This window comes from Staurois parvus, unplaced genomic scaffold, assembly GCF_062004578.1.
Source record: "Staurois parvus isolate SC_StPar_1 unplaced genomic scaffold, SC_StPar_1.0 ptg001192l, whole genome shotgun sequence".
In the NCBI taxonomy this organism is placed as follows: domain Eukaryota; kingdom Metazoa; phylum Chordata; class Amphibia; order Anura; family Ranidae; genus Staurois; species Staurois parvus.
In genome coordinates this window covers 1,360,132-1,432,220 of record NW_028318988.1, presented here as the reverse complement: position 1 = coordinate 1,432,220, position 72,089 = coordinate 1,360,132, and the positions used below count along the sequence as shown (strand labels likewise).

Genomic DNA, 72,089 nt, shown 5'->3' with positions numbered 1-72,089 from the left:
AAAAATGTACACAATTTGAAATCATGTCATGTTTGGTATCTATTTACTCAGAATAACATCATATTTTATATTTTATCAAACAAGTAGGCAATATATTGTGTTTTTGTGCATTAAAATTCAAAAGATTGTGACATAAAACATTGCAACACACACTATTTTATTCTCTAGGGCCTCTGCTTTAAAAAGGATATAATATTTGGGGGCTCAAAGTAATGTTTTAGCAAAAATACAGTTTTTTACATGCAAACAAAAAGTGTCAGAAAAGGCTTGGTCTGGTTAGAAGAGTGGGTGATGTGTTGCATAAGCTTCAAATTTTGGCCCTAAAAAGCCAGGATAGTAGTAGAACCCCCCCCCCCCCATGACCTTTTTTGTAAGGTAGATACTCCAAGGTATTTGCTAAGGAGCATGGTGAGTATTTTGTAGATCTCATCTTTTGCCACAAGCTTTTGGAAAATGAAGAAAGAAAATGAAACTGTATTTTTTCCTTTCTTTTTTTCCTTTTCAAAACCTTGTGATAAAAAATGATATCTGCAAAATACTCAACAGGCAAATTCCTTGGGGTGTCTACTTTCCAAAGAGGGGTCATTTGGAGGGTATTTGTACTATCCTGGCATTTTATGGCCTCCGAAGCAGTGATAGGTAGAGAGGAAGTGACATGAGGAAATATGCCAAAAGGTGGTCATTGGATTTTGATGTCCTGTATGTGGCCAGACTGCCAAAAAAGTATCTCACATGTGGTATCCCCATCCCCATCCCCATCCCCATACTCATCATTTATGTGACAACTTTGTGTAAAAAAAACATTTTTTTAATTTTCCAAAAATGTGTGGCAAAAAATAAAATCTTCTATGGACTCAACATGCATCTCAGCATATTCCCTGGGTGTCATTTTTTTATACTGCCCTGGCATTTTAGCACTTCAAGAAATGTGATGGCCTGGTCATGAAGGAGGTAAATCCTTCTGGAGCTGGAGTGGTTAATATCTTCCCAGCCAGCTCTTACAGCCCCCATGTCTGCTGATTGGCACTAGACTAAACACCCATAACACAAAACAACACTTCCCTAACACATTTGGAGCAGCAAGTGACTGAGACTGTACAGTCCATGCACAGAGAACACTAAGAGCCACAGTCCCACAGACTGAACCACACATCTGTTTCCTACAAAATCCCCAAAAAGGTTAAAAGAAATTTGGAAAAATGACACGCTTCTACATTGGTAAGACTTACTAATGAAAAATTTAAAAATAATTTTACTATTTTGGTTTGCCAACAATTTTATGCATTTTGCCTACAATTTTTTCTCTGAGAGCTTTGGTCCTTATCCCATAGATCAGAGGGTTTGCAGAAGTAACTATGCTGGTACCGATCAAAGGTATGATAATATCAACTTTGGTTGATATAGAACCTGTGGTTAGACTGTACCTGAAATTAACAAACGAGAGTGTGACAATATAAATGGAGAAGGACAACATGTGAGTCATCAATGTATGTATAGCTTTCATAGAGGATTCTGCAGACATTTTCAGACAGATGACAACTGTCCTTATGTAACAGTACATTATTACAAGAAAGCAGCCAGTCACCAAAGATGAGGTCAAAGTTGTATCATACATATCAATTACTGTTATATCATTACAAGCCAGTGGTCGTAGAGACATGCTCTCACAAAAGACATTGTTAATATTTTCCTCACAAAAAGTTAGTCCTAATGTTAATAATATATCCAAAAGTACTAGCACGGCAATGAAAACATGTAGGGCAAGTGATATTATTTGAATTATAACATTGGTCATCAGATTGTGGTATCTCAGAGGGTGGCCTACAGCCAGATATCGATCATATGCCATTACCGTAAAAGTAAACATTTCATTAGCTGCATAAAGCTGGATACAGAAGGATTGACAGAGACATCCTGCGAGTGAGATGGTTGAGCATCCAGACAACAAGTCAATGGCCAGCTTGGGAAAATATGCTGCATTCCCCAACATCACATTCATAACCAAGATGCATATTAAGATGTACATAGGCTCATGCAAGCTGTTCTCTGTCCAGGTTACATAGACAATCATAGAAGTCATAAACAATGTGATTGAAAATAATGCAAGAGCCAAAACAGCACATACATATCTAAATGATTCAATCTCGATAAGCCCCACAAGAACAAAGTTGGTTACAGAAACATTTTTCGGAGACAAGCTCATGACTTGGATTTGCAAAATCAACAATTCCTGAAATGTTCTGTTCAATCTGAATACAATAAACTGAAAAATGTCATTTATAGAGGCCCTGTGGATATTAGTGCGACTCTCATCGCATTGCTTTTCTTTTGAATTCAGTTGGGCTTTTATAGGTTTTAGAAAGCTGTCACCTCACTCACAATCTACATTTAGAAACTATTGCAGTCACTGCATCCAAGTCTTCCCAATGGACCACAGCTGTTACAGCTGCCGCTGATGGACTAATTAGTGTCAGGAATGTACTGAAATAGTGTGGATTATTTTAACAAGCTTTCCCAATGAAAAAAAAAATGAAAAAAAAAACACGAAAATAGGAGTTTTGAATAAAAAAATTGAAGTGACCTTAGTTTTGAGTTTGCACAGTAACGGTGGTGTGATGTTATTGATGACTCAATCATGCACTATCATAAGAGTTAAGATAAGATTTGTGTGATTAGAAGAATAAATTCACAACAAAATTTCTATCCTACTACACACATTAAGAAACCATAAAAAACATAAAATGAATACGTCAAACTGTCATGCACAGTGCATAAATAAAATGAATACCAATACTAAAACATTATTTTTTAAAAATAAAAAACCCTTGTTATACTAACAGTACCACAGCACCACCCAGTTCATTAATTCAATATAATTTCCATATTTAATATTTTTATAGTCCTTGGAAAAAAAACATAAATCTAAATTTGTTTGTCTTTACTTTTATTATTATTATTATTATTATACAGTATTTATAAAGCACCAATGGTTCGCTCAGCGCTGTACATTACAAAGTAGGGACAGAACATGGGACAGAACAATACCAATACAATGCAAAACATGAGGGGATCGAGGGCCCTGCTCCTTGGAGCTTACAATCTAGGAGGGAGGGGATGGTGGCACAGGAGGAGATAGCTGTGGGGGATGGAGTGGTAGGAAGAGTGGAGGAGGTCGGCAAGTTAGCAGGGGGTGGGGTAGGCTTCCCTGAAGAGATGGGTTTTCAGGGTGCGCCTAAAGGAGAGGAGAGTAGGTGATATTCTGATGGGTTGGGGCAGGGAGTTCCAGAGGATGGGTGACACCCTGGAGAAGTCCTGGAGGCGGGCATAGGAGGAGGAGACCAGGGAACTAGAGAGAAGAAGGTCTTGTGAGGAGCGGAGTGTGCGTGCTGGGCGGTACTTGGATATTAGGTCAGTGATGTAATATGGTGCAGTATGGTGGATGGCTTTGTACATCAGTGTTAGGATTTTGAATTTGATCCGTTGCGCAATCGGAAGCCAGTGGAGGGATTGGCAGAGGGGGGTGGCGGAGATGGAGCGATTGGAAAGGTGAATGAGTCTGGCAGCCGTATTCAGCCGTATTTCTAAACCATCTACCAGATGGCAATAATTCAAATAAAAGGTGACCAGAGTGGGATCTCTCACTATATTTTTCTGCTCTACATAGACAGCGAGGCTCATACATTTCATCTAGAGAGAGAAGTCTACAGCCCACAATTGTCTGCGTAGTGTGGATTTTCTGAAGAGCCATCCAATCCCTCAATGAACAATTGGGGTACTGAAATGAGATGCAATTGTAGCATTTACCCCCAAAGAAGCAATTAGTGATGGTGAGTCCTCTGTTCTACCATGACCAGGGGCGAACTGACAACTCATGGGGCCCCGGGCAATAGGGGATCATGGGGCCCCTGTGTCCTTGCCCAAACTCAAAAAAGCCTATGAAAAAGGTACCAGGAGCATCTCATGGGGCCCCCTACTGACCCCGGGCCCTCGGGCAGTGCCCGAGTTTCCAAATGGTCAGTCCGCCCCTGGCCATGACTCTCTTAACCACTCAGTCTCCACTGACACACTTGGTCTTAGACTCAAAGCCGTTTGAAGGTAAAAGGGCGGGGAAAAGGTTTCAATGGACTTTAGAGGCACAGAAATTTCAAACACATGTTAGTAAAATCATTTGTACTTTATTATGACAATAAGTCATGAAAAACCTTTTAGCAGTTTAAAAGATCATAGTTATATTATCCCCACAGACAATTTCCCACAGCCCACCATATACAAGGAACACCTTAATGATAGAAGACATAATAACCACCAGATGAATCCCATGGGGGGGGGAGGACATTAAACCACAGGAAAATGGTCAAACATTAATCGCTTCCTCAGTTGTTTAGTAGTAAAATCTAAAAGAAATCAAATTACAGCATATAATTATAAAAAGAAAAAAAAAAGAAACACAATCACATATTAACTTAATGTGACTTACATATGATTTCAATAAGCACCATGTAGCAGTAAAACCCTCCGTATCTAAAGGGTAGGCCTCCTCTGTATTTACCACAAGGCAAGGGGCCGCTCGACAGGCCAGATATGGGGGCGCAAAAAATTGGCTGACAGTTCAAAACCTCAATGGTCTAAAATCAACCAATAAAGAAAAGAAAGATACAAGTAATATATATTAGGGTGCAACCCAATAACAAAATGATATCTTAATAATATATGTATATACTTGTAAGAGAAATGCTATTTCTCCTATATTGGCCATCCCAGTAATGATACTATTGTGTTAAGCATTACCTTTATTAGAAGTAGTTGTATCACAAATCAAGCCTTCCCTCAGGAAAGAGATCCTATCCTCCCACGAAGCAACAATTGCCAAAGAAAAAGGTGGGAAATACCTTCATATTCAAAAGCTGAAAAAGTTGAAAAGACATCTATGTAGGACAGATAACAACCCCCCCCCCCCCCAAGTAGTCACTTATATAATATCACCAACTAAAATGACATACCAGCTAGGAGAAGATGACTCCCAGTCACAATAATGCAACAGGATAATATACTTGGGCGTGTCCGTCAGTTGTTTGGGGATATCAAAAAAGTAGACCCAACCTTTCACCAGAAGGCAGGTCTAAAGATGTGAATAAAAATAAAGACTGTATAATATCTTATTCATCTCTCAGTGTATATTAATTCATCCCAATGAATTTAAAAAGGCATCTTACCAAAAAGCTCAGTTTTATCTGGTGAGGAAACGACCACAGCCCCAGAGGGCACAAAAATTTATGACGCAAGGCTAGTAATTCTAGTAGCCTGCAGGGCTGCACTGCCCTGAAAGAAATACACTGGGTGACTAATGAACCTAAGCCTATATGGCTCCCCAGGCGCAGCACGTCCACGTCATAATGCATGATGTCACCGCGTTCGGCCGTCCGTGATGACGCCGGTGTACCGCTTCCGCGCATGCTCCATCCGTGGTCTCGGCACGCACAGGGTCATAGGGAGGGACTGGAAATCCCTATCCAACTGCGGAAGTCCGGCCCCTAACAAGGGAGCCACAAGGGAAATTGCGGTCACCCGGCCGTATATCGGGCCCAAACGACGGCCCAGACTCTATGAAACCACAAAGGAGCAATAGCAGGTCCAACCCCCCAGAGGCCAATGGGGGCAAACAGCAGCAGAATGCATATACATATACAAACAAATTCACAATTTATACATTAATGCTGCAACAGCATAGTATCCAAATGTATAAATAAAGTGAACATAATAATAAGATTTACAAAGAGGACATAGCAAGGCTGGGCAAAAAGACTAGGGGAATTATCATAACAGTTATAATGATTCCCACAATATAGTCACTACACAAAGATGGTGACCCAAAGGAATATACAAAACCATAAAGATTTATGGAAATTACAGCATATATAACATTCATGGAAGCACAATATATCATTACATATTTCTGGGAAAATCATCTACATGTTTAGAGCCCACATGTCTTAAAAATAGCAATAAGATCACCAAAAGAAGAAGAATCCCTAATAATTGCTAAAATGTCATGTTCATTTAGTCCAAGCTAGAAAAATACCAGAAATAAGACCAAAAATAGCAGCCACCAATCAGTCTTATCATTTACTTATAGTAATGGTTTATACGATATTGCCTCATTAAGGCCTGGCGGATGGGTTACATTAAGTTGTTCAATCCACATAGTTTCTTTACGTAGTATTTTTTGATCCCAATTACCACCAAGTGGACCCCTGGCAACCACCTCCAAGACCTTGAATTTAACCTGTGAAGTATGAAATTTATGATAAAGTCCTAGATGGCAGCTGATGGGGGTCACCATCTTGGCATTGGAAGAGTAATAAATATGATTCTCTGATTGAACTAACGTATAGTCTTGCCTACATAAAAGGCTCAACATTGTACATAACATGAGGTATACTATCCCTCTAGTTTCACAGTTGGCCTGGAATTTAGGGAGAAATAATTCTCCACTGGGTAGTTGAAAACGCATACCTATCCAGACCCAGGGGCAATAACTACACTTACCACAAGCAGTAACTCCCCTATTTGGAATTGGGTTCTGGGTTCTTAGTGTATAATGACTAGATGTCTCTGTATCTCTGATGGACCGGGCTTTACGAAATACAATTTCAAAATAATCTTGGATATATTTATATAAGGTAGGATCTTCCCACAAAAGATGCCAGTGATGTTGTAATATATTGCGTAATTGCTGATGTTGTACCGAATATTGTGTTATAAATCTCACCGAAGAAATTTCAGTTTTAGATTTAGATGCAGAATATAACAAATTGTTCCTGTCCTGAACCAAAGATCTATTATATGCTTTACGTAATAATGTTCTGTTGTATCCACGTATTACTCAAAAGTGGAAGCTCCGCTTATCAGCCTCCTCCCCCCTTCACTGCCACATTTGGCACATTTTTGGGGGGAGGGGGTACCTGGTTTTGACAGGTACCCACTCACACTCGGTCTCAGTTTGTCGCAGCAAACTAAGCCTGAAGTTCTCCCCCCTCCTTCCCCTCCAAACCTGTGAAATGTTCCAGAGGATTGCGGTCCATTTGCAAAAAAATGTGCATGTGCAGTAGGAAACTGGCTGTGAAGCCACAAGACAGGATGGTTCTTTTGGACGTGTTTCTGTGCGCAGATGTGAGCATCTGGATCATGCATATCCATGTGCACATCCCGCTCATGCCCGACCAAGGGCGGACTGACAACTCATAGGGCCCCCGAGCAATAGGGGATCATGGGGCCCCTGTGTCCTTGCCCAAACTCAAAAAAGCCTATGAAAAAGGTACCAGGGGCATCTCATGGGGCCCCCTACTGACCCCGGGCCCTCAGGCAGTGCCTAAGTTTCCAAATGGTCAGTCCGCCCCTGTGCCCGACTGTGTGTGTGTTTTTGGTGTGCATGTGAACACATGCACACACTCACACACACCTGTCAATAATGTTAGTGCCAGGTGGACTTTTTCAACTAAGCTAGTGCTCTGCCTCAATGCTGTCTTATCTACAGCTTTCCTGTGCATCTATGACCTGTTACACTGTTTCTGATCTCAGTTACCAACCCAGCTCATCTTGACCATTCCTAAACTCCACTTGCACCATCCCAGGCTTGTCTCCTGACCACTGCTTCTTCTTGCTCCCTTTGCCTCCATACTACTAATAGTTACTTAATCTGGCCTGTACTCTGACTATGCTCCTTTCTTCCTAAATTGTACCTGATCCATCTGCCAGTTCCTGACCCGGCTTGCCTGAATGTTTCTGCATTACCCATGTCTGGGCTGCTCTCTACAAGCACCTACCTACCACCTGTCACTGCCTCCTCACCATCTGCTTACCAGCCAGAGCCTCACCTGTCTGCTATCACCAGTGCCAGCTAGCTCCTGCCCTCTGCTTACCTGCTGCTATCCTGCTCATCTGCTGTGCTGCAGTGCATCAGCGGCTTACTGCTGATCAACCTTCCCCATGGGCGCCGCTGCTAGTCCTGAGCCAGAGGTGTAAAATTGGACTTCTTCGGCATATCAAGGTCTTCCAACAGGTACATGACAGCTGCATTTTGAAAAAAAGGTCTTTAACTTTACTATTGTTGTTCAATTTCTGGCTAAATACTTCCCCAACCTAAATTGTTTGGTCCACAAAGATGGGATGAAGTTCTTCTGGACTCATGGGGGTTGATTTACTAATACTGGAGTGTGCCAAATCTACTGCAGCTGTGCATGGTAGATAATCAGCATTTAACTTCAGCTTGTTCAATTACGCTTTGAAAAAAAAACTGGAATCTGATTGGTTTCTATGTAGAGCTGCACCAGATTTTGCACTCTTCAGTTTTAGTAAATCAAGCTCATGGTGTCCACAACAGTTAATTTTGTAAAATAACAATTTGAATGAAACATAAATAACATTTACACAATATTAAATAGTTTTTCTTAATATATGAATTCTACAGAGGAGCCTCCCACCTGTTATTGACAGTGGCAAGGTGACCCTGGCTACAAGCAATTGATTGAGGAATTGTTGGCCTGGGTGTGTCAGATGGTCAGCATAAGTCATTTACCACTACATTTTGGCAAGTGGGGTTGGCTCAATACTAGTCTGTGGTGTTGTATAGATGATTTCTTCTGAATTTTCAAACAAAACAACATATGTCAGTCTTTCTGGGTGCTGAATAACTCATTTGGCTCTGGGTTCTGATGGCATAGCAGGCTCAGCTTCTTCTACTTCAGCCATCCCTTCCACAAATTCTGAGTCAGTCGCTACATATTCCTCTGCTATGGCATGAGCTGCTCTAAGGGCTTTGATAATTGGCTTGAAACTATATGCTCTGGCATCTCAGACCTAGAGAGTACAGGAGCTGTTTCTTTAATTGGGGCCACCTCTTCAGCTTCCCTAGTTGAGAGGGACCATATCCAGTCTATACTCATCTCTCCCTTATCTTCCTCACTGTCTTCCTCCTCTGCAATCAGGTTAGTGTCCTGAGAATGGTTTGGTGGTCGGGGTCTGCAAGAAACAGTCTGAGTGGGATCCGCTTCAATTAGCGGTGGTATTTGTACTGCCTCGGTTATAGGTAAAAGGTGATTTTGTTGCCATACCGTCAATGGGCCCATCTTTCCTTCTGCCCGAATTTGATAAGCTGGCAGCCCAGGTAGCTGTTTAAATATTATGTAGGGTTGGGATTTCCAGTGATTAGCCAGCTTGGGTTTCCAAGGAATACCTAGGTTATTGTCTCTTGGTGCTTCTCTGGTAAAACACCTGCCACTTATCAACTATAGTGTCCAAAGGGCCCTGTCTGTAGACCAAACTATCCCTCAGTTGAAATCTATCCCATTCTCTGGGGATTAATCATGCCTCTTTTAGGGTGTCTGTGAGTAGCATGGCAGGGTTCTGATCCTCTAAGGCCTTCAGCGTTAGGCTGCAGAGGGGCTCTTCTTGCTGGTCCTTCCTCAGGTCCTTCTTGCACAGCCTGGGCAGGCCTTTACTTCTAATTTGAAAGTGGTCACAATATTTGATGACACCTGTTACAGCAACTCTGACAACTTCAGCACCTGTCACCTCTTGGCATTGGGCTTGCACCGCTTCCCTGGGTAGATGCATCCAGCTGTCTTCAGATATATCTGAACAATAGGGACTTTGTGAGAGAGCATTGGCATCTCTGTCTCTGACTCCGAGGTGATACTGCAAACTGAATCACTGAACTGAAAAACCCAGACAAGGCAGCCCGCCATCAGTGCCCAGTAGCATCTTGATTGGCTGTGGGGAGTACATAAGTAAGTGGGTTGTTAGTTTTGACCACAATGTCTACACCATAAAGGTAGTTCTAGCGGGTAAGGAAGGCTATCTTCTCTCTGTCTTCAGGATGCATAGGAATCTGATAGTACCCACTTTTTAGATTGAGCACAGAACCTCTTCACCCCTACCAGGCTTTCTAATGCATCCTCTATCCTTGGGGTAGTATATTGATCTGGGATAGTTCTCCTACTGAGTGTTTGATAATTCGATGCTCAGTCTGAAAGACCCATTCTTCTTGTGCACTACCACTATGGGGGAGGCATATTGACTTCACAACTCTCGAATGATGTGTGCATTTTTCAGCTCTGCCAAGTGTTAAAAAAGATCTTCCATATCAACCAGAGGGATTTGTTGAGCTCCCTCCCTAATGGTATTATTTCCTTGCAGTTGGATCCCATGTTGAGCGCTCTTCGCACAGTCCATGTCATAATCTTTCTTCTAAAAGCAGCTCCCAGCATTCTAGAAGTTATTTACCCTTCTTGGATGTTAGTGTGGACACATTGGGGTTGATTTCCTAAAGGCAAATAGGCTGTGCACTGCAAATACACTACAAGTGCACTGCAAGCGCACTGAAAGTGCAGTTGCTCTAGATTTGAGGGGAACATAGAAGGAAAATAAAAAGACAGCCTTTTTGCTTGCACATGATTGGATTAAATAAATCATAAAAGCTTCACCTCATTTCAAAGCTTCCCCTCAGGTATAAAGCAATTGAACCTGCAGTGCACTTGCAGGTGCAGTCCATTTGCCTTTCGTAAATCAATCCCATTCTGTCTCATGTCTATCAAATGTTTTTTCATACCAGTATGTGCCTTCATCATGTGTCCTATCAATTATGAACTTCAAACAATGCCTGTTGTATGGTAGCCTGTGAATGGGCCATTTGAGTTACAGCTTGAGTAAAAACCTTGATGGCTGGGGAAGGCTTAGCCTCCTTAGGGGTCTTAGCACTGGTGCACTGGGTTGCATAGACTACTTTGTGTCCTTTGGTATTTTAAAAAGGTCAATGGATCGTTCTGGTCCCTGGCCCTCACCTTAAGCATAATGGGGTCCAGAGGTTGTGCTCTCTTTAGGACTTGAATTAATCGAGCTTTGCTTGTGGCTTCTGTCTCCATTCCACCCTTAATGATGATCTAAGAAAAAATCTTATCTAGGCAGGTAATATATTCTGACAGCTTTTCACCCTCCTGTTGTTAAGTATGATCAAAGAGAACTCTCTTGATTTGCAGATGACATTCTCATTTAGATCAGATGAGCTTTGAATTCATTGGTTAGTTGAAGATTGACCCCCTGAAAACTGAGGGTAATACCCTTTTTCTATTCTATCAGTACATGGGTGTGGGAGGTGCTTTAATTGGTCTTCATATCAAGGATAAACACCCATAGGCAAGGAGGTCATGCCAATAGAACTGTCTGATCTGTTCTTCTATCCACTACTTCCCTGGCACATCCATCACTACACACAGCTCTATTTGGCCATTGTGCTCTTGACATGACTCTAAAGCTGTTGCGGGGTCTGGTCAGGAGAATTCAATCAGCATAAACAACCAAAAAAAGGGATCAGAATTTAACAAGCGAGACAGTCTCTATGATGGATTTTTGTTGGCTATTCTTGGGGCCCTGTATATGACCATTGGTGTATTAGAGGTAGCCCTTATATCCTGCAATCAGTAAAGATGCAGTTTTCTATTTCTCCTTTGACTAGGCAATGCAAACACTCATTCTCTAGGGGGTGCGTGTTAATAACTGTAATCTAACTATATTCTGTAATGCCAGTATGTGAACGTTAGCCAATAAATAGAAAACTGAACTGAAAGGATATGAATACAAAAGAAACAAGGGGGGGGGGCATAATTGGTATTCTTCTCTCAGCAGTATGTCAGGCATAAAGTGTAGGTGGGCCAGCGGCCTGCCCACCTACTCCTTGTGAAATGAAAAAGTCTTGGAGTGGAACAGGGTTCCCCTCTTGATCAGATTCCGAGATGGTGGTGATTTGATCATCAGTTCAGCTGACCTGGATGATATTGATATTAATAAATCTCTGTGCTGCTCTAATCCCCTTCAGAGTCTCTCAGCTACAAACAACTGCTCCCACCCCTATTGAATCATCAACACAAAAAACTTAAAATACATACTAAATGGTGTAGCACTGTTTTCAAATAAAAATAATTTTTTCAGCCTCAATACTCTTTATTAAAGTGAAATATTATACAATGCTCAAAAAAATTAAAGGAACAATTTGTAAACACATCAGATCTCAATAGGGAAAGATTTCATGCTGGATATCTATACTGATATGGACGGGGTAATGTTCTAGAAACGTAAGGATGCCCCATCGTTTGGTGCAAATGAAAATGATTAACCTACAGAGGACTGAATTCAAAGACACCATAAAAATAAAATTGAAAAAATTATGCAGCAGGCTAGTCCATTTTGATGAAATTTCATTGCAGCAACTCAAAATGGTAGTTTGTATGGCTCCCACGTGCTTATATGCATGCCTGACAACGTCGGGGCATGCTCCTAATGAGACAACGGATAGTGGCCTGGGGTATTTCCTCCCAGATCTGGACCAGGGCATCACTGAGCTCCTGGAGAGTCTGAGGTGCAACCTGGCAGTGTCAGATGGACCGAAACATGATATACCAGAGGTGTTCTATATGATTTAGGTCAGGTGAGTCTAGGGGCCATTCAATGGTATCAATTTCCTCATCCTCCATGAACTGCCAGCATACTCTCACCACATGAGACCTAGCATTGTCGTGGACCAGGAGGAATCCAGGACCCACTGCACCAGGGTAGGGTCTGACAATGGGTCCACAGATTTCATCCCAATACCTAATGGCAGCCAACGTGTCATTGTCTAGTCTGTAGTGACCTGTGCATCCCTCCATGGATATGCCTCCCCAGACCATCACTGACCCATCACCAAAATGGTCACGCTGAACGATGTTACAGGCAGTATAACATTCTCCACGGCTTCGCCTGGTCCTTTCATGTCTGTCACATGTGCTCGGGGTGAACCTACTCTCATATGGGAAAAGCACAGGGAGCCAGTGGCGCACCTGCCAATTTTGGTGTTCAGTGGCAAATGCCAGTTGAGCTCTATGGTAAAAACAGGGCCCACTAGAGGATGTTAGGCACTCAGGCCACCCTCGTGAAGTCTGTTTCTGATTGTTTGGTCAGAGACATTCACACCAGTGGCCTGCTGGAGATCATTTTGTAGGGCTCTGACAGTGCTCTTCCTGTTCCTCCTTGCACAAAGGAGCAGATACCGGTCCTGCTGATAGGTTAAGAACCTTCTACAGCCCTGTCCAGCTCTCCTAGAGTAACTGCCTGTCTCCTGGAATCACCTCCATGCTCTTGAGACTGCGCTGGGAGACACAGCAAACCTTCTGGATATGATATGTATTGATGTCCCATCTTGGAGGAGTTGGACTGTCCATGTAACCTCTGTAGTGTCCAGGTATAGCCTCATGCTACCAGTAGTGAAACTGACCCTAGCCAAATGCAAAACTAGTGAAAAACAGTCAGAAAAGATGGGTAGGGAAAAAAATGTAATTGGCCTCCACCTGTAAAACCATTCCTGTTTTGGGGTCATCTCATTGTTGCCCATCTAGTGCTTTCTTGAGCAGAGGGACCTTGCGGGCACTGCAGGATTTCAATCCTTGTCAGCGTAGTGACTTACTAATTGTTTTCTTGGTGACTGTGGTCCCAGCTTCCTGGAGATCATTGACAAGATCCTCATGTGTAGTCCTCTGATGATAACTCACTGTTCTCATGATCATTGACTCTCCACGAGGTGAGATCTTGCATGGTGCACCAGACCTAGGGAGACTGACAGTTGTTTTGTGTTTCTTCCATTTGCAAATGTTTGCACCAGCTGTTTTCACCTTCTCACCAAGCTGCTTAGTGATAGTTTGGTAGCCCAATCTAGCCTTGTGTAGGTCTAAAATCTTGTCCCTGACATCCTTGGACAGTTCTTTGGCCTTTGCCGTAGTGGAGAGTTTGGAATCTGATTGTTTGATTGCTCCTGTGGACAGGTGTCTTTTATACAGGTAGCAAAATGAGATTAGCAGCACTCCCTTTAAGAGACTGCTTCTAATCCCAGCTTGTTACCTGTATGAAAGACACCTGGTAGCCAGAAATACTTCTGAATGATAGGGGATCAAATACTTATCTCCCTCATGAGCATGCAAACCAGTCATCATTTGTTAGACATGCATTTCTTTTGAATTTTTTGTTGCTATTCTGTCTCTCAGTGTTACAATATTCCTACTATTTGATTTTTAGACTGACCATTTCTTTGTGAGTGGGCAAACATTCAAAATCAGCAGGGGATCAGATACTTATTTCCTTCACTGTACAAGCTGACCTCAATGCACTGTTTACTTGGGCAACTGTGTGGCAAATGAGGTTTAATGTTGATAAATGTAAGGTTCTGCACTTGGGGGCTAAGAATATGCATGGATCATACATACTAGGGGGAGTACAACTGGGGGAATCAATGGTGGGAAGGATCTGGGAGTTTTGGTAGATCACAAGCATAAAAATGGCATGCAATGCCAAGCTGCGGGTTCTAAAGCGAGCAAAATCCTCTCTTGTATTAAAAGAGGTATAGACTCCAGAGAGAGAGATATCATATTCCCCCGGTACAAATCATTAGTAAGACCTCATCTGGAATATGCAGTTCAGTTTTGGGCACAAATTCACAAAGAGAACATTGGGGAACTGGAGAAAGTACAGAGAAGGGCAAGCAAACTGATAAGAGGCATGGAGGAGATCAGCTATGAGGAAAGATTAGAGGAACTGAATGTATTCTCTCTTTAGAAGAGGAGATTAAGGGGGGATATGATCTCCACGTATAATACATAAGGGGGATATGATCACCATGTATAATACATAAGGGGGGATATGATCACCATGTATAATACATAAGGGGGGATATGATCTCCATGTATAATACATAAGGGGGGATATGATCTACATGTATAATACATAAGGGGGGGTATGATCTCCATGTATAATACATAAGGGGGGATATGATCTCCATGTATAATTCATAAGGGGGATATGATCTCCATGTATAATACATAAGGGGGGGATATGATCTCCATGTATAATACATAAAGGGAGATATGATCTCCGTGTATAATACATAAGGGGGGGGGGGGGTATGATCTCCATGTAAAATACATAAGGGGGGATATGATCTCCGTGTATAATACATAAGGGGGGGGTATGATCTCCATGTATAATACATAAGGGGGGATATGATCTCCATGTCTAATACATAAGGGGGAATATGATCACCATGTATAATACATAGGGGTGGATATGATCTCCATGTATAATACATAAGGGGGGATATGATCTTTATGTATAATACATAAGGGGGGGATATGATCTCCATGTATAATACATAAGGGGGGATATGATCTCCATGTATAATACATAAGGGGGGGATATGATCTCCATGTATAATACATAAGTGGGGATATGATCTCCATGTATAATACATAAGGGGGGATATGATCTCCATGTATAATACATAAGGGGGGATATGATCTCCATGTATAAATACATCAGTGGTTCATATAGTGAACTCGGTGTAGAGCTATTCCCCCTGAGGTCATCACAGAGGACAAGGGAGCACTCTTTATGTCTGGACGAAAAGAAATGTAATCTCCATATACGGAACAGTTTCTTCACAGTGAGAGCTGTGAAAATGTGGAATAGACTCCCTCAAGAGTTGGTTCTGGCCAGCTCAGTGGATTGCTTTAAAAAAGTCCAGAATTTTTTCTTGGATACACAGAATATAACTGGATACTAACATTTATAGGTAAAGGTGATCCAGGGAATATCCAATTGCCTTTCGGGGGATCAGGATGTTTTTTTTCCCTGCAGGAGCAAATTGGATCATGCTTTGCTGGGGTTTTTTTTTTGCCTTCCTCAGGATTTACTGTGGGTATAGGATTATAACTAGAGATGAGCGCATCGAACCAGGCGAAGTGGAATTCGATACGAATTTCAGGAAAAATTTGATTCGCGTCGAATCCGAATATTAGCCTACTTCGGGTGCGCGAATCGGATTTTTCCCGATCAGCCGGCAAAAGTGTCCCTGCAGAGAGCTCCGCTATTTCTGACAGTTCTCTGACAGTTCCTTCACATGTACAGCGGTTGAAACATTGTATCTATTTGTTTCCATTTAGGATACAGATGTTTTTATTCAGAAACAGATACAATGTTTCAACCGCTGTAAATGTGAAAGTCAGAGAACTGTCAGAAATAGAGGAGCTCTGCAGATACACTTAGCGGAGCTCTGCAGATACACTTTTTGCCGGTTTGGAATTCTTCTTATTTTCATCCTACTTCTTCTTCTTCTTCTTCTTCTTCATCCTCATCCTCAGAAGAAGAAGAAGAGGATGAGGATGAGGATGAAGAAGAAGAAGAAGAAGTAGGATGAAAATAAGAATAATTCCAAGCCGGCAAAAAGTGTATCTGCAGAGCTCCTCTAAGTGTATCTGCAGAATAGAGGAGCTCTGCAGATACACTTTTTGCCGGCTTGGAATTCTTCTTATTTTCATCCTACTTCTTCTTCTTCCTCTTCATCCTCATCCTCATCCTCTTCTTCTTCTTCTGAGGATGAGGATGAAGAAGAAGAAGAAGTAGGATGAAAATAAGAATAATTCCAAGCCGGCAAAAAGTGTATCTGCAGAGCTCCTCTAAGTGTATCTGCAGAATAGAGGAGCTCTGCAGATACACTTTTTGCCGGCTTGGAATTCTTCTTATTTTCATCCTACTTCTTCTTCTTCTTCCTCTTCATCCTCATCCTCTTCTTCTTCTGAGGATGAGGATGAAGAAGAAGAAGAAGAAGTAGGATGAAAATAAGAAGAATTCCAAGCCGGCAAAAAGTGTATCTGCAGAGCTCCTCTAAGTGTATCTGCAGAATAGAGGAGCTCTGCAGATACACTTTTTGCCGGCTTGGAATTCTTCTTATTTTCATCCTACTTCTTCTTCTTCCTCTTCATCCTCATCCTCTTCTTCTTCTTCTGAGGATGAAATAGGCTATTTCTGACAGTTCTGTGACATTCACTTCATACAGCGGTTGAAACATTGTATCTATTTGTTTCCATAAATGGAAACAAATAGATACAATGTTTCAACCGCTGTATGGAGGGAATGTCACAGAACTGTCAGGAATAGCTGAGCTCTGCAGATACACTTAGTGGAGCTCTGCAGATACACTTTTTGCCGGCTTGGAATTCTTCTTATTTTCATCCTACTTCTTCTTCTTCTTCATCCTCATCCTCAGAAGAAGAAGAAGAGGATGAGGATGAGGATGAAGAAGAAGAAGAAGAAGTAGGATGAAAATAAGAAAAATTCCAAGCCGGCAAAAAGTGTATCTGCAGAGCTCCGCTAAGTGTATCTGCAGAGCTCCGCTAAGAAATAGCGGAGCTCTGCAGATACACTTTTTGCCGGCTTGGAATTCTCCTTCTTCTCATCCTTCTTCTTCTTCTCATCCTTCTTCTTCTTCTCATCCTTCTCCTTCTTCTCATCCTTCTCCTTCTTCTCATCCTTCTTCTTCTTCTCATCCTTCTCCTTCTTCTCATCCTTCTTCTTCTCATCCTTCTCCTTCTTCTCATCCTTCTCCTTCTTCTCATCCTTCTCCTTCTTCTCATCCTTCTCCTTCTTCTCATCCTTCTCCTTCTTCTCATCCTTCTCCTTCTTCTCATCCTTCTCCTTCTTCTCATCCTTCTCCTTCTCCTTCTTCTCATCCTTCTCCTTCTTCTCATCCTTCTCCTTCTTCTCATCCTTCTCCTTCTTCTCATCCTTCTCCTTCTCCTTCTTCTCATCCTTCTCCTTCTCCTTCTTCTCATCCTTCTCCTTCTTCTCATCCTTCTCCTTCTTCTCATCCTTTTTCTCATCCTTCTCCTTCTTCTCATCCTTCTTCTCATCCTTCTCCTTCTTCTCATCCTTCTCCTTCTTCTCATCCGTCTTCTTCTTCTCATCCTTCTTCTTCTCATCCTTCTCCTTCTTCTCATCCTTCTTGTCATCCTTCTCCTTCTTCTCATCCTTCTTCTCATCCTTCTTCTCATCCTTCTCCTTCTTCTCATCCTTCTCCTTCTTCTCATCCTTCTCCTTCTTCTCATCCTTCTCCTTCTTCTCATCCTTCTCCTTCTTCTCATCCTTCTCCTTCTCCTCCTTCTCCTTCTCCTTCTTCTCATCCTTCTCCTTCTTCTCATCCTTCTCCTTCTTCTCATCCTTCTCCTTCTCCTCCTTCTCCTTCTCCTTCTTCTCATCCTTCTCCTTCTTCTCATCCTTCTCCTTCTCCTTCTTCTCATCCTTCTCCTTCTCCTTCTTCTCATCCTTCTCCTTCTCCATCTTCTCATCCTTCTCCTTCTCCTTCTACTCATCCTTCTCCTTCTCCTTCTCCTTCTTCTCATCCTTCTCCTTCTTCTCATCCTTCTCCTTCTCCTTCTTCTCATCCTTCTCCTTCTTCTCATCCTTCTCCTTCTCCTTCTTCTCATCCTTCTCCTTCTCCTTCTCCTGCTCCTTTCTCATCTCCAAGGGCATTTAAATTAAAGGTACAGTGTTCTGCACTAATTTAAAGGCTCTCTGAAGCCTAGAAACCCTTTTTATAAGTTAACTTCGTAGCGAATAAATTCGCATCGAATCAAATTTCTTCCTGAAATTCGGCGAATCAGCCGAATCGAATTTTTGAATAATTCGCTCATCTCTAATTATAACTTTTTTATTTTCCTATGGTTGAACTGGATGGCCTTTTTTTTTTCCAGCCAGACTAACTATGAAGTGAATGCTGCTAGTCTGATCCTTACTGGGCTCCCTGATGGGACTAGAGACCTGTTAAGGGCAGTGGTGGTGGGAGCCCCTCCCCTTCCATTGCCTGTAAAAGTAATCCAGTGGCTCTATAGCTGCTTGGATTACTTTTACATTGAAGCAAATTGCTGGCTCTAAAAAATTATAGATATCTCACTTCTCATTCAAAGATTTAATTATAGATCTTAGATTATAGATCTCCTAGATTGTAAGCTCCAAGGAGCAGGGCCCTCGAACCCCTCATGTATTGCATTGTATTGTTATTGTACTGTCGCATGTTCTGTCTCCCATTGTAATGTACAGCGCTGAGCGAACTGTTGGTGGTTTATAAATACTGTATAATAATAATAGATGGGAAGTGGTTAAACCTTGAAGGTAAAGCCATGTGGCACATGTGAAAAAGGACAGAAAGTATAGCATTAACCCATTTGTACAAAGTTGGGGGCTTTAGTTTTATTTTTTTTTTAAAGTAAACCCTTCTATAACTTGTATAACTATTTGGGCTGCCACTTGCATTAGTCAATTCAGGTCTATTACTACTGGATAAAATAAATCAGGTGTCACAGCCAACGCTATCTAATAAAAGCCTTTATTTTCTAAGTTGAAATGAATCAAAATAGGGGCTGCTGCTGTAATTTAGTCAAGCTAAAAGTAAACGTTAATCAATTACACACTGAATACATGTGATGCCAGATCTGTATATAAAAATTGTACTGTATTATAACATCACATACAAAGGAGTGTAATAAGCATACAGTGTAATTTAAATAATTGATGTTTTTCCCATGTCATCATGGAAGTAACGCTTAAAGATCCTTCCCCCTACTGTACATTTTTTTACTTTGTTAAATGATCCACATTGCAGTGCCCACTTTCCATGCCTTTTTTTGACAATAACTTGCCTATTAGATTTGAAAATTCATAGATCCCTACTTAAGATCCAAGCCGAGGACAAATCATTCTGGAAAAATTCTATTCATGAGGTCACCAGGTGACAAAAAAGGCTTGCACACATCAGGGTCTCAAATTTTGAAGAATATTGTGGGTTCTAGGGTGAAGTAATGGATGTAAACCATTCACCTTTTTTTGAGTCCAATACATGATTGTGTATGATTGAATCATCAATAACATCAAAACAACAAAAGAGTAGAGATGTGTTTTTTTAAAATTATGCAAAACTAAGATCAGTTCAATTAATAATTTGTAATATTGATTTTCTGTTCATGTTTGATAATATTTCGCAATCCATATGTGTTTTCTCATTGGGAAGCCTTGTTAAATTAATCCACATCACTTTGTTACATTTCTGACACTAATTAGTCCATCAGCAGAAGCTATAACAGCTGTGGTCCACTGGGAAGACTTGGAAGTGGTAACTGCAAAAGTTTCTACATTGACACTGTGAGTGAGGTGACAGCTTTGTGAAACCTATAAAAGTCCAACTGAATTCAAGAGAAAAGCAATGTGATGAAGGTTGCACTAATATCCACAGGGCCTCTATGAATCACATTTTAAATTTACGGTATTCAGACTGAATAGAACATTTTGGGAATTGTTGATTTTGCAAGACATAAATCCAAACCATGAGCTTGTCTTCCAAGAATGTCTCTGTAATTATTACCAACTTTGTTCTGGTGGGGCTTATTGAGATTGAGTCATATCGACATGTATGTGCTCTTTTGGCTCTTGCATTATTTTCAGTCACATTGTTTAGTAGTTCTATGATTGTCTATGTAACCTGGACAGAGAAAACTTGCATGAACCTATGTTTATTTTTATATGTGTCTTGGTAATGAATGTGACGTTTGCAAACTCATCATATTTTCCCAAGCTGGCCATTGACTTGTTGTCTGGATGCTCAACCATCTCACTTGCAGGATGTCTCTGTCAATCTTTCTGTATCCAGCTTTCTGCTTTTGTTGAAATGTTTACTTTTACGGTAATGGCATATGATCGATATCTGGCTGTAGGCCACCCTCTGAGATATCACACTCTGATGACCAACTACACAACTCAAAAAATAACACTTGCCATATATGTTTTCAATGTGGTGATAATAACTGTGAGTGTATTGTTGACATCAAGACTATCTTTTTGTATGGTAAATATCAACAATGTATTTTGTGAGATCCTCTCTCTACAACCACTTGCTTGTAGTGATATAACAATTAACGTCATATATGGAATGACTGGGACCCTGTTATTGGTGATTGGCTGCTTGCTTATAATAATGTTCTGTTACATAAGAACAGTTGTCATCTGTCTAAAACTTTCTGCAGAAACCTCTCAGAAAGCTCTGCATACATTGATGACTCACATATTGGCCTTCTCTATTTATGTTGTGACCCTCTTGTTCATTAATTTGAGGTACAGGCTAAACTGGGGTTCTGTATCAACAAATGTTGATGTTATCATACCTTTGATTGGTACCAGCATAGCTACTTCTATAAACCCTCTGATCTATGGGATAAGGACCAAAGCTCTCAGAGAAAAATTGTACGCAACCTGCATAAAATTGGTGTCAGGACAAAATAATAAAATCATTTTTTTTTCAATAGCGGTCTTACGATTGTAGAGATGTTTTATTTTTCCAAATTTCCTTTTACCTTTTTGGGATTCTGTAGAAAAGAGAGGGCTGTAGTCCAACTTGTTGGAGTGAAGAAAATGAAGGGAGGTGATCAGCGCAAAACTGCTCAAGGTCCTGGGCTATCCTGGTGTGAGGTGGTGGTAATGAAGAGAGGTAATCAGCGCAAGAACTGAATCCTGGATAGACCTGGTGGTGGGTAATGATGGTTAGGGTGACTGTGGTGGGGGGCCCATATGGCACAAAGGGCAAGCTCCCAGACGTACTGTAGCAGACTCTGTTAGAATGAGAAGGAGAAGAAGCGCCTCTAAGTGCAGCATAACATTTTATTGAAGATAAAAGGTAGGAACACTCACATTTATGAGGCATTTATGTCTCCCTTCCAGCCACCATGCTGCTCCAGCGGCACTCTGAGACCTTGTACCAATGACAGCTCAGTTACATGGATGACTACACTCCCCTGTCCGATGTTACATCATACCATTATACCATGCATTACTTTTACCTCATAAATGTGAGGGTTTCTACCTTTTATGTTCAATAATGTGTTATGCTGCACTTCGAGGAGCTTCTTCTCCTTTTCAACTTGTTGGAGTGAACCTGTTCATGTTCTGTAGGCATGGACTGTGCCATCTCAGTCACTTGCTGCTTGAGTTTGCTCCTTCCAGGTGTGTTAGAGAAGTGCCATTCTGTGTTATTGGTGTTTATTGTCAATCAGCAAGCTTGGATGGCCTGGAAAGCTGGCTGCTAAGGTATTAAATATTACAGATACTTACAGACCAAGCACATGGTCTTTTCACTTAAGTTTTTGCCAGGTGCTATAAAGAGAACTATCTTTCTCCTAATCCTTTTGCCCTACGGATTGGAGTGCTGCAAGAACTTTCCCTACTGGCTGCAAGAGATGTTCTCTTTTGGGCCTACAGGAAACTGCAACTCTCCCCCCCCCCAAGAGAGGTGATGAGTGACTGGTTGAGTGGAAAGTAAACACATGAACCCCTCTATGTTATCCTTGGAATATGAAGATTGAGATACCACTTGAACCTTAATCGTCAAGTCATGTCCTATGTTTGTGCCCAGTAAGTGCAGCCCTGTGGAAAGGGACCCAGAGAGTTTAGAAATATATGCAGAATATGAAAGACTGTGTTCTTTCTAATAAAATTTCATTTATCCTGTACTTGTTATACCTGACTCCCTATTCTCGGTGCACTAGTGTAATAAACCTAGTTGTTGAAAAAGCTTAGCAACAGCTCTATACTAACATTTACCTATACGATCCCTTTCCTACCAATGGCATTTCTAGGGTTGTATTCTATCTAGTTTTTGACGTAGTGTCATTGCAAACACTTCTTTAAGAGTTTAATAGTTCTAGTCACAGCCAGTAGCACTTTTACAGCCACTTACCTCCCTCATTCACAGCCAACAACATCCCCTTTGACAGTCGACTATCATCCATTTGACCGGTACTTAGTTTACAGTCAGAGGCTAGCCAGTCTTCTGCTTTACTCTCTCATGAGCAGCAATTTGTTCATCACTGGCTACTTCAAGGTGGTATGGCATATGCACTCACCAGCCACTTTATTAGGTACACATGTTAAATTTCTTGGTAAAACAATTGGCTAATCATCTGATCACATGGCAGCAAATCAATACATTTGAGCATGTAGACGTGGTGAGGAAGTTCAAACCGAGCATCAGAATGGGGAAGAAAGGAGATTTAGGTGACTCTGAATGTGGCATGGTTGTTGATGCCAGACGTGCTGGTCTAAGTATTAAAAAACTGCTGATTTACTGGGCTTTTAAGCACAACCGTCTCTAGGGGTTACAGAGAATGGTCCAAAAAAGAGAAAATATCCAGTGAGCGGCAGTTGTGTGGACGGAAATGCCTTGCTGATGTCAGAGGAGAATAGGCAGACTGGTTGCCACACCATTTAGGGTCAGAATTTTCATCAACAACACGAAGCCATGGATCCATCGTGCCTTGTATCAACAGTTTGGATGTGTGGTGGTGGTGCAATGGTGTGATGGATATTTTCCGAGCCCTAGCAAGGTATACCTAATAAAGATGCCAGTTAGTGAGCAGTAAAGGGCCAAGGTGCATGCATTTAAAAGAGCACAATGATTATTAGGCAATTTTTAACCAAACCAAATGGGAAACAGGGTCACACATATTGGCTGAATGTATTGGGGTGCATGCTGCAGAGTGTAATAGGGTACATAATACAATGTGCTCAGTGTATGTGGGGTTCATAGGTTAATCTGTAATATTTGATGGTGTGCTGATTGGGGCAATGGCTTCAGGACAAGGTAAAAATGTAGAAAGGGGTTATCTTGGAGGTTTGTGCTCTTAAGGGGTAAGGTAGGTTAGGGCTAAGGTTCTTTTTTTTAAATTAAGGTTAGGAATAGGTTTTAAAGGGTTAGTTAAAAAGGCTCTGTCATCTGCTCATTTAGAGCAAAGTGGCAGGGCCTCCTGATAGCTCATCTATGGCAAGGTACCCCCTCACATACGCAATGATCCATGATCCTTTACTGCCATCCCACTGCAAGAGACCCCCCTGAGTAAGACAAGCCATAGAGGATTCCATTTTTTTTCCTTCCACCATGAATGGAAGGAAAGAAAATAGCTTGATTTTCCCATCAACACAGTCAGTCCCGCAGGACTATTGTGTTTTTCTGGAAGGGAGTCTTCTGGCCAGCAGAACACAATGATTATTTCCAGCAGCTATAGCCACCATCAGTAATCGTATGTAAAAAATCCAACAGGCTGATTATACTGAAGTCAATCGATGGATCAACTTGGGTACAACCAGCCTGCTCAAAGATAGAGCAAATCTCATCTGGTCCCTGCTAAACCAGCTGAGATTTGATCCATCTGTGGCCTCCTTAAATTCCTGGTGTTGGATGGTGTTGAAACTTACTCAGGTACATACAGTTGTGCTTAAATGTTGCATCTCCTTGGAGAATTGATAATATATAGTGGGGATGGGCTTAACGTTCCAGTCAAATGTAACACCGAACACACAAATTGAAGGGCGTTTGGCGGACTGTTTGCCCGCCACTCCCCACAATGCACTGATTTCTCACAGTGCACTGTGATTGACCAAGGCAATGCACCTGACCACAGGTCAGCTGCAATGTTTTGGCCAATCACAGCACAATTGGACGGACCTAGTGATGACATCACCAATAGCTTTGCTGAATTGTTTACTGGTTGTTGACTGGCAAATGTCAGATTGCAGTGAGTGCTCGGTGAGTGCAGACGGGTCGGTGGACGTCATTTTTTTTTTTTTAATCTTAGCAAGTTGTCGTCATCATAACAACACTGGATGCCATGATTGATGATGGATTACAACAATGGAACAATTTTTTTGGCTTTTTTTAAATAAAGGACTTGTCAAACACTGTTGTTTTGTTTTTGTTCAATAAAGGGATTTTTTCAAAAGTCTGGTGTATTTATTTTTTACTGGATTTAAACCTTTAGTGATTGGATGTAGGTACAAGTATTCCTTACTTATTCACAAGGGGGGGCAGCATCAGGGTGCCCCCTTATTTAAAGGGGTACCCTGCCCACTGCCCGCAGACCCCCACAACCACCGGGCCAGCGTTGTGAGAAAGAGGCCCTTGTACCCATTGGCTTGGAGACACTGGCACTTACTTGTTCCCCAATTTCCTGCCCTGTCGGGCCTGTGTTCGAATCAAGGGTCTGGTAGGAATTTAGGGGGGACTCAACACTTTTTCCCTGGGTTTCTCCTTAAAAGTCCTACCAGACCTAAAGAGCCTGATATGGCTTGTAGGGTGAACCCCATTCACTTTTTTGAATTTTTTACTGTGGGGTCACTCCTAACCTTAGGAGGGTCTGGTATAAATTGGGGGGGGACACTTTTTTTTTAATAAAAATTTTATTTTTTTTAATGATTTCAGTCCTGCTTCAGCAGGTTCTTTGTACATTTTTTTTACTTTAAGCAATGCAAAATGGCTGTCCCTTTAAAAATGGCACTTTTTGAAAAAAACATTTTTTTTTTCACTGATTCATGTCTCTCAGTGCAGTACCGGAGTCCCCATACCCCTTTCATGGCCAATAACATGTACATAAGCCTCTAAAATGGGCACTTTTGAATTTACAAGTTCAAGTCCCATAGACTTGCATTGAACTTAAAGTTCATGGTCGAACATTCATTAGGTTCGAATGTTTGACCACAAATAGAACATACAATATGCACCATTTTTAAAGAGAAAGTGAGTGACCGGGCAAAACACATTTCTTGTATTTCTTATGTTGTTGTTCAGAGGGGACAAATTTGGGTTGGGGCTGAGAGGCTCTGCAGATCAGCTCTCTGATACCTGAACCTGATCTAGAGACTTGGAGAAGTCTCTAGAACTCAGTGGGTGGGGGTGGGGAGTGGCTGATCTGTGTGCTTGGGGGGACCCCAACCAATCCCCAAGCAGGAAGCTTGACATGGGATTTGGACAGCCCTTAAGCATAGAGAAGCCTGCTCAGTAGCAGGGAAAGTTCGGGTGGAAGATGTGATAGCAAGAAACAGAGTGTGAAGCCTGGGAGGGGGCCTAGGGTAAGGACCTGCCTCCAGGAAGGATTAGGACAGAGGTAAAACTGAACCTCACTGGTCCCCTGAGAGGACCAGCTGTGGAGCTAAGTAAGGAGCCAGTCTACCAGGAGGTCTGAAGGCTGCTACCAACCTTCAGCTTGCAGAAGAGGGACAGTGAGTACTTCTACACCCTCTGGACCAGAGTAGGGGAGAGGTCATTTGGGTAGGAAACCTAACTAGCCCCCAGCTGTACTGTACATTAAAGCAGCAGAATCTGGATCCCCTAGTCCAAGGATTCCTCTAGACAGCTGGATAGAGGATAACTATCTGGGGTTTGAGGTGGTACACCAGGAGAGGCTGGATAGCTCTCCAAGGAAGAGAAAACCTTATGAGCACTTGTACATAGTTTCGGGAATTTGTTCTCTGTTTAACAGTTTCTTGGGCATCCCATGTACCCGTTATCCCCATCCAGGTTCAGATCCCCTAATAAAATCCAAAAAAACAAGGACTGCTTACTGTCTCTGGAGTGCAAGTCTGGAAGGAAATGTGTGTTGCTGGCTGTGCAGAACCAGAGGGGGACCAAATCTTCAGTAACTCCTAAGTGGGTAGTGCTACTCCTGCTTTGCAGAAAACAAAACAATCTGCTGTTGACGGAGCTAAATAGCTCATCTCAAAATGTACACTCCACTGAACAAGCCACTGCAGTGACCCTCCCCCATCACCTCTGTGCTGCTAAAATGTACATATTGATGGATCCTAAAGGAGTTCCAATCTGAGAGAGTCTGAAGACAAACAGCTTTCTTTTGAGTGAACTAATAACCCAAAGCATTAAAAATGAATGTAATATAAATTATATTAAATGTAAAATATTAAAATTACTTTCCCTATGAAATTTATACTAAGTCAAGTATTTAACTTCATTCAGCAAAGACTTTTGTGCTATCTCTCTTACTTATGTCTAAAGGAACAGTGAATGTATCAATAATATATCACAGAAAGTGTTAGCTCTTTGAGTAATTTTTCTTATCCTTTGGGATTAATATGAAACTATCACTCATAGCACAATCATTCTGGAGTATGTAGTAGGCACAGGGTATGTAACAGTGTGTACAGTGTGGTCCCAGACTCTTCTTAACCATGCTTCTTTAAGCCACGCCCAATAGTCAGTGCCATTTAGCCACACCCATTTTCAACACAGCATGCTAAGTGCACCACCTGTCTTCTACTTTCCAAAGTATCCCTCACTCTCAAGTTACAAAGTTGGGAAGTGTACAACAGGACCATGACAAGGGAGGAATCTTAGTTTTCACCAGGATACGCCTGATCATTATCTGAACATCAGAGTTCGGAGGGTACTTTTCATCCAATCCAGGAACAACAGAGTGGGATCTAGAGTCTCGTTTTTCCAACCTGGTCTGCATTCCATTATACAGTAGAACAGTGGTCTCCAGACTACGGCCCGAGGGCTGGATGCGGCCCTTTGCTTGCTTTCATCTGGCCCTTGTGCCATTATTCCCCCCACTGTCAGCAATGGTGGAGCATAGTTCCTGCCCCTGACACCTAGAAGGGGGAACTGTTTCTTCCACTGACACCAATGATGGAGCACTATTCCATCCACTTACACCAACAATGGGGCACTATTCCTACCACTGACACCAATGATGTGGCACTATTCCCTCTACTGACACCAAAGAAGGGGCACTATTCCTTCCACTGACACCAATGATGGGGCACTATTCCTTCCACTGATACCAATGATGGGGCACTATTCCTTCCACTGACACCAATGATGTGGCACTATTCCTTCTACTGACACCAAAGAAGGGGCACTATTCCTTCCACTGACACCAATGATGGGGCACTATTCCTTCCACTGACACCAATGATGTGGCGCTATTCCTCCAACTGACACCAAAAACGGGGCACTATTTCTCCCACTGGCACCAACGATGGTGCACTATTCCTCTCACTGACACCAACGAGGGGGACACTGTTTACTACCACTGACACCAAGACATCTTCTACTCCAACTGGCCACAGTATGGCCCTCCTAAAGTTTGAAGAACAGTAAACTGGCCCTTTGTTTAGAAAGTTTGGTGACTCCTGCAATAGAGCACCTAAAATGGGTGTGCTACCCCTTTAAATGCTTAATAAATCAATATATTCACACAAAGTTCATGTGCAAAGAAATTTATCAATCAATATATATTCCTGACATGTGAAGCGTTGTGGCGCCACTCAAAAGCTGATTTATGAATCACCTCACTGACATGTGCAGGGGAGCAGCATCCAAATGTCAATCTAGTAACTCACAAAAGGGAGAAGAAAGGAGACACCTGTGTGGTTCTGTGTAGGAAGGAATGGCCTCAGCCGCCATGTCGGCCTTGCCATTGGACGCGTTTCACCCCGCCAACCGGGGCTTGATCACAGAGTTATATTATTGGAGGAATATATATTTCTAGGTACGTATTAGCAAAGACATTACAACATGAATCTAAATACAAAATGTGCATATACTGGAAATGAACACTCAACCAAGGATCTCCTGCATGGTAGGGGTTGGGGAGAGACCTGGCAACCTACCCTGTAAACATAATTGCTAAGAGGATTCATGGATAAAGTCGCTTACGAGTGATGGTCCACGCAATCGCCAAGGGTCAGATACGACTGAATGGATAGATAGGTAGATAGATAGATAGATAGATAGATAGATAGATGATAGATAGATAGAGAGATAGATGATAGATAGATAGATAGATAGATAGATGATAGATAGATAGAGAGATAGATGATAGATAGATAGATAGATAGATAGATAGATAGATAGATAGATAGATAGATAGATATAGATAGATAGATATAGATAGATAGATAGATAGATAGATAGATAGATAGATAGATATTAACAGATATACTCAATACTCAACAGATTTAAAGTGCAAAGCATAATCCAATAAAGTGCATGTGCAATAAAAAATGCAAAAACAAAGTGAAAATTGTTAATCAATCAGTATAATACACAAAACACAGGAAATAAGTAAATCGTCCAAAATGAATAAATTATTCAATCAATGTAAATGTCCCAAAGAAGTGATCAACTGTTGAGATGGTGCACAAAATAAACCACCACAGGAGGAAGGAGAAGTGCCTCAGAGCCCTTCCACCAAAAGGATCACTAAGATCTTTACCAGAATGTTGGATCCCGCACAGATTTCATAATGAACATGACTGCCCTGCAGCCATAAAACCTCTGGTCATGGAGAAGGCATCTCACCGCTCCTGAATAATGTGCTCACTAAAGAGGGTAAAAAACAGAAGGGACCACCATAGTGCAGTATCTCCTAAAACTACATTTGTTTAGGCAGGGCTGGATTTCCCAATTGGCATTTCTTTTTCATTTTTTTTAAACCATTTTTTTACAGACAGTGGGCTGTTCCAAAAACAGACCTTTATATGCTCGGCTGTAGTGAAAAAAAAGTATATATATATATTTAATTACAGTACCGCACAGCATATGAAGGTCCCACTGCCCCCTTCTCGAAAAGAATAGCCTTTTGAAAACAAACTGTTAGCCCCCTCCAAGAAATTGCACTTTAAAGTGGTTGTAAAGGCTCAAGGTTTTTTATAGAATGCATGAAGGTAAAAAACTTTCTGTGTGCAGCAGTCCTCCCAGCCCCCTTAATACTCACCAAAGCCCCCCCTTGATCCAGCGATGTGCACTAGAGTCTATGCCGGGACTCCCTCTCCTAATTGGCTGAGACAGCAGCGGGAGCCATTGTATCATTAGTATTAATAATACTGGTGTATTAAAGGAGGTATAGACATCTGAGAGAGAGATATCATATTACCCCGGTACAAATCATTAGTAAGACCTCATCTGGAATATGCAGTTCAGTTTTGGGCACCAATTCACAAAAAGAACATTGAGGAACTGGAGAAAGTACAGAGAAGGGCAACTAAAGAGGCATGGAGGAGATCTGCTATGAGGAAAGATTGGAGGAACTGAATTTATTCTCTCTTGAGAAGAGGAGATTAAGAGGGGATATGATCTCCATGTATAATACATAAGGGGGGATATGATCTCCATGTGTAATACATAAGGGGGATATGATCTCCATGTATAATACATAAGGGGGGATATGATCTCCATGTATAATACATAAGGGGGATATGATCACCATGTATAATACATAAGGGGGGATATGATCTCCATGTATAATACATAAGGGGGGGATATGATCTCCATGTATAATACATAAGGGGGATATGATCACCATGTATAATACATAAGGGGGGATATGATCTCCATGTATAATACATAAGGGGGGATATGATCAACGTGTATAATACATAAGGGGGGATATGATCTCCATGTATAATACTTAAGGGGGGATATGATCTCCATGTATAATACATAAGGGGGGATATGATCTCCATTTATAATACATAAGGGGGGATATGATCTCCATGTATAATACATAAGGGGGGATATGATCTCCATGTATAATACATAAGGGGGGATATGATCTCCATGTATAATACATAAGGGGGATATGATCTCCATGTATAATACATAAGGGGGATATGATCTTCATGTATAATACATAAGAGGGATATGATCTCCATGTATAATACATAAGGGGGGATATGATCACCATGTATAATACATAAGGGGGGATATGATCTCCATGTATAATACATAAGGGAGGATATGATCAGCATGTATAATACATAAGGGGGGATATGATCACCATGTATAATACATAAGGGGGATATGATCTCCATGTATAATACATAAGGGGGATATGATCACCATGTATAATACATAAGGGGGATATGATCTCCATGTATAATACATAAGGGGGGATATGATCTTTATGTATAATACATAAGGGGGGATATGATCTCCATGTATAATACATAAGGGGGATATGATCTCCATGTATAATACATAAGGGGGATATGATCACCATGTATAATACATAAAGGGGGATATGATCTCCATGTATAATACATAAGGGGGGATATGATCTCCATGTATCCTACATAAGGGGGATATGATCACCATGTATAATACATAAGGGGGGATATGATCTCCATGTATAATACATAAGGGGGATATGATCTCCATGTATAATACATAAGGGGGGATATGATCTCTATGTATAATACATAAGGGGGATATGATCTCCATGTATAATACATAAGGGGGGATATAATCCCCATGTATAATACATAAGGGGGGGATATGATCTCCATGTATAATACATAAGGGGGATATGATCACCATGTATAATACATAAGGGGGGATATGATCTCCATGTATAATACATAAGGGGGGATATGATCAACGTGTATAATACATAAGGGGGGATATGATCTCCATGTATAATACTTAAGGGGGATATGATCTCCATGTATAATACATAAGGGGGGATATGATCTCCATGTATAAATACATAAGGGAGATATGAACTCCATGTATAATACTTAAGGGGGGATATGATCTCCATGTATAATACATAAGGGGGGATATGATCTCCATGTATAATACATAAGGGGGGATATGATCTCCATGTATAATACATAAGGGGGGATATGATCTCCATATATAATACATAAGGGGGGATATGATCTCCATGTATAATACATAAGGGGGATATGATCTCCATGTATAATACATAAGGGGGATATGATCTCCATGTATAATACATAAGGGGGGATATGATCTTCATGTATAATACATAAGGGGGATATGATCTCCATGTATAATACATAAGGGAGGATATGATCAGCATGTATAATACATAAGGGGGAATATGATCTCCATGTATAATACATAAGGGGGATATGATCTCCATGTATAATACATAAGGGGGATATGATCTCCATGTATAATACATAAGGGGGGATATGATCTCTATGTACAATACATAAGGGGGGATATGATCTCCATGTATAATACATAAGGGGGATATGATCTCCATGTATAATACATAAGGGGGGATATGATCACCATGTATAATACATAAGGGGGATATGATCTCCATGTATAATACATAAGGGGGATATGATCACCATGTATAATACGTAAGGGGGGATATGATCTCCATGTATAATACATAAGGGGGATATGATCTCCATGTATAATACATAAGGGGGATATGATCACCATGTATAATACATAAGGGGGGATATGATCTCCATGTATAATACATAAGGGGGGATATGATCTCTATGTATAACACATAAGGGGGATATGATCTCCATGTATAATACATAAGGGGGGATATAATCCCCATGTATAATACATAAGGGGGGGATATGATCTCCATGTATAATACATAAGGGGGATATGATCACCATGTATAATACATAAGGGGGGATATGATCTCCATGTATAATACATAAGGGGGGATATGATCTCCATGTATAATACATAAGGGGGGATATGATCTCCATGTATAATACATAAGGGGGGATATGATCTTCATGTATAATACATAAGGGGGGGGATATGATCACCATGTATAATACATAAGGGGGGATGTGATCTCCATGTATAATACATAAGGGGGGATATTATCTACATGTATAATATATAAGGGGGGATATGATCTCCATGTATAATACATAAGGGGGGGATATGATCTCCTTGTATAATACATAAGAGGGGATATAATCTCCATGTATAATACATAAGGGGGATAATATCTACATGTATAATACATAAGGGGGGTATGATCTCCATGTATAATACATAAGGGGGATATGATTTCCATGTATAAAACATAAGGGGGGATATGATCTCCATGTATAATACATAAGGGGGATATGATCACCATGTATAATACATAAGGGGGATATGATCTCCATGTATAATACATAAGAGGGGATATGATCTCCATGTATAATACATAAGGGGGGATATGATCTCCATATATAATACATAAGGGGGGATATGATCTCCATGTATAATACATAAGGGGGATATGATCACCATGTATAATACATAAGGGGGGATATAATCACCATGTATAATACATAAGGGGGATATGATCTCCATATATAATACATAAGGGGGGATATGATCTCCATGTATAATACATAAGGGGGATATGATCTCCATGTATAATACATAAGGGGGATATGATCTCCATGTATAATACATAAGGGGGGATATGATCACCATGTATAATACATAAGGGGGGATATGATCTCCATGTATAATACATAAGGGAGGATATGATCAGCATGTATAATACATAAGGGGGGATATGATCACCATGTATAATACATAAGGGGGATATGATCACCATGTATAATACATAAGGGGGATATGATCTCCATGTATAATACATAAGGGGGGATATGATCTCTATGTATAATACATAAGGGGGGATATGATCTCCATGTATAATACATAAGGGGGATATGATCTCCATGTATAATACATAAGGGGGGATATGATCACCATGTATAATACATAAGGGGGATATGATCTTCATGTATAATACATAAGGGGGGATATGATCACCATGTATAATACATAAGGGGGGATATGATCTCCATGTATAATACATAAGGGGGATATGATCTCCATGTATAATACATAAGGGGGATATGATCACCATGTATAATACATAAAGGGGGATATGATCTCCATGTATAATACATAAGGGGGGATATGATCTCCATGTATCCTACATAAGGGGGATATGATCACCATGTATAATACATAAGGGGGGATATGATCTCCATGTATAATACATAAGGGGGGATATGATCTCTATGTATAATACATAAGGGGGATATGATCTCCATGTATAATACATAAGGGGGGATATAATCCCCATGTATAATACATAAGGGGGGGATATGATCTCCATGTATAATACATAAGGGGGATATGATCACCATGTATAATACATAAGGGGGGATATGATCTCCATGTATAATACATAAAGGGGGATATGATCAACGTGTATAATACATAAGGGGGGATATGATCTCCATGTATAATACTTAAGGGGGGATATGATCTCCATGTATAATACATAAGGGGGGATATGATCTCCATGTATAAATACATAAGGGAGATATGATCTCCATGTATAATACTTAAGGGGGGATATGATCTCCATGTATAATACATAAGGGGGGATATGATCTCCATGTATAATACATAAGGGGGGATATGATCTCCATGTATAATACATAAGGGGGGATATGATCTCCATATATAATACATAAGGGGGGATATGATCTCCATGTATAATACATAAGGGGGATATGATCTCCATGTATAATACATAAGGGGGATATGATCTCCATGTATAATACATAAGGGGGGATATGATCTTCATGTATAATACATAAGGGGGATATGATCTCCATGTATAATACATAAGGGAGGATATGATCAGCATGTATAATACATAAGGGGGGATATGATCTCCATGTATAATACATAAGGGGGATATGATCTCCATGTATAATACATAAGGGGGGATATGATCTCCATGTATAATACATAAGGGGGGATATGATCTCTATGTATAATACATAAGGGGGGATATGATCTCCATGTATAATACATAAGGGGGATATGATCTCCATGTATAATACATAAGGGGGGATATGATCACCATGTATAATACATAAGGGGGATATGATCTCCATGTATAATACATAAGGGGGGATATGATCACCATGTATAATACATAAGGGGGGGTATGATCTCCATGTATCCTACATAAGGGGGATATGATCACCATGTATAATACATAAGGGGGGATATGATCTCCATGTATAATACATAAGGGGGGATATGATCTCTATGTATAATACATAAGGGGGATATGATCTCCATGTATAATACATAAGGGGGGATATAATCCCCATGTATAATACATAAGGGGGGGATATGATCTCCATGTATAATACATAAGGGGGATATGATCACCATGTATAATACATAAGGGGGGATATGATCTCCATGTATAATACATAAGGGGGGATATGATCTCCATGTATAATACATAAGGGGGGATATGATCTTCATGTATAATACATAAGGGGGGGGATATGATCACCATGTATAATACATAAGGGGGGATGTGATCTCCATGTATAATACATAAGGGGGGATATTATCTACATGTATAATATATAAGGGGGGATATGATCTCCATGTATAATACATAAGGGGGGGATATGATCTCCTTGTATAATACATAAGAGGGGATATGATCTCCATGTATAATACATAAGGGGGATAATATCTACATGTATAATACATAAGGGGGGTATGATCTCCATGTATAATACATAAGGGGGATATGATTTCCATGTATAAAACATAAGGGGGGATATGATCTCCATGTATAATACATAAGGGGGATATGATCACCATGTATAATACATAAGGGGGGATATGATCTCCATGTATAATACATAAGAGGGGATATGATCTCCATGTATAATACATAAGGGGGGATATGATCTCCATATATAATACATAAGGGGGGATATGATCTCCATGTATAATACATAAGGGGGGATATGATCTCCAAGTATAATACATAAGGGGGATATGATTTCCATGTATAAAACATAAGGGGGGATATGATCTCCAAGTATAATACATAAGGGGGATATGATCAGCATGTATAATACATAAGGGGGGATATGATCTCCATGTATAATACATAAGGGGGGATATGATCACCATGTATAATACATAAGGGGGGGATATGATCTCCTTGTATAATATATAAGGGGGGATATGATCTCCATGTATAATACATAAGGGGGGATATGATCTCCATGTATAATACATAAGGGGGAATATGATCATCATGTATAATACATAAGGGGGGGATATGATCTCCATATATAATACATAAGGGGGGATATGATCTCCATGTATAATACATAAGGGGGGATGTGATCTCCATGTATAATACATAAGGGGGGATGTGATCTCCATGTATATATACATCAGTGGTTCATATAGTGAACTTGGTGTAGAGTTATTCACCCTGAGGTCATCACAGAGGACAAGGGGGCACTCTTTACATCTGGAGGAAAATAAATGTTTCTTCACAGTAAGAGCTGTGAAAATGTGGAATAGACTCCTTCAAGAGTTGGTTCTGGCCAGCTCAGTGGATTGCTTCAAAAAAGGCCTGGATTCTTTCCTAGATACAGAAAATATAACTGTATACTAACATTTATAGGTAAAGTTGATCCAGGGAATATCTGATTGCTTCTCTGGGGATCAAGAAGGAATGTTTTCCCCTGCAGGAGCAAATTGGATCAAGAGCAGGAATCCCACAGACACACATAAACCTCAGCACAACATAACATGATTGTAAAGGACAAATTCAAGGGACTTTCACAACTGATGTGATTGTCTCCTTCCCTCTTGGCTTGAATGGAATTCAAAGCTTAGTTTGAGTTTTACAAATTTCAAGCAGAATTCATAAAGTAAATCCATACAGATTTGCTGATCCCTACTAAGACCAAAACAGATAACATGTCATTCTGGAGAAATACTATTCATGTGGTCACCGGTAGCAAACTTGATGGCTTGACTTGATGGCATTTAATGATAATAGTGATCATCATGAACATTCTGCTGGTGCTAGGGGGAGTCACAGGAGGTGCATAACAGTCCAGCTTTCCCTTTGCCTAGCAAGGTCTTAACATTTTAAAGATGTTGTGGGTTCTGGATGAAGTGGTGGATGTAAACTGTTCACCTTGTCCAGGGTTTACATGACTGTACGTGATTGAGTCATCAATACCATCAAACCAACAAAAGAGAAGAGATGTATTTTACACATTGATGAAGCAAAACTAAGATCAGTTCACATTTTAATTAAAAATTTCTCTTTGCTTTTGTTAATATTTTACATTTCATGTTTGTTTTCTCATTGGGAAAGCTTGTTAAATTTACCTGCACTACTTCATTACATTTCTGACACTAATTAGTCCATCAGAGGCACCTGTATCAGCTGTGGTCCCCTGGGAAGACTTGGACGCAGTGACTGCAAAGTTTCTAAATCTAGACTGTGAGTGAGGTGAGAGCTTTAGGAAACCTATAAAAGCCCTACTGAATTCAGGAGAAAAGCAATGCAACGAGAGTCACAATAATATGCAGAGGGGCTCTATGAATGACATGTTTCAATTTACAGTATTCAGATTGAAAAGAACAATTTAGGAATTGTTGGTTTTGCAAGACATAAGTTCAAGCCATGAGCTCATCTTCCAAGAATGTCTCTGTAACTGTTACCAACTTTGTTCTGATGGGACTTATTGAGCTTGAATCATATCGACATGTATGTGCTGTTTTGGCTCTTGCATTATTTACAGTCACATTGTTTATGAGTTCTATGATTATCTACGTAACCTGGACAGAGAAAAGCTTGCATGAACCTATGTACATCTTTATATGTGTCTTGGTAATGAATGTGACGTTTGCAAACTCATCATATTTCCCCAAGCTGGCCATTGACTTGTTGTCTGGATGCTCAACCATCTCACTCACAGGATGTCTCTGTCAGTCTTTCTGTATCCAGACTTTTGCGTGGGTTGAAATGTTTACTTTTACGGCAATGGCATATGATCGATATCTGGCTGTAGGCCACCCTCTGAGATATCACACTCTGATGACCAACTTCACAACTCAAAAAATAACACTTGCCATATATGTTTTCCATGTGGTGACAATAACTGTGAGTGTATTGTTGACATCAAGACTATCTTTTTGTAGGGTAAATATCAACAATGTATTTTGTGAGATCTTCTCTCTACAACGGCTTGCTTGTAGTGATATAACAATTTATGTCATATATGGAACGACTGGGACCCTGTTATTGGTGATTGGCTGCTTGCTTATAATAATGTTCTGTTACATAAGAACAGTAGTCATCTGTCTAAAACTTTCTGCAGAATCCTCTCAGAAAGCCATGCATACATTGATGACCCACATATTGGCCTTCTCTATTTATGCTGTGACCCTCTTGTTCATTAGTTTGAGGTACAGGCTAAACTGGGGTTCTGTATCAACAAATGTTGATGTTATCATACCTTTGATTGGTACCAGCATAGCTACTTCTGTAAACCCTCTGATCTACGGGATAAGGACCAAAGCTCTCAGACAAAAAATTGTAAGCAACCTGCATAAAATTGGTGTCAGGACAAAATAATAAAATCATTTTTTTTTTTTCAATAGCGGTCTTACCATTGTAGAGATGTTTTATTTTTCAAAATTTCCTTTTACCTTTTTGGGATTCTGTAGAAAAGAGAGGGCTGTAGTCCAACTTGTTGGAGTGAACCTGTTCGTGTTCTGTAGGCATGGACTGTGCCATATCAGTCACTTGCTGCTTGAGCTTGCTCCATCCAGGTGTGTTAGAGACAGGGGCGGACTGACAACTAAATCTTGACCTTCGGGTTCCAACATACACATTTGAAATGCCCTAAGCCTACTTACTTGGTAATATAGTCCCATCCATCTCAGGGGGTGATTCTTGTGTCGGGATGGAAGAAGGATGGGTGCCAATCACTTTGGGGTTAAATTTGGACAGGTTTATTACACTAGTGCACCGAGAATAGGGAGTCAGGTATAACAAGTACAGGATAAATGAAATTGTATTAGAAATAACACAGTCTTTCATATTCTGCATATATTTCTAAACTCTCTGGGTCCCTTTCAACAGGGCTACACTTGCTGGGCACAAACATAGGACATGACTTGACGATTAAGGTTCAAGTGGTATCTCAATCTTCATATTCCAAGGCAGGGGCGGATTGACAACTCATGGGGCCCCCGGGCAATAGGGGATCATGGGGCCCCTGTGTCCTTGCCCAAACTCAAAAAAGCCTATGAAAAAGGTACCAGGGGCATCTCCTGGGGCCCCCTACTGACCCTGGGCCCTCGGGCAGTGCCCGAGTTTCCAAATGGTCAGTCCACCCCTTGTTAGAGAAGTGCCATTCTGTGTTATGGGTGTTTACTTTATTGTCAATCAGCAGGCTTGGATGGCCTGGAAAGCTGGCTGCTAAGGTATTAAATATTACAGATACTTACAGACCAGGCACATGGTATTTTCACTTAAGTTTCTGCCAGGTGCTATGAAGAGAACTATCTTTCTCCCAATCCTTTTGGCCTACGGATTGGAGTGCTGCAAGGACTTTCCCTACTGGCTGCAAGGGATGTTCTCTTTTGGGCCTACAGGAAACTGCAACTGTCCCCCCCAAGAGAGGTAATGAGTGACTGGTTGAGTGGAAAGTAAACACATGAACCTCTCTACGTTATCCTTGGAATATGAAGATTGGTATACCACTTCAACCTTAATCGCCAAGTCATGTCCTATGTTTGTGCCCAGCAAGTGTAGCCCTGTGGAAAGGGACCCAGAGAGTTTAGAAAGATATGCAGAATGTGAAAGACTGTTGTGTCTAATAAAATTTCAGTTATCCTGTACTTTTTATACCTAGTCTGCATCCTCTTAGTTCTTAATACTGTGTATTGCCCACTTTAGCATCAATGACAGTATGAAGTCTTGTAGGTGGTACAGCTGCCCATTCGTCTTGGTCATGGAAAGTCTTTGGTCTTCTTGTATGAACTGTATCCACCTAGGTAAGCATAAATAGGGGGAAAAAGGCCCTACTTCTCTTTAAAGCTCTGGAAGATTTTACCCCCTTAATGAACAGGGCATTTTTTACTTTACCGAACTACACTACTTTAACTGGCAATTGCGCAGTCATGCAATGATGTACCCAAATGAAATTTATATTTTTTTTCCCCCACAAATAGAGTTTTCTTTTGGTGGTATTTGATCACCACTGATCATCATTTCTTTATTATATAAATGAAAATGTCTAATAATTTTGAAAAAAAAACAATATTTTTTACTTTCTGCTATAAAACATGACCAATTAAAAAAAAATTAAATGTCTTCATAAATTTAGGCCAAAATGTATTCTGCTACATGTCATTGGTAAAAAATGAATTGGTTTGCATAAAAGTTATAACGTCTACAAATATTTATACTGGAATTTTTATTTATTTATTCTTTTTTATACTAGTAATAGTGGTGATCAGCAACTTATAGTGGGACTGTGATGTGTGCGGTGGAAATCTGACACTAACTGACAATGAACTAACTTCTGACATCTCCAGTGACACTAATACAGTAATCAGTGCTAATAATGTGCTGTCACTGTAAAAATAACACTGGGTCTGAAGGGGTTAACATCTAGGGCAATTAAAGGGTTAACTGTGAGCCTAGGAAGTGTTAATGAGTTTACTGTGTGGAACTTTTACTAAGGGACGTGACATTTTTTATTTCCTACTTTGCAAAGAGACTAAAGCCGACACATCCCTGCTGTCAGTGGAGAGATCTGTGTGTGTGTGGACAGATCTTTTTCCTGTCACCTTCTCCACCCTGGATCATTGGCTGGGACCCATTCATCATCATGCTCTGGAGCCAGTGACAGTGAAATAAACAATCATGTAGTATATATATATAAACTGCAATGCGCGGTCTGCAAGCAGATATTAAATCGGCGTTCCACCCAAAAGGGGAAGATTGGTCCCCCTCTCCCCATTAAGGATTGGCACCTTTGCAGAGCGGGGGGAGAATGGGTACCCAAAATTGACAGGTACCCGCTCCCACTGCTGGAATTGCCTAGGCGATTGGAAACGGAGGTTGTCCTTCTACCCTCCCTCCCCGTAGTCTTGTGGGACACATGACAGGTCCCAGAAGACGACGGAGTCATTCATGAAGCGCAGCGCTACACACGCATGCGCAGTGGGCACCCGGCTGTGAAGCCGCAAGCTGTCAGAACCGGGTGCCCACACTGAAGATGCCGGTGCCTGGAATACAGGACGGCTGGTAAACGGGTTGTGACGTAGGCACCGTGAGATCATGGGACAGATGAGTGGCTGTTTTTTAAAAGTCATCAGCTACAGTTTTTGTATCTGCTGACTTTTATTTTTTTACAGTGTGAGTGGAACTTCGCTTTAAGGTCAGGAGACTGATGACCACTCCAGGACCTTCACCTTTTTCTGCTGTAACCACTGGAGGGTCAACTTAGTCTTGTGCGTAGGGTCATTGTTGTCCAGAAAAGTCCAGGAGCGTTCCATGTACAGCTTTTGTGCAGAAGAATGCAAATTGTCTGCTAGTTTTTTCTGACAACATGTTGAATTCGTCTTGACATCAATTTTCACAATATTTCCCGTGCCTCTAGAGCTTACAAATTCCCAAAACATCAGTGAGCCATCACTATGCTTCACAGTGGGGATGGTATTCTTGTCCCAATAGGCCTTGTTGACACCTCTCCAGGAGCAGACTGAAAATTCATGGGGCCCCTGGGCAATAGGGGATCATGGGGCCCCTGTGTCCTTGCCCACACTCAAAGCACACCCAAAAAAGCCTTTAAAAGGTATGAAGGGCATCTCATGGGGCCCCCTACTGACCCTGGGCCCTCAGGCAGTGCCCAAGTGCCTGAATGATTAGCCTTCTCCTAATATAGCACTTATAGTTGTGACCATAAAGCTTTATTTTGGTTTTGTCACTCCAGACTACATTGTTTCAGAAGCTGTGAGGCGTTGTTGGGCATATTGTAACTGGACTTTTTTGTGGCATTGGCACACTAAAGGCTTCTTTCTGGCAACTGAACCACGTGGCTCATTTTTGTTCAAGTATCGTTATAATGTGCTCCTTGAAAAAAAACGCTCCATCTTTTTTCCATAGCAGCCTGTATTTCTCCTGAGGTTACCTGTGGGGTTTTCATGAACAATTCTTCTGGCAGTTGTGGCGTCAATCGTTCTTGTTCTACCTGGCATTGACTCGGTATCAAGAGATTTCCGAACTTTCCGAACTTTCCACTTCTTAATAAGTCATTGAACAGAACTGGCTGGCATATTCAAAGCTTTGGATATCTTTTTATATCCCTTTCCATCTTTATAAAGCTCCATTACCTTGTTACGCAGGTCTTTTGACTGGTTTTGACTGATCTTTTTTGCTCCCTGTGGATCAGTATCAGTGCATCCATTTGAGAGCTAACAAACTCACTGATTATGTATAGATAGACACTAATTGCAATTTAAAAACCTACAGATGTGGGAAATTAACTTTAAAGTGACATTAACTGCCAAATGAATTAACTGAACAGTACTAACTGGCATATTCACGGCTTTGTATATCCTTATTTATTTAAATTGTTACTAAACCCACAACAATAAAATAAGGCTTGGTGTGCTGGTGAGCTGGCTGAGAAGGTATTACATATTTCAGATACTTCCTGGCACATGGACTTCTGTCTTAAGCTTCTTCCAGGTGAAGATGCTATCAAGAGAACGATCTTTGTCTCAGGCATTTTGGCCTAGGGATTGGAGAGCTGCAAGGATTTCCCCTACTGGTTGCAAGCAGGGGCGGACTGACAACTCATGGGGCCCCGGGCAATAAGGGATCATGGGGCCCCTGTGTCCTTGCCCAAACTCAAAAAAGCCTATGAAAAAGGTACCAGGGGCATCTCATGGGGCCCCCTACTGACCCCGGGCCCTCGGGCAGTGCCCGAGTTCCCAAATGGTTAGTCCGCCCCTGCTTGGGGGGACCCCAACCAATCCCCAAGCAGGAGGCTTGAGATGGGATTGGGACAGCCCTTAAGCATAGAGGAGCCTGCTCAGTTCGGAGAGTTTGGGTGGAAGATGTGATAGCTGGAAACGGAGTGTGAAGCCTGGGAGGGGGCCCAGGGATAGGACCTGCCTCCAGGAATGATTGGGACAGAGGTAAAACTGAACCTCACTGGTCCCCTGAGAGGACCAGCTGTGGAGCTAAGTAAGGAGCCAGCCTAGCAGGAGGCCTGAAGGCTGCTACCAACCTGCAGCATGCAGAAGAGGGACAGTGAGTACTTCTACACCCCCTGGACCAAAGTAGGGGAGAGGTCATTTGGGTGGGAAACCTAACTAGCCCCAGGTATACTGTACATTAACCACATGCCGCCCAGCCACTGTATAAATACGTTGGCAGGGTGGCACGGGCAGGCAAAACCACGTTTTAAAACGTGTGTTTTGTAAACAGGTAGGGGGCGCGCACGAGGCGCGCCGCCGCCCTACCTGTCCCGCCGATCACAGCCGCAGATGTCAGTCGCCGGGTCACAGCCGGTCCTTACCGGCTATCTCCTGGCGATCGGCGTCAATCAGTGACAGAGAGCACAACTGCAGTAGCTCTGCTTTCTGTCACTTCCCTGACAGCTCAAGGACAAGCTGATCGGGACAGAAGAGTTTCTCTCTCCCGATCAGCCTGTCTCCATCCAGCACACACCCCCACCCCCTAGTAAAACACTCCCCTCACTCATATAACCCTTCCCTGAAAAATAAAGTTAACCCCTTCCTCCCCATTGCCATTAGTACAGTGTCAGTGTTTTTTTTTTTGCACTGATCACTGTATTGGTGTCACTGGGGATGTCAGTGACCCCAAGTCAGTACCCCCCAATGTCAGAATGTCCACCGCAGTCCCGCAGTCCTGCAGTCCCGCCATAAGTCGCTGATCGCTGCCATAAGTCCCTGATCGCCGCCATAAGTTGCTGATCGTCGCCATTATTAGTATAAAAAAACCCTAAAAATCCCAGTATCTTTCCCGCCATTTGTAAACGCTATAACTTTCACGTAAACCAATTAATTTACCCGTATTGGGTTTTTTTTTAGCAAAGACATGTCGCAGAATGCATTTTGGCAGAAATTTATGACTAAATTTGATTTTTAAATTTTTTTTTACTGGACATGTTTTATAGCAAAATGTCCAAAATATAGTTTTTTTTCCTCAAAATTGTCAGCCTTTTTTTTTATAGCGCAAAAAATAAAAACCGCACAGGCAATCAAATACCACTGAAAGAAAGCTCAATTTGTGGGAAAAAAAGGGTGTAAATTTAATTTATGTACCGTTTTGCATGACCGCGCAATTGTATGTTAAACTAGTGCAGCGCTGTATAGCAAAAAAATAGGCGTAAATTGCAGTATCTATACCATAGTTTGTAGATGCTATAACTTTCACACAAAGCAATCAATATACACTTATTGGGGTTTTTTTTACCAAAAACATGGAGCAGAATACATTTTGGCCTAAATTTATAACCAACTTTGAGTTTACTATATATTTTTTATAGCTGAAAGTAAAAAATATTGTTTTTCTTCAAAATTTTTGGCCTTTTTTTGTTGATAGCGTGAAAAATAAAAAGCGCACAGGTGATCAAATACCACCGAAAGAAAGCGCTATTTGTGGGAAAAAAAGGACGTAAATTTTGTTTGGGTGCAGCATTGCATGACCGCGCAATTATCAGTTGAATTAGTGCAGTGCTGAGTAGCAAAAAGAGGCCTGGTCACTAAGGGGGGTAAATCCTCTGGAGGTCAAGTGGAGCTAAGTAAGGAGCCAGCCTAGCAGGAGGTCTGAAGGCTGCTACCAACCTTCAGCTTGCAGAAGAGGGACAGTGAGTACTTCTACACCCCCTGGACCAGAGTAGGGGAGAGGTCATTTGGGTAGGAAACCTAACTAACCCCCAGTTCTACTGTACATTAAAGCAGCAGAATCCGGATCCCTTAGTCCAGGCATTCCTCTAGACAGCTGGATAGAGGAGAACTATCTGGGGTTTGAGGTGGTACACCAGGAGAGGCTGGATAGCTCTCCAAGGAAGAGAAACCCTTATGAGCACTTATACATCGTTTCGGGAATTTGTTCTCTGTTTAATAGTTCCTTGGGCATCCCATTTATCCCTTATCCCCATCCAGGTTCAAATCCCCTAATAAAATCCAAAAAAACAAGGACTGCTTACTGTCTCTGGAGTGCAAGTCTGGAAGGAATTGTGTGTTGCCTGGCTGTGCAGAACTATAGGGGGACCAAATCTTTAGCAACTTCTAAGTGGGTAGTGCTACTCCTGCTTTGCAGAAAACAAAACAAACTGTTGTTTACAGAGCTAAATAGCTCATCTCAAAATGTACACTCCACTGAACAAGCCACTGCAGTGCCCCTCCCCCACCACCTCTGTGCTGCTACAAAGTACATATTGATGGATTCTGAAGGAGTTCCAATCAGAGAGACTCTACAGACAAACAGCTTTCTTTTGAGTGAACTAATAACCCAAAGCATTAAAAATAAATGTAATATAAATTATATTAAATGTAAAATATTAAAATTACTTTCCCTATGAAATTTATACTAAGCCAAGTATTTAACTTCGTTGAGCAAAGACTTTTGTGCTCTCTTACTTATGTCTAAAGGAACAGTGAATGTATCAATAATATATCACAGAAAGTGTTAGTTCTTTGTGTAATTTTTCTTATCCTTTGGGATTAATATGAAACTATCACTCATAGCACAATCATTCTGGAGTATGTAGTAGGTACAAGGTATGTAACAGTGTATACAGTGTGGTCCCAGACTCTTCTTAACCATGCTTCTTTAAGCCACGCCCAATAGTCAGTGCCATTTAGCCACACCCATTTTCAGCACAGCATGCTGAGTGCACCACCTGTCTTCTACATTCCAAAGTATCCCTCACTCTCAAGTGCCAAAGTTGGGAGGTGTACAACAGGACCATGACAAGGGAGGAATCTTCGTTTTCCTCTTATTTCACCAGGATACGCCTGATCATTATCTGAACATCAGAGTTCGGGGGGTACTTTTCATCCAATCCAGGAACAATAGAGTGGGATCTAGAGTCTCATTTTTCCAACCTGGTCTGCATTCCATTATACAGTAGAACAGTGGACTCCAGACTACGGCCCGAGGGCTGGATGCGGCCCTTTGCTTGCTCTCATCTGGCCCTTGTGCCATTATTCCCCCCACTGTCAGCAACAGTGGAGCATAGTTCCTGCCCCTGACACCTAGAAGGGGGAACTGTTTCTTCCACTGACACCAATAATGGGGCACTATTCCATCCACTGACACCAACAAAGGGGCGTTATTCCTTCCACTGACACCAATGATGTGGCACTATTCCTTCTACTGACACCAACAAAGGGGCGCTATTCCTTCCACTGACACCAATGATGTGGCACTATTCCTTCCACTGACACCAATGATGGGGCACTATTCCTCCCACTGATACCAATGATGGGGCACTATTCCTCCCACTAATACCAATGATGGGGCACTATTCCCTCCACTGACACCAATGATGGGGCACTATTCCTCCCACTGACACCAATGATGGGGCACTATTCCTTCCACTAATACCAATAATGGGGCACTATTCCTCCCACTGATACCAATGATGGGGCACTATTCCTTCCACTAATACCAATGATGGGGCACTATTCCTCCCACTGATACCAATGATGGGGCATTATTCCTCCCACTGATACCAATGATGGGGCACTATTCCTCCCACTGATACCAATGATGGGGCACTATTCCTCCCACAGATACCAATGATGGGGCGCTATTCCTCCCACTGACACCAATGATGGGGCGCAATTCCTGCCACTGATACCAATGATGGGGCGCTATTCCTCCCACTGACACCAATGATGGGGTGCTATTCCTCCCACTGATACCAATGATGGGGTGCTATTCCTCCCACTGACACCAATGATGGGGTGCTATTCCTCCCACTGATACCAATGATGGGGCACTATTCCTCCCACTGATAACAATGATGGGGCACTATTCCTTCCACTGATACCAATGATGGGGCACTATTCCTCCCACTGATACCAATGATGGGGCACTATTCCTCCCACTGATACCAATGATGGGGCACTATTCCTCCCACTGATAACAATGATGGGGCACTATTCCTCCCACTGATACCAATGATGGGGCACTATTCCTCCCACTGATACCAATGATGGGGCACTATTCCTCCCACTGATACCAATGATGGGGCACTATTCCTCCCACTGTCACCAACAAGGGGGGCACTGTTTACTACCACTGACACCAAGAAATTTTCTACTCCAGCTGGCCACAGTATGGCCCTCCTAAAGTTTGAAGAACAGTAAACTGGCCCTTTGTTTACAAAGTGCATGTGTAAAGGAATGTATCAATCAATATATATTCCTGACATGCGAAGCATCGTGGCACCACTCAAAAGCTGTTTTATGAGATGAATCACCTCACTGAAAAGTGCAGGGGAGCCGCGTCCAAATGTCAATCCAGTAACTCACAAAAGGGAGAAGAAAGGAGACACCTGTGTGGTTCTGTGTAGGAAGGAATGGCCTCACCAGTCATGCTGGCCATGCCATCGGAAGCGTTTCACCCCGCCAACCGGGCTTCATGACAGAGTTATATTATTGGAGGAATATATATTCCTAGGTACGTATTAGTGAAGATATTGCAACATGAATCTAAATACAGAATGTGCATACACTGCAAATGAACACTCAACCTAGGCGCATTGTTCCTTTAAAAGTGTAATGTTATATTTATATATATATATATATATATATGAACAGATATACTCAAAACAAACACTGCAAAGTGCAAAGCATAATCCAATAAATTGCATGTGCAAAAAAAGTGCAAATTGTTAATCAATCAGTATAATACACAAAATACAGCAAATAAGTAAATCGTCCAAACTGAATAAATTATTCAATCAAGGTAAATATCCCAAAGAAGTGATCAACTGTTGAGATGGTGCACAAAATAAACCACCACAGGAGGAAAGAGAAGTGCCTCAGAGCCCTTCCACCAAAAGGATCACTAAGCTCCTTACCAGAATGTTGGATCCCACACAGATTTCATAATGAACATAAATGCCCTGCAGCCATAAAACCTCTGATCATGGAGAAGGCATCTCACTGCTCCTGAATATATGTGCTCAGTATAGAGGGTAAAAAAACAGAAGGGACCACTATAGTGCAGTATCTCCTAAAACCACATTCTTTTAGGCAGGGCTGGATTTCCCAATTGTCATTATTTATTTATTTTTTTTCAATCATTTTTTCTACAGACAGTGGGCTGTTCCAAAAACGGACCTTTATATGCTCAGCTATAGTGAAAAAAAGTGTGTATATATATATATATATATATATATATATATATATATACAGTATATATATTTAATTACAGTACCGCTCAGCATATGAAGGTCCCACTGCCCCCTTCTCGAAAAGAAAAGCCGTTTGAAAACAAACTGTTAGCCCCCTCCAAAAAATTACACTTTAAAGTGGTTGTAAAGGCTCAAGGTTTTTTATAGAATGCATGAAGTTAAAAAATCTTCTGTGTGCAGCAGTCCTCCCAGCCCCCTTAATACTCAACAAAGCCCCCCCTCGATCCAGCGATGTGCACTAGAGTCTATGCCAGGACTCCCTCTCCTCATTGGCTGAGATAGCAGCGGGAGCCATTGTATCATTAGTATTAATAATACTTCTAGGGTGAACTGGTAGGTGTTCACCTTGTCCAGGGTTTACATGATTGTACGTGATTGAGTCATCAATACCATGAAACCAACAAAAGAGAAGAGATGTATTTTACACTTTGAGAAAGCAAAACTAACATCAGTTCACATTTTAATTAAAATTTTCTCTTTGCTTTTGTTAATATTTTACATTTCATATTTGTTTTCTCATCGGGAAAGCTTGTTAAATTTACCTGCACTACTTCATTACATTTTTGACACTAATTAGTCCATCAGAGGCAGCTTTATCAGCTGTGTTCCCCTGGGAAGACTTGGATGCAGTGACTGCAAAGTTTTTAAATCTACACTGTGAGTGAGGTGAGAGGTTTATGAAACCTATAAAAGCCCAACTGAATTCAGGAGAAAGGCAATACGAGAGTCACAATAACATGCAGAGGGGCTCTATGAATGACATGTTTCAATTTACAGTATTCAGATTGAAAAGAACAATTTAGGATTTGTTGATGTTGGAAGAAATAAATCCAAGCCATGAGTTCATCTCCCAAGAATGTCTCTGTAACTATTACCAACTTTGTTCTGATGGGACTTATTGAACTTGAATCATTTCGATATGTATGTGCAGTTTTGGCTCTTGCATTATTTACAGTCACATTGTTTATGAGTTCTATGATTGTCTATGTAACCTGGACAGAGAAAAGCTTGCATGAACCTATGTACATCTTTATTTGCATCTTGGTTATGAATGTGATATTTGGGAACTCAGCATATTTCCCCAAGCTGGCCATTGACTTGTTGTCTGGATGCTCAAACATCTCACTTACAGGATGTCTCTGTCAATCTTTTTGCATCCAGACTTTTGCGTGGGTTGAGATGTTTACTTTTACGGCAATGGCATATGATCGATATCTGGCTGTAGGCCACCCTCTGAGATACAACAGTCTGATGACCAATGTTACAGCTCAAAAAATAACACTTGCCATATATGTTTTCAATGTGATCAGAGTAATTGTAGGTATACTCTTGACATCAAGACTAACTTTTTGTGAGGCAAATATCAACAATGTCTTTTGTGAGATCATGTCTCTACAACGGCTTGCGTGTAACGATACAACAGTTAACTTCTTCTATGGAACAACTTTAACCTTGTCAACTGTGATTGGCTGTGTGCTTGTAGTAATGTTCTGTTACATAAGAACAGTTGTCATCTGTCTGAAACTTTCTGCAGAACCCTCTCAAAAAGCCATGCATACATTGATGACTCATGTATTGGCCTTCTCTATTTATGTTTTCACCTTCTTGTTTCTTAATATGAGGTACAGAGTAAACTGGGGTTCTGTATCAACGACAGTTGATGTTATCATACCTTTGATCGGTACCAGCATAGCTACTTCTGTAAATCCTCCTATTTACGGGATAAGAACCAAAGCTCTCAGAGAAAAGATATTAAGTATCTTGCAGAAAATTGTAGGAAAACTTAAAGAATAAAATCAGTTTATATTTTTTTGCAGTCCTACCATTGTACAGATGTATAATTTTTCTAAATTGCTTTTTGCCTTTTTGTGATAATGTAGGAAAGAGAGAGCTGCAGATCAGCCTGTTGGAGAGAGCCTATTTGTATTCTCTAAGCATGGGCTGTACTTTCTCAGTACTTTCTCCATTTGAGCTTGCTCCAGCAGGGTGTTCTACAGAAGTGCCATTCTGTGTCATGGGTATTTAGTGACTTAGCTAATCAGGAGGATTGGAAGGCTTGGTGACCTGTCTTGAAAGGTGTTAATTAAGGTACATCCTAGCAAATGGTCCTCTCTCCTGGACTTCTGCTGGAGAGGATGCTACAATGACAGTTATCTTTCTCCCAGGTGTTTCTCCCAGAGCTGTGCAAGAATCTCGCCCCCTGGCAGGACACCTTAAAGGATGCTGGCAGCAGAGGATGCTCTATGTTGGTTCCAGTTGAAGCAAACTGCAGCTGTCTCCTATACGAGAGGTGGTGTGTGACTGGTTGAGTGGAAGGTAAACATAGAAAACTTCCATGCTATCTTGCTAGCTTGTTTAGATAACATATATGTCACAAATACCAAGTGATTTAGAGCACCTATACAGGGTTAAGGAAATCCTGAAAACATAACCTGTTGGGGCAGTGCCCGAGTTTCCAAATGGTCAGTCCGCCCCTGTGTTGGGGGGTATTCAAGGACTGGGGTTGGGAATCGCTTCTCTGGTGCAATAAACGTATTGAAGTTTAACTCTAAAGCAGGGGTGGACTGACAACTCATGGGGTCCCCGGGCAATAGGGAATCATGGGGCCCCTGTGTCCTTGCCCAAACTCAAAAAAGCCTATGAAAAAGGTACCAGGGCATCTCATGGGGCCCCCTACTGACCCGAGCCCTCGGGCAGTGCCCGAGTTTCCAAATAGTCAGTTTTCCCCTGCTCTAAAGTGATTGCCACTCATATTCCATCAGTCCTGCAACAAGAATCAATCCCTGAGGTAAGCGTGCCTGGGGTCTCATTGTAAGTTGGCTAAGAACATTTGCAATGTAGTTGTTGGCCAGCTGAAGATCAACATTTTAATTGCAGTTAAAAATCCTTAAACCAAATTCATATTTGAAGCCAAATGTGAAGTCTCAGAGATCGTTTTCATTGCAACTGCATGTCTCTGAATTGTGTTTTGCTTTGTAGACTAAAATGCATGATCCCAATGCACATGTTCCTGCATTAAGAAATGACTGTGTATATAAGCAGGTGATGCAGCAACCATCAGCAGGAACCAAGAGAAGTCAGAGGAGAATAATGTCACAAGCACATTGTGGATCTCCAATAGGGGTCCAGACAGGGGCTTACTGACAATTTGGAAACTCGGGCACTGCCCAAGGGCCCGGGGTCAGTAGGGGGCCCCATGAGATGCCCCTAGTACCCTTTTCATAGGCTTTTTTGAGTTTGGGCAAGGAAACAGGGGCCCCTTGATCCCCTATTGCCTGGGGGCCCCATGAGTTGTCAGTCCGCCCCTGGGTCCAAAGCTTTAATAAGCGATCACATAGTTACAGCAAGAGCAACATTTTCAAAGCCTCGCAGGACCCCTGTACGATCTCTGTGAACGCTTATTAAGGATTGGGACCCATGTTGGAGATTCTCAGTGCGCTGGTGAAATTCTTCTCCTTTGCTTTGTAGATTGTCACTTTAAATGTATTGGAGAGGCAGAAGTGTTTGTCACTTTGGCCATTATTAGAAGAGTTAATTGCATAGACACCTTTACCCTGTATTCAGTGGGAAGAGTTTTGAAGTGAATCTGACCCTACCCAAAAGTCTGTAAGGAGAGGAGCCACTCAAGTCTGTATGTGAGCTGATTTCATCACAAAGGGCTGTTCTGCTACTGAAAGATTGAGATATTGAACATTTCTAAAAAGCCATGATGCTTCCTTGTGGCTAAACTAGCAATGCCTTCTGATACCAGGGAGATTTGAGTTCTGTGTGGATGATCTAAGCCCAGGTTTTTTGGCTACTCTTGCTGCCACAGAGGAGTCATGTGGCAATTTCTGAAGTCTGGGCTGAGCAGTCTACCCAGAGAACAGTCTACTGAGAAAGTTAAAATGTGGAATGGGAAGCAATGTTGTTACTAGTAAAGAGAGGCAGAAACATGATGATTATGTCACTGTTGAGGCATAGCCTAGTTCAGAGTCCTAACAGGAGGATTGAGAGAAGGGGTTTGGGTTTCCCCTGAGGAGGGTTTTGCCTGAGATTTTCTCTGCTGAATTGTTTTGTATCTCAATGCTTCTGCAATACCTGAGGCTGAGTCTGCCATTTCTACCCCAGCTTAGCCTGTGCCATGGAGTGAGGAGAAACAACATAAGCACCCTAGAATGGAGAAGCAATATCAAGCTCCAGACCTGACAATTCAACACACAATACTGCTGTCCATGCTCTAAAGCTTAGCATGTCATACAACTCTTATGTTAAGCATGAATCCTATCTAGTGTCTGGTTTGGAAAATCATCTACGGATTCCAAAGCATTCTAGATTTCAAAGGCAGACACTATGCTAGACTCTATGGCCCTGATTTACTAAGAATAGCGTCCAACAGTAGACGCTGAACATTCAGCCAGACCCAATTAAATCAATTAAGACCTTTCAGTGGTCAACTTAAAAATGTTTACGAGCAGACTGAATTGTCTTTGATAAATCTCTGATCCGACTAGATGCAATTGTAGGAGAAATGTCGGATAAGGTGCCTAGGTGGGCTTTGGTTCGTTTGCATTTATTTGTATGCCAGATGAGAAAACTCGTAGGTGTGCCTTGTTTTAATGGCTTTTTTTTCCTGTGTTTGCTGCTATTGTTGTTGCCTCTATTCATTTTCTTGCCTTTTTTTCTCCAAAAATGATTGGTCAGCTAAAGCATGTGCTAATGAATGTTACAAAGTCATACATCCTATTTTCAAATGTCAAACATTTTCAAACTTGTATCTCAAATAATTTGAATGTCTAGTTCTAATTTCTCAATCTAATTATATAGCTTCATTCTCTTTAATCATGTTACTATTGTACATTCCACCTCAAACTCTGTCTGTTATGGTGGCTTAGTGGTTAGCACTCATGGCTTGCAGCACTTGGGTCATGGGTTCTAATCTCAGTCATGGTAGCACCTGTCTGGAGTTTGCATGTTTTCTCTGTTTGGGTGTGTTTCTGCCAACACTCAAAAGACATACTGTGAGGTTAATTGGGCCTAGTATATGTATGAATGTGTGGCCTTAGATTATAAGCTGCTATTGTGAAGGGCCAAAATATGGAGGTCAATTTCCAGGGTTCTGTCAGTGCCAGGAATATTGATCAATCAATTAAGATTTGGGCTACTGACTAGAAAGTGGACAGGGAGTAGAAGAGCTGACTGGTGTATGTAGGGTTGCTGATAAGGGGGTACCCCGTCCCTCCTGTAGGGGGCCTTGGCAGCTGACAAGCCCATCTTATTTTCACTGAATGCAGAAAAAGCCTTTGATCGCATTCATTGGGGATACTTTTTTTTTACCAAAAATAATTTTATTAGGAAAATTAAGGCAGATCAACATACATGCAAATACTGATGACAGTCCAAACATAGACACAATAAGTAGCATCCCGTTTTGCAGATGGGCTGTTGGTTCAAGTTGTAATACGAATCGAGGTTAGGTATATCTTTGTATCAAAACAAGATTGACACAATCCGTAAGGACAACTCACAATCCACCTCTCCATCCAGCCTCCCGCCCTCCTTCAACCCCTCAACCGTCCCCTCCCCCGACCTCATAGCCGCACTACCCCCCACTATACCTAATGCCCTGCACATCATCACCTCCCCAACACTCCGCTCCTTCAGCCCAACTACCCCCTAGGAGGTCTCTAAGGTCTTCACTGAAGCCCGCCTCACCACCTGCCCCCTGGACCCTATCCCCTCACAGCTCCTCCAGTCACCCCCCCCCTCCATCATTTGCTCCCTCACCCACATCTTCAATCTCTCCCTCTCCACAGGCACCTTCCCCTCCCCCTTAAAGCTGCACACATCACCCCCATACTCAAAAAACCCTCCCTTGACCCCACTAACCTTAACAACCTTAGACCCATCTCCTTGTTGCCCTTCACTTCCAAGCTCCTTGAGCGCCTGGCCTACAATCGCCTAAGCGCCCACCTCACTGATAACAACCTCCTTGACCCCCTACAGTCTGGCTTCCGTCCCCTGCACTCCACCGAAATTGCCCTACTTAAAATCACCAACGACCTGCTAACCACCAAAGCCAATGGCCACTATTCTATCTTCCTGCTCCTCGACCTCTCTGCAGCCTTCGACACTGTTGACCACCCTCTCCTCCTTGCCAAACTGCATTCCCTTGGCATCAAGGATGCTGCTCTCTCCTGGTTCTCCTCCTACCTTTCCCAACGCTCCTTCAGCGTCACCTACAACACTGCCACCTCCCTCTCCCTCCCCCTCCCCCTCTCTGTCGGGGTCCCCCAAGGCTCTGTCCTCGGGCCCCTCCTCTTCTCCATCTATACCTCCTTCCTTGGCAAACTTATTCACTCCCACGGCTTCAATTACCACCTCTATGCCGACGACACCCAAATTTACCTCTCCACCCCCCACCTCATCCCCTCACTCTCTGCCCGCATCGCCCACCTCCTAAACGACATATCAGACTGGATGTCGCTCCATTTCCTCAAACTTAACCTATCCAAAACCGAGCTCCTGGTCTTCCCCCCACCCCGCGCCCCCCCCCCATCCTCTCCATCACTACTAACAACGCCACCATCTCTCCCACCCCACACGCCAAAGTCCTGGGTGTCACCCTGGACTCCCACCTCTCCTTCCTACCCCATATCCAACTGCTATCTAGATCTTGCAGGCTCCACCTCCGCAACATCTCCAAGATACGCACATTCCTCACCCCAGACACCACCAAACAACTCGTACACTCCCTCATCATCTCACGCCTGGACTATTGCAATCCCCTTCTCACTGGCCTACCCAAACGAACGCTATCCCCACTCCAGTCGATCCTAAACTCAGCGGCTAGACTCATCCATCTCACCAACCGCTCTACATCTGCCTCCCCCCTCTGCCAGTCCATTCACTGGCTCCCGATTGCCCAACGCATCAAATTCAAACTGCTAACTCTGACCTACAAAGCCATTCACAATGCCGCCCCAAACTACATAACTGACCTGATACCCAAATACTACCCTACCCGCGCCCTCCGCCCCTCACAGGACCTCCTACTCTCTAGCTCCCTGGTCTCCTCCTCCCACGCCCGATTGCAGGACTTCTCCAGGACTTCCCCCATCCTCTGGAACTCCCTACCCCAATCCATCAGACTGTCACCTACCCTCCTCACCTTCAGGCGCACCCTGAAAACCCTCCTCTCTGGGGAAGCCTACCCCAACCTCACCTAACACCTGACCCCACCTAACAACTAACCTCCTCCACTCCTCCCACCACTCCATCCCCCACAGCCATATCCTCCTGTACCACCTTCCCCTCCCTCCTAGATTGTAAGCTCAAAAGAGCAGGGCCCTCGAACCCCTCGTGTATTGTATTGTTACTGTCTTGTCTCATGTTCTGTCCTCCTTGCTACTGTACAGCGCTGAGCATACCCTTTTGCGCTATATAAATACTGTATAATAATAATATATAGCAGACCAGCAAATACATAGAGTGTAATAGATAACTCGTTATAGGTATATGAATTACTAACCTAGCTACTTGTATGCCCTTATGTTGAGGGAATGGGAAATGTTGGGAAAGAATAGTACAGGATGATGTGTTCGTCATGAGTTGTGTTCCCAGTTCAGAAGCGTGTGATCCACAAGAAAGTAGGCACACCTGTATGGAAGATTAAGTGCTATAGTCTGTTGGTGATATAGGATTGATGAAAATGTATAAAAGGTGTGAGATAAAGAGAGGTCCGAGAGGTGAATAGGTAAAGGAGGAAATGTAGAGTGAGGTAGTAGGGGGGAGTATGGGGAAAAGGGAAAAAAAAACCCAAAGGTGGGGGGGAGGGGAGGGGGGAGACTGGGTAAGGTGTAGAGAGGATAATAGAATGGGTAACTGTAGGTGAAATAAATCACAACATTTTGTACGAGCCAGAAAGTCCAGTCTATTTGTGCATGGACACATAGGATAACATGCTGGGGAGTTTACTGGATGTAGAAAAAGAACGTCAAAAGCCAAAAACAGCCGCTGTAAAAAACGTCCAGTGTGCATGAGGACTAACTGGGCACCCTGGGAATGGGCCAACAACCTTAAGTAAATACACATCACCATTTCTGTTTATGTTTTCTGATTTGAATCTCCAGTCAGTTAAATGTTTATGTACCAGGACCAGGGGCGGACTGACCATTTGGAAACGTGGGCACTGCCCAAGGACACAGGGTCAGTAGGGGGCCCCATGAGATGCCCCGGTACCTTTTTCATAGGCATTTTTGAGTTTGGGCAAGGACACAGGGGCCCCAAGATCCCCTATTGCCCAGGGGCCCCATGAGTTTTCAGTCCGCCCCTGACCATGTAGTAAATATGTTATTAAATAGTATAACACTGCTGACTTCACATTGTAACATGACGAATGCTCCAAGCATGACCAATACAATATATAAAATGATAGCTAAATGAAAAATATGGAGTTCTCCGTACTGTAAGTCCTCATGCACACTTGACATTTTGATAACGCTGGTAATGTTAGCTGTGTAAAGTCACATTAAAAACGTGAGTTTTTCAGTGTTTTACAGCGATTTTTAGCATTTTTGCATTAGCGTTTAGAGGCGTTTTGCCAAATTTAGTGGCGTTTTCCTGCATTTTTCCACGTTTGCATTTTTTTGGGATTTTTTCCAAAAATATTTTTATTAGAAAAAGTAAGGTATTGTCAGGGCTCCGGGAATGACCAGAGGTGTGTGGACTGACACAGGGAAACACAGACTTCAGGTATAGCGTGTAAACAAGATAATTTATTAAGGACAACACAAACATAAACGCAGTGCAACAAACCAAACCCAAAACTAACACAAATACATACAACAAGGTGAAACAAACCCAAACCTAAACTGATATACAGAATATATATGTATATATATATGGAGCACAACATAGTCAGGGGGGCCGGGTTGGTAGCTAACGGGCAAACAGGGTACCAGGAGCGAGCGGAAGAGTGGTCAGGAATAGCCGAGGTCAGGACAGGCGGAGTTCGTTCAGAGTCAGGTTCAGAGTCAGGATCAAAGCAGGATCAAAGCAGGATCAGACAGGATGCAGGTACAGGGGCTCATGGGAAACATACACCAAGGCACTGATCACAGGCCTGAATCTGCTTAAATACACCTCCTGCAATCAGCCTCAGGTGATGGCCTGATTGTAGGAGTGAGATTCTGGCTGCTGAGAGCACCCGCTGGCCAGCCTTGGTACTACAGCCCACAAGGCATGTGAGTCCCACCACCATTGGCGAGTCCATTCCTGACAGGTATAGCAATGTACATACAAATACAGATCACAGTCCGAACATAGACACATCTTGTAGCATCCCGTTTCGCAGACAGGCCATGGGTTTAAACAAAAGTACACATCTGGTTGAAGTATATCCTTATTGCAAATGTATATGGCAAACCAGTATATACAAAGTGTATAGTATATAAATTGAAATAGGTAAAATTATTACTGACCTATGTACTGGTGAGCCCTTATGTTGAGCGAATGTTAAGTGTCGGGTAATGCTAGCACAGGATGATTTATATGGCAGAATTTGTGTGTCCATTTCGGGAGCGTGTAAGCCATGTGAAATCAGGAACACCTGTATGCGAGACGAAATGCCATATTTGTTGGCAATATATGAATAATGAAGGCGGATAAAAAAGCTTGAGATAAAGAAAAGTCAGAAAGGAGAATAGCTAGAGAAAGAGATGGAAATGTAGAGTGAGGTAGTGGGGGGGGGAGAAGGGGGAATGAGTGTCGAAAAAAGGAAAAAAAAAGGGGGGGGGGGGTGGGGGGAATGGGTAGAGAGTAAGGGGATGTTAAGGTGGACAATTGTGGATAAAATCATTCACATCATTTGGTACGAGCCCAAAAAAATAGTCTTATAGTTTAGGATGCAATACATGCAGGGTCAGTCAAAGGGGTAACACGTAGGTCAAGAATCTGAAATGTAGGCCACAATGCCAAGTCACAACCAAACCAAATATACACCAAATGCGTCTTCGGTGGACAGGGCATTCCCTAAAACAGCATAGTGTCTAATCATTCAGTCAGGGGGTATAGGCTGTGCATGAACTAAGAGGAGATAGGTAGTGGTGGTTTTGAAATGGCTCCAAAGTATCGCCGCAGCCATTTTGTTGGTTTTCAACACATGTTTTTTTATGGTGTTTGGTGGAAAAGCTTGAAACCATGTCTGGAGCTGATATTTTCAAATTTTAATGTAAGTGATTAATAAAAAGTTATCCCTATGCTTTGAATACTATTCCTGAGACCCTTCTTATCTCTCTGAGGACCTTGGAAAAACTTTTTGGAAGATAATGTGGAGGAATACTTTTCCATAGTATTGTTTGAGCATTTCAAATACTCATAGATGGTAATAGTATTTAGTATTACTGTGTGTTGGTTGTTGGCAGACACTGAATTGCAGTGCTCACAGTTTGATTAGTGTGATTATATGCACTATAAGAAAATATATATATATTTTTTTTCTCTTTGCATAAAAGGTTTTTTGAAGTGTATTTTGGTTGCACGGGGTGATTATTGTTATTATTATTATCATTAAGGTAATGCACTAGATATTATTATATTTTTACTTCGAGGTGCGTTTTGGATGAAGTAGGAGCCAATCCTTTCAGTGGATGAAAAGAGTGAATACATTTGGAATATTTGTGGACACTATTTTGGACTTTCTTTTTGGACAATTTTTTTGGATTAGTGGGACTTTGTTGCATATTATATGTTTAAAATCAATTTATTTATTTATTTATTTTATTTTGTATAATTCACAAAAAGGTTGTATATGTATTATTGCACTTTCTAGGGAGAAAGTATTGACTTTTTGAGGGTTTGAAAAGGATAAGGGTATACATTGATTGAATAAAGTGGTGGAGCTGTCTGTACATCCACGGTGTCAGGGTTAAGGATGGCCATTTGATTAGAAGGAGGTCTCTGGGTAAGAGCGACTCATCTTTGAAAAGTTGATGCAACTTCAAGCTATCTGTGCGGTTAGACCCGGCGAGGAAGGCACGAGACATATCAGGGGGAAAGTCTGGGTTCATTTTAATAGGTGTGAGTCGGCCAGGGGTAGAAGAGAAACCTGTTTTCTGACTTAACTGATGATAACACGATAGAGTGGGGCCTATAAGAAGGTGTTCCCTGAACTCAGACGGAATGTGGGAGTTTTTCAGCCAAGAGAAAGTGGCGAGTGGGGTCCCCGAGAATGCAGCTTCCAAGGTAACCCAAGCCTTACGGTTGAGGTTTGTAGACCAATCTACTATTCTTGCCATGTGACAGGCTCTATAATAACGGGTGATATCAGGCAGTCCAATACCTCCGCTCGTCCTAGGCATGGTAAGTTGTTCAAAACTGATTCTGGGGCGTTTGTTACTCCATAGAAACGAGGTACATAATGTTTTATATGACTTAAAGAAGGAATTGGGCAGTTTGATTGGAATTGTTTGCATTAAGTATAGTAGTCTAGGAAGCACATTCATCTTGAGGATCGCTGCTCTGCCAAACCAAGAGAAAAATGGTTTGTCCCATGTCTGCAGATCTTTGGTGATACTATGTAGGATGGGTAAAAAGTTCTTGGCATAGAGTTCTGAAACAATGTAACAAATATAAGAAGCGCCACAGAAAATAACAAGATAAATAAAATAATAAGCAGCACCTCTAACCTAAAAAGGGGAAATTGTGTATAAATAAAGAGTGCGCTAATTATTCACAATAAATGCAAGGATAAATAGTTGAAATAACCAATAAAATCCATAAATATAAACATAAGTCCAACCATCATAAACAGTGATAATCCATTGTCATTGTACTATATGGCGGGCGGAAGGTGGTTAAAATTATCTTCAATAAATCCCAAGCCCTCAATGTCTCCCTAACCCAAGATATGGTCAGACAGGCGAAAACAAACTTCCCTTTCGCATGGCAGCCTGAGGCCATCACCTACTTAGGAATTCAATTACCAACTCACCTTTCAGAACTCTATGTGTATAAATAAAGAGGGCGCCAATTATTCACAAAAAATACAAGGATAAATAGTAGAAATAACAAATAAAATCCATAAATATAAACATAAGTCCAACCATCATAAACAGTGATAATCCAATATCAATTTAATGTCAATCTTGAAACAAACACCCGTGTGCAAAGCCGACACCAGATGAAATGAATACACTCACCAGAGCTATATGCTGATTATATTATAAACCAGCATGATAGCATTTTGCTCTGGGAGCGAGGATCTGCAGGATATCCCAGGAGAGGAACAGCAACCAATGGTGATCCAATCAGCACACATGGAACAGCTAAGCAGCAAACCGTCTTCCAATAACATGGGCAAAGCTCGAGGAATCAGAAGAGATATGATGGTGCAGTACGTTTAAAACCAGTAAAATTTTATAAGTAAAGTATAACACTCACAAGGAAGGTGTCTAGCCGACACCATTAATGACAGCCTCTATAATAACACATCCACGAGGGAGAAAACCAAGGGTGAACCTCCTACACTGCGATCTCACAGCCGACAGCTGGGAGGACCGCCCCGACGTCATGTCCACTAGGCCACGTCCAACGTCAAGTGACAAAACGCGTTGGTCATGGCCTAATGGACGTGATGTCGGGACGGTCCCAGAAGTGCCTGTCAGTGTCCATCAGTGCCAGCAGTCAGTGCTCATCAGTGCCACGTGCCAGTGCCCATCAGTGCCACATCAATGCCACATATCAGTGCATACCAGTGCACATCAATGCCACATAACAGTGCCCATCTGAGCTGCCTTTTAATGTCACCCATCAGTGCCAGTCAGTGCCACCTATCAATGCCAATCAGTTCCACCTATCAGTGCTGCCAATTAGTGCCACCTATAAGTGCCAGTCAGTGTTGCCTATCAGTGCGCATCAGTGCCACCTATCAGTGCTAGTCGGTGCCGCCTATCAGTGCCAGTCAGTGCTGCCTATCAGTGCCGCCTATCAGTGCCATATATCAGTGTCATGTATCAGTGCTGCCTTTCAGTGCCCATCAGTGATGTCTGTCAATGCCCATCAGTGCAACCTACCAGTGCCTCATCAGTGCCCATCAGTGCCACCTATCAGTGTCCATCAGTGCAGCCTATCAGTGCCCATCACTGCAGCCTCATTAACGCACATCAGTGAAGGATAAAAATCACTTATTTACAAAATTGTATAACAAAAGCTAAGAAAAAATGTTTTTTTTTTCAAAATTTTCAGTGGTTTTTGGTTTGTTTAAGAAAAAATAAAAATTTCAGAGGTGATTAAATACCACCAAAAGAAAGCTCTATCTGTCTCAAAAAAATGATAAAAATTCCATATGGGTACAGTGTTGTATGACCGCGCAATTGTCATTCAAAATGTGACAGCGCTGAAAGCTGGAAATTGGCCTGGGCAGGAAGGGGGTATAAGTGCCCTGTAGGCTAGTGGTTAAAATTGGCCAAGTACTGAAATAATTGTAAATCGTGCAGTAAATTAGGTAGTGTAATATGTGGGTCTGTCAGGAAAATAAGATATTGTCGGCAAAGGCTGCTATTTTGTGAATTTTGCCATTGATTAAAATTCCTTTGATGTTATCATTCTGTCTAATGCAGTTCAAAAAAGGTTCCAATGTAAGAATGAATAGGAGGGGGATAATGGACAACCCTGTCTGGTCCCCTTGCTTATTGAAAAAGCATCCAAAAGGAGGCCATTGACTTTCACTTTAGTCGTATGTGTTGTATATAAAGACATGATAAAGTTCAAGAGACGTGGAGGAAGCCCAAGGCCAGTCAAAACAGCCTCCATGTAATCCCATGCTAATCTATCGAAGGCCTTCTCAGCGTCTAAAGAGAGGAAGAAGCCAGATTGTTTCTTCTGTGTCAACCAATGATGGCATCTGTATTTTTTAGTGGTTTCTTTGACCCCCAAAAACATTTTTTTGGGGGTCAAAAAAAGTCCAAAAAACACAGGTTTGCATTTTGCCGCTTTTTTCAGCATCTTTCAGAGTTAGAGCGTTTTTTACAGCTAAAAAACTCCTCTAGAAATCCACTAGTCCTGTTTTTTTTTTTTTACGTCTCAACCAAAAAATGTTGATTACAATCTATGTGTGCATGGACATATACAATAACTAGCTGTAGAAAAAAACGTCAAAAGCCAAAAACAGCAGTTGTAAAATGTCCAGTGTGCATGAGGACCTATATACACAAAATGTTTCTATATGCAGTAGATACAAGTAAGATTACAGGATGTTTACAGTTTTTCTGTTTTTCACAATTTAGTGTCTTATTCCCCGATTGTTTTTGTTTGTATCAGTTGAAACAATTAATGTTGTTTGTAACAAAGGTATTTGTAACAATTACTTATCTAAACTCTAAAATCTATCTAAACTCAATATTGAACCCTATGGACTAAGACTGGAATGCCATTAAAGTTCATGTGTGTGGAAAGACAGGCGTCCCAATACTTTCGGCAATGTTTTATTTTTATTTCAGGTACTTATATAGCGCTGTCAATTTACGCAGTGCTTTACACATATGTTGTACATTCACATCAGTCCCTAACCCTCAAGGGGTGTACAATCTAAGGTCCCTAACTCACATTCATACATACACATACTAGGGCCAATTTAAACAGGATCCAATTAACCTACCAGCATGTCTTTGGAGTGTGGGAGGAAACCGGAGTACCCAGAGAAAACCCATGCAGGCACAGGGAGAACATGCAAACTCCAAGCAGGTGGTGTTGTGGTTGGGATTCACACCAACTAAAGTCACACTAATATCCACAGGTCCTCTGTGAATTGCATTTTTCAGTTTACAGAATCATATTGAATAGAACATTTTAGGAATTGTTGATTTTGCAAGACATAAATCCAAGTCATGAGCTTGTCTCAAAAATGTCCCTGTAATGATTACCAACTTTATTCTGCCGGGGCTTATTGATATTGAATTGTTTTGATATATATGTACTCTTTTTACTTATGTTTTATTTTTAGTAACATTGTTTATGACTTCTATGATTGTCTATGTAACCTAGACAGAGAAAAGCTTGCATCAACCTATGTAAATCTTTATATGCGTCTTGGTTAATGTGATGTTGGTCTTGGTTATCAATGAGATGTTGGGGAACTCATCATATGTCTGTTTGTTCAAGCATCTCACTCATGGGATGCCTTTGGCAATCCTTCTGTATTCAGCGTTTCTATCTAGCTTTATGTGTGGGTTGAAATGTTTGCTTTTACCACAATGGCATATGTTTGATATCTGGCTGTAAGTCACCCTCTGAGATACAACACTTGGGTGACCAACATCACTACTCAAAAAATATCACATGGCATATATGTTTTCATTGGGATGACAGTAACCATGTGTATATTGTTGACATCAAGGCTAACTTTTTGTGGAGTAAATATCAACAATATTTGTTGTTAGATCATGTCCCTACAATCTCTTGATTGGCTATTTGCTGGTAATAATGTACTGTTACATAAGAACAGTTATTATTTGTCTGACATTTTCTGCAGAATTCTATTACAAAGCTATGCATGGCACATATATTGGCCTTCTCCATTTATGTTGTCACCTTCTTGTTTGTTAATATGAGGTACAGGCTAAACAGTGGCTCTGTATCAATGAAAGTTGATGCTACCATACCTTTGATCAGTGCCCGCATAGCTACTTCAGTAAACTCTCTAATATACGGGATAAGGACCAAAGCTTTCAGAGAAAAAAAAACTAAGCTGCAGAAAGTGGTTGGCAAACCAAAAGAATAAATTGAGTTTAGCATCCTCCTAGCTAGCCTGGAGAAATATCCAGAGGGATCAGATCTGGGTCAGGACTGAGAGGCTTTGCAGATCAGCTCTATGAAACCTCCCTCTGATCTAGAGACTTGGAGAAGTCTCTATAGCTCAGTGAGCAGTGGCTGATCTGTATGCCCAAAGGATCTCAATCAATCCCCAAGTAGGAGGCTTAGCATGGGGTTGGAACAACCTTTAAGCATAGCTGAGCCTGCTCAGTAAGGGGGAGAGTTTGGGTGGAAGATGGAGTGAGCAGGATGAAGTGAAGAGCCTGGGAGGGGGTCCAGGAGAGAGGCCTACCTACAGGTGGATACGCTGGAAGGGAGGATCTCTCAGCCTCAACCATCCCCTGAGAGAGGACAGCCTGGGAATCGGGGAAGGAGCCAACCCAGCATAAGGCCTGAAGGCAGCCACCAACCCATATGCCTGCAGGAGAGGACTGAGTAATCCCACACCAACCGGGCCTGATAAGGGGGAATGACATTTGGGTGGGAAACCTGACTAGCCCCCATCTGGGACTGCTGATCTTGAGGTGGCAGATTCTGGGTTCTCTTGCCCAGGGATTCCCTCAGGCAGTTGAGTGAAGAGGAGCTTTCATCTGGGGTCTGAAGTGGTATGCCAGGAGAGGCTGGATAGCTCTCCAAAGAAGAGAAACCCTTCTGAGCACTGGTACAAAGTTCAAGAAGTTGTCCTCAGTTTAACAGTTCCTTGGGCATCCCATGTACCCCTCATCACCATCCAAGTTCAAATCACCTAATAAATTAAAAAGAACAAGGTCAAGGACTGTTTACTGTCTCTGGAGTGCAAGTCTTGAAGGAAATGCATGTAGCCTGGCTGTGCAGGACTATAGGGGGACCCAAAACTTTAGCGTTTTACTATTGTATGGATGTTTTTTTTTCTAAGGCCTCATTTAGACTTTGGGTTGGAGGGGGCAATACAAATGTGGGGTTGAGCTATGTTTTTAGTGCCCCCCCCCCTTAAGATGCAAATGGCAGCAGATGGGGGTTTTTACATGACACATTTGTGATGCTTCACTCCCACAGCAAAAAATACTCTACAAGCGTGAATAAATTAGTGTTATGGGTGTTTAGTGTTTAGAGTTAGTTAAATAAGCTCTATCATCTTCACATTACAGCTAAGTGACAGGGACTCCTGAGAGCTCACCTGTGGCAAGATACTCTCCTAACACACACAACGACTCATGTTTCTTGCTATCATCCCACTGCAAACATCCACCCTGGGTGATCTCCTGGTGTTGGATGGTGTTGAAACCTAACCACGTGGAAAAATACACTGCAATACGATTAAGAATTTAGGCAAACCCCACTATTAAATGCTTTAGGAAGTACAGTGTTGGCGTTCTCTGTATGGAACAGCTCACATGGCCATTAGCCTTCAACATGCTACTCTAAAGTGCATCATATAAAGAACATAATACAAACAGCAACACACAGCAAAAGTTGCACAAACACATCCCTACAGGAAGATCCCCTGATATATGAGAAGCCGAGCTGTGAAGCTGCAATATTCCGGCATTGCAAAGTGGTGGGTTGCTGGAATCTTCCTTTTTGGCTAAACCTTTCCATATGCTGTATCCAATATAGAGTCGTGTGTCTCTTAATCACACTATCATCGGTAATGAAGTCCAGAGCTCATTTTTGCATCTATTTCCTATCTTTATTATACCCGACATGATAAAGAATAAATGTTTTGAATTTTATTTCTAGGAAAGTGCTCTATCAGGTGTTCAGTTCATGGTGGGTTTGCAGAGCATGACTGTCACGGATCCAACCCACACACACACGCCCACAGCGACTAGCTAACCGAGGCGTGCACGTGCGGCTGTGACTTGGGGTAAGAGGGAATAAGGGGGACTCAATCTGAATATATATACATGTATAAGACCAGCCATGATATACTTTCACAGCCCGCACTGTCTCTGGCCACCACTAGAGGGAGACTCCACTCCAATCCAGCTGGCCAACTACACACAGGCAGATACAAATCTTATATACAATCTGGTGCACGCTAAGGGTCGAGGAGCAGCCTAGCAATCAACACACCCTTCTAGGATTCCTTCAGCTATCCTACAAGCTAGAATCCCGGTGTTAATCGCTTTTCCACTGTCCACACACCCTCACACCAGACACACCACAAACGGTAGCTTGCCACCACTCAATAGTTTTATCCGCAGACGGGTCTGCTGGGCCACCACACACACACAGATCTCTGTCTGGCAGATCTATTACCTTTACAATCTGCATGCAATCTGCCAACACGCAGTGCAATTGCATACAGATTGGCAATGAACTTGACCGAGCATATAAAGACACTGCAATCCAATCCAATCTCTCTGGAGATATGAGCCCGAGCTAAAGTACCCAGAAGTCACTTATTAATTTTATGATTTATTATCCCGAAAGTGGGCAGTGCATAAAATATGTACAAAGTATAAAAAGTTACAGAAAATACAAAAAATACAAGAAGACACACAATTGTCTATTAAATATAAAAGAAAAGGTAATAAAACAGAAATAAAACTTTTACCAAGAGTTATCCTGCGACAGGAGCAAGTCCGCGTTCCTCCAGTTGATAGAACTGGCTCCATACGAATCACATATCTCAGGGTCCTCAATTTATGGGAATATGGACGTAGGCTGGACATTAGCCCTTGGCCAATCGACTCTGGGGGGTGTTCCTGTACCAGCCCACAGGACGTTCTGGGTACTGAAATGCCCAAAGTCAATTGAACTAGGAACGGTTTGAATCACCAAGTCAGGGATTGAATTCCACGCATCAGTCCGATCACGACAGTACCAATCACTGTTCAGCTGTCGCAATCAGGCGCCATATAACCATTTTCTGCATTTCTCTGGGATTCTACAGAGGCTACAAATACAGTTTTACATGCAGATGTAGCCTATAGTGTGTCCAATCAGAAGGAAGTATTTTCATCTCTCTGCAACTAATATTTTAGCTTATATGAGAGATGAAATATATTCCTTTGATCTGTGTATATACGTCAAAGCTTCCAGACACATCGGAACCACCTCTGGTCTCCCGCTGTGTCATGAAGCCAACTGTCTAGAGCCCTTTCCTTCCAGATTTCCAGAGGGTGACAAATCTTATTGGCATCCAGGTGTCACCTCCAGTCTACAGGAAGCTCTGTCCCTTCAGATGCTAATTGGTGACCATATGTCTCTGACTTAATTCTGAACACATCTTATATTAACATGGAATGAGCTAAATCTACATTGTCATATTTCTACAGATCACATCTCAGCTACTCAAATCTTTACATTTACGTTACAATGACTAAATACTGGTACTGAATTAGAACCAAATAAAATCAACGGGAGCTGAATATTAAAAACAGCAATGACCATTTTCTAGGCTAAAAGGCAAGGGATTGTCAAACAAATGGTAAGGAGATTAGGCACTGACCTTCAAAACTTGTAAAGGGATTCCTTTCATGTTTAACAGACCCTCAGAGAAAAACAAGAAATTGCTGATGGGAATATGACAACCCAGGCCAGGAAATTTCCACTAGAGCACATAAGGGAGGGCTTCCAATGCAAAGTGGGGCTCACATCCCCAGACTTGGGGGTCATTATTGTGTAGCTATTTTCTTGTAGCTCCAGATGGCAGCTGGTTCCCTTTATACTGTTCCGCCACTATAAAATATTTGTGATTATTTTCTATCAAATGATACATGCTTATTCCTATCTCAAGATAAACCCTGCTGTAGAATATTGTGTAAAAAACATCTAGATCAGTCATATCCTGGCTTGGTCGCTATATATATGCGGCACAGTGGCTTAGTGGTTAGCACTTCTGCCTTGTAGTAAATGGGTCACGGTTCAATTCCCAACCATGACGCCTCCTGAATGGATTTTGCATGTTCTTCCTGTGTTTGCTTGGGTTTCCTCTGGGTACTCTGGTTTCCTCCAACACTCCAAAGGCATGCTGGTAGGTTAATTGGATCCAGTCTAAATTGTCCTAGTTTCATCCCTGGCCATGCAGGATCTCCTGCATGGTAGGGGTTGGGGAAAGACCTGGCAACCTACCCTGTAAAATAATTGCTAAGAGAATTCATGGAAAAAGTTGCTTACAAGTGACGGTCCATGCAATCGCCAAGGGTTGGATATGACTGAATGGATATATATTACGCACAATATACTACACCTGCCTTGTCCCTCTTTCTTATATTGTGCCCAAACCAAGAAGCGGCTTGCATATTGTCCAGACACTGAACAATATTTGTGGCTATTGTCTGTCAGATAATACACTCTAATTCTAACATTTGTCTTGTCTGCTTATATTTTCTGCCTCTTCAAGTGCTCATGCTGACTTTCCTGACTTTAGCCAGTTTCCATAAACCTAAAGTCTATATTTTGATTATTTTGGGAATAATTGGGGATATGAGGATTGGAGGGGTTTGGGGATTATGTGGTTGTAGTTTTTTTGTGTACTCTGCTTTGATATATCAGTAAAGTTTTTGGAAATACAGTGTAGTACGTGCAGAAAGAAAAAATCTCAAAGTATTGTATAAACTGTTGTGCCACAGGCCAAATTGTAAAAAGTCAGGGTTTTAGCTTTATTGTTTTTTGTAAACTTTCTCATAACTTCTGGATCTGTTAGGGCTGCTACTTTCATCAGTCAAGTCAAACCTTTTAGAAGGTTTTTAAAGGATTAGTTCACTTTTGGGAACATGTTACTTGTTCCTGTAGTTTTTAGTCCTCATGCACACTGGACATTTTTACAGCGGCTGTTTTTGGCTTTTGATGTTTTTTCCTACAACCAGTAAACCCCCCAGCATGTTATCCTATGTGTCCATGCACACATAGACTGTAATCAATGTTTTTTGGCAGGGACATTTTTTGCCTGGAAAAACCCCCCAGAACTAGTGGGTTTCTAGAGGAGTTATTTAGCTGTAAAAATGCTTGACTAGTGTAGAAGAGATGTGTTGTCAAATGCTAACCCCCCCCAAAACTTACCCAACTTCTAAAAAACCCCCCATTTCCCAACTCTCCCTCCACCAAAAAAAGGAGACCACACCTTGTTGGAGTAAAATGGCCTTCACGGCCTTTTATTAACAATTTAACTTAAATATACAGAAAAACATTTCTTAAAACAGAAACCTCCATAAATGCACGGAATGAGTTGTTGGTCTAGGCAGGCACCCAAAACAATATTGATCTCCCTCTGCGGAACCTTAACCTTAATGTTCCTACTAGGCCTCCAGCCGCAACGCACCAACTCGGAGACAAAGACACACCTTCCGCAGGTAGACCTCCACCTTCCAGTTAAACCTTGGTTAACTGGAATTTACCCGGGCACACCATACCACAGATGGGTCCCAACCATACACTTATCATCAAAAACCATTAACAACCTACCAAGACCACCAAACTAAATAAGCCGAACAGAACAAACACCCCAGGGGAGGGCGGGCGGGAACTTCTCTCTTCCGCTGCTAACCAGCACTGGCTCGTCTGACCCCCCCAGCACTCCCTCAAGATTCAGGTTGATCCAACCCAAACCTACTGACACCAATCAGGTACCTTTACTATCTTTTTTAACCCTTTCCCTTTAACTTAACCCTTTCCTGTCTTTTCTAACTCTTCACCTAGTCCTGTCTGCCCTGCGTTATTCTTCTCTTTCTTTTGTTCGCTACGAGCACCCCTCTAACGCTGAAAAAATGTGATAAAATACAGAAAAACGCGATAAATCGCCACAAACCAGTGTTTTTGGATGGTTTTTTTTATAATTTTTTTTTAAAAAAAAAAAAGCTCTAAAAAACGCAAATGTGAAAAAACGTGGAAAAACGCCGCTAAACACTAATACAAAATAGCTAAAAAATACAGAAAAACCTCAAATTTTTAATTTGAATTTATACAGCTAATGTTACCAGTGTTATTAAAATGCCCCGTGTGCATGAGCAGTTGGGGTGGAGCATGTAACATGTAACATGTTCCCACTGCTGCAGCTTCTCCCGACCCACCGCCTCTAATGACAGCAAGCCAGGGATCTTCTCCCAAAACTCGATGTCACAATTTTTTTTAAAATGGGACCGTGGAGGGCTCTGCCCAGTCGGTTGTATCATTCCTTCATAGAGTTCTTTGACTAGGAGAACCGGGAGAACTACAAGTACCGAAAGCCTTTGCGACTGTTGAGTCGTAGTTCTCAATGAATTACCAGGGTGCTGTTCAGCGCTCTAGGTAGTTTATTGGCTCTTCCTGTCATTGTGTAACTGCCTGCCTGTATGAGCAGATAGCTTACACTGACGATCTGCAGGAGTCCTGCATTGCACTTTCAATCTGTTGATCATGGGTGCAATGCTTTGCAGGATTCTAATAAAAATAATAAATAATAAAAATAATAATAAATACACAATTTTTTAACCTGCAAAAAGATATGCATTTATTATTTTTTTTTACAAAGGCAAACTTATCCCTTAATAGATTGGTGTTTTTCCCATGTCACCCTAAAACGTGTATTAAAAGACCCACTCTCTGCTGTATGGTATTTATTTTGCTATGTTAAACATAGCCCATGGCAGTGGACAGTTCGTTTTTTGGCCAATAGCTTATATATTAGCCTTGGAAATTGCTAGAATTCAGTATCAATATTGGTACCTTCCTTCTTGGATTGAATGGGATTCGATGGTTACTTTGGGTTTTATGGATTTTAAGCAGGAAACATTGACTTGGCGGCACCTAATAATAATAATAGTGATCATCATGAACATTCTGCTGTTGCTAGAGGGAGTCACAGGAGATGCATAGCAGTCCAGTTTTCCTCAGCTTTCCCCTTACCCAGCAACATCTTAAATTTTGAAGGACATTGTGGTTTCTAGGGTGAAGTGGCAGATGTAAACCGTTCCCCTTGTCCTGGGTTTACTACATGATTGTGTATGATTGAGTCATCAATAACCTCAAACCAACAAAAGAGAAGAGATGTGTTTTATAAATTGCATATGTAAAACTAAAATTATTTTACATTTTAATTCAAATTTGCTATTCGCCTATGGTAATATTTCAAATACTTGTTTTGTCATTGCGAAATCTTGTTAAATTAATGTGCACTACTTCATTACATTTCTGACACTAATTAGGCCATCAGCATCAGCTGTAGCAGCTGTGGTCCACTGGGAAGACTTGGGCGCAGTGACTGCAACAGTTTCTAAATCTAAACTGAGTAAGGTGATGGTTTTATGAAATCTATAAAAGCCCAACTGAATTCAAGAGAAAAGCAATGCGACGAAAGTCACACTCATGCCACAGTTCCTCTATGAATTACTTTTTTCAATTTACAGTATTCAGATTGAATAGAACATTTTAGGAATTGTTGATGTTGGAAGACATAAATCCAAGCCATGAGTTCATCTCCCAAGAATGTCTCAGACATTATTACCAACTTTGTTCTGATGGGACTTATTCAGCTTGAATCATTTCGATATGTATGCGCTGTTTTGGCACTTGCATTATTTTTATTAACATTGTTTATAACTTCTATGATTGTCTATATAACCTGGACAGAGAAAAACTTGCATGAGCCTATGTACATCCTAATATGTATTTTGGTTTTCAATGTGATGTTCGGGAACGCAGCATATTTTCCCAAGATGGCCATTGACTTGTTGTCTGGATGCTCAACCATCTCACTCACAGGATGTCTCTGTCAATCTTTCTGTATGCAGATTTGTGCATGGGTTGAGGTGTTTACTTTTACAGCAATAGCATATGATCCATATCTGGCTGTAGGCCACCCTCTGAGATACCACACTCTGATGACCAACATTAAAATTCAAAACATAACACTTGCCATATATGTTTTCAATGTGATCAGTGTAACTGTTGGTATATTGTTGACATTGAAGCTCACTTTTTGTGAAGTCAATATCAACAATGTCTTTTGTGAGATCATGTCTCTACAGCGGCTTGCTTGTAACGATACAACAATTAACACCATCTATGGGACCACTTCAACCTTATCAATGGCGATTCCTTGCTTGCTTGTAATAATATACTGTTACATAAGAACAGTAGTCATCTGTCTGAAACTTTCTGCAGAAACCTCTCAGAAAGCCATGCATACATTGATTACTCATGCATTGGCCTTCTCCATTTATGCTGTCACCTCCTTGTTTGTTAATATGAGGTACAGGCTAAACAGTGGTTCTGTATCAATGCAAGTTAATGTTATCATACCTATGATCGGTACCAGTATAGCTACTTCTGTAAATCCTCTGATCTACGGCATAAGAACCAAAGCTCTCAGAGAAAAGATGTTATGCAGCCTGCAGAAAATTGTTGGAAAAATAAAATAATAAAATCAGTATATATTTTTTTGCAGTCCAACCATTATACAGATGTGTTATATTTCTAAATTGCTTTTTGCCTTTTTGTGATAATGTAGGAAAGAGAGCGCTGCAGATCAGCCTGTTGGAGAGAGCCTAATTGTGTTCTCTAAGCATGGGCTG

The 72,089-nt window shown here is 41.6% G+C and overlaps 4 protein-coding genes and 1 pseudogene across 4 annotated transcripts; 4 read left to right on the top strand and 1 right to left on the bottom strand.

The window, feature by feature from the left end:
* Positions 1-1,255: 1,255 nt before the first annotated feature.
* Positions 1,256-2,277, bottom strand: LOC149438378 (olfactory receptor 4D5-like). The gene has a single exon (XM_089659875.1). The coding sequence runs from the start codon at positions 2,201-2,203 to the stop codon at positions 1,256-1,258; it is 948 nt and encodes a 315-aa protein (XP_089516001.1). The 5' UTR covers positions 2,204-2,277.
* Positions 2,278-20,228: 17,951 nt separating this feature from the next.
* On the top strand, positions 20,229-21,405 carry LOC149438377 (olfactory receptor 51E1-like; annotated as a pseudogene).
* Positions 21,406-37,025: 15,620 nt separating this feature from the next.
* Positions 37,026-37,979, top strand: LOC149438376 (olfactory receptor 51E1-like). Its single transcript, XM_089659874.1, has one exon. It carries the CDS (start codon positions 37,026-37,028, stop codon positions 37,977-37,979), a length of 954 nt encoding a protein of 317 aa, XP_089516000.1.
* Positions 37,980-48,783: 10,804 nt separating this feature from the next.
* On the top strand, positions 48,784-49,617 carry LOC149438375 (olfactory receptor 51E1-like). The gene has a single exon (XM_089659916.1). The coding sequence runs from the start codon at positions 48,790-48,792 to the stop codon at positions 49,615-49,617; it is 828 nt and encodes a 275-aa protein (XP_089516042.1). The 5' UTR covers positions 48,784-48,789.
* Positions 49,618-70,982: 21,365 nt separating this feature from the next.
* LOC149438374 (olfactory receptor 6N1-like) lies at positions 70,983-71,947 on the top strand. Its single transcript, XM_089659873.1, has one exon. The coding sequence runs from the start codon at positions 70,983-70,985 to the stop codon at positions 71,934-71,936; it is 954 nt and encodes a 317-aa protein (XP_089515999.1). The 3' UTR covers positions 71,937-71,947.
* The last annotated feature ends 142 nt before the right edge of the window (positions 71,948-72,089 follow it).

What these genes read in the sequence shown, in the direction of transcription:
- LOC149438378 (XM_089659875.1), bottom strand. Translation starts at nt 2,203, where the DNA reads ATGAGCTTGTCTCCGAAAAATGTTTCTGTAACCAACTTTGTTCTTGTG.
- LOC149438376 (XM_089659874.1), top strand. Translation starts at nt 37,026, where the DNA reads ATGAGCTCATCTTCCAAGAATGTCTCTGTAACTGTTACCAACTTTGTT.
- LOC149438375 (XM_089659916.1), top strand. Translation starts at nt 48,790, where the DNA reads ATGAGTTCTATGATTGTCTATGTAACCTGGACAGAGAAAAGCTTGCAT.
- LOC149438374 (XM_089659873.1), top strand. Translation starts at nt 70,983, where the DNA reads ATGAGTTCATCTCCCAAGAATGTCTCAGACATTATTACCAACTTTGTT.